A 71,624-nucleotide genomic window follows, 5' to 3' on the forward strand; every position below is an offset into this window, starting at 1 on the left:
CCAGAAAAACCTCAGCAGGGCTGGTGTCACCAAAACCGTCTTAGACAGGACCCCGCTTTCTTCCCCTCTCCTCCTATGCCAGTCAGTCGGCTGGAAGGAACGGGCGGCAAGGAGAGACGCCCCTGCCACACTCAGAGCCACGGAGAGCAGCCTTTGCTCCGGTCCTACCAGCTGCCTTGGCTGCACCCACAGCCTGCTCTGGTGCCATTCCCGCTGCCACCACAAGTGGGAAATGTCGGGCCCGTTGTTCACACCTCTAACCCACCCCTGCCTCCACCTGAACAGGGACAACTGCGTCTGCAAAAGGGGTTTGCTCCAAGCCTTTCATCTAAAACCATGAGGAAAAGGCAGTGGCGTGGAGCCCTGGCACTACCTGTTCTAAGGTAAATGGCTGCGTGTTGCACTGTGAACTCAGCTGGGCTGCAGACTGCTTTGGAGATAATGCAGGAGGAAACTAACTCACACCCACTACAAGTGTATCTGGAGCTAAGGAGCGAGATAACAATGCCCTCGGGGAGATATGAGAGGCATTTGAAGCATAAAAATTGCTTACCTTTCCCTCACCAGTAGGCAGATAAACCCAAACGTCTCTGTTCAATAGTGCCTGAAAGTCTGATGCAAGCCCTCCAAAGCAAAGGAAACGCAGGCTGAGAGGCAGCTGTGGCGCAAGGATGGGCAACCCCAGTGACAGAGCGTTCCCCATCGGCTCTCAGAGAAGCAGCTCCGGAGAAGCACAGGAGGTGGCAGAGGTGGTGGGCAGAGCAGACATGGGAGGGCAGAGGCTGGGCTCCTGCTCCTGCCAGCTTACCGGTGCTGTGCTGCTTCCAGACTCACAGCCACGTGCCTGCTGGGACAGACACCGCTCACCGCACGCTAGGAGAGGCTGGGAGCGACTCCCTGCACAGCTCCTGCCAGAAGCTCTATCAAGGTACGTTAGGAAAGCTGCAGAGAGGCAAAACGTTCCTCAAACCACTTAATTAAAATCGTTAACACCGAAACTCCCCCCTGTTGTTTATGGATGGCAGGGCTGAAGGAGGCAAGCAGCCAAAACACAGCAAGAGGCAGGGGAGCCTTCGCTGTCTCTGCAGTGTGAGGGGCCAGGGGCTCCTCTGTGTAACTTCTGCTGCTAACCCCCTGCCTGCTTCCCCATCTCTTTGTCCATCTACAGACGTCAAGTTTTACTCAAGGACTAAGTACTGGTTTACCCTCCCCCAGAGCCCATGAGCTATCCCCGCAGTCTGTATCCTCCATCCCCAGCATCCCCTGTAGCTGTGCTGACAGCCCTCTGACGGCAGCACCGAGGGGCGCGCAGCGTCTGCCGCTCACCCAACCAGGCACAGGGGTGGGGACTCGTACCTGCAGCCCCTGTGATCCAGACTCCTGCCCTTCCCACAGGTCTTCCTCCGTGGATGGCGAGCAGGCGTAGCACTGGCTGCCTCCCAGGCTGCTTCTCCTCCTGCTCCAGCCCCGGTCCATGCTGCAGGAGAAAGACAACTTAAAGCTGACCAAGGAGAGAGATTTACAAGCAGCAAAACTGCCTGGTCATTGTATTCAGAGAGGACAGCTGCTTCATCCCTTGGGTGTGTTTGCTCTGCAAGCTGGGACACGTCAGATCCTGTGCATGGTGGTCTCGGCACATCAGCACAAACTGCTTTCCCACTGCTGCTTCCCCACCTCAGCACAGCACAAAGAACAGCCAGCTCTTGCCTGCTCCCAGGGAGGTTGCTGCTTCACAGAGTTCAGGGGAGCTGCTGTTTCAGACAGACCCGTGCTTGGGCTTGAGCTTCTGCACCAACAGGCCTCCTGAGGCAGACACCAGCCTCCTTTGTGCCTTCCAATGGCTCAGGACATTGCTGGGATTTCCTTGGCAGCGACGCCCATTCACAGGGGATCCCAGCTTTGCATCATTTCTATTTAATGACCATTATTTCTGGCTAATTTAAGGAATTCAACCTGTGGGAAGAACTAAAGGTTTTGTGCAGAGTAAGAAGCAGCAGCCACCAGTGTGACTAGGGTTGCTGCTGTCTGGATACAGGTGGTTTTGCCACCACTGCCAGCAGCTGTTACTTTTACACTGTAAAGCACATCTGAAAGCTGCCCCACACAATCCCAGGACCCTCCACGTGCTGCAGGCTGCACAGCTCCCTGTGCCATCCGTTCAGCATCTCCAAGCCCCTGTGCTCGTTCACCCCTTGGTACAAAGGAGCACAGCACGCTGCCAGCCCCCCAGCCTCCAGAGGCTGCAGCCAGGCTGGGGGGGTGCAGGGCACACGGGGCCACGGGCTGACATTCCGTGTGTGGGGCCCTGTCTGTGTCCTTCCCCACTCTCCCCTGGAGCACTGGGGTCTGGGCTGGAGGTCGGTTTTCCCCTGAACTCTTCTGAGGATGGTGGGATGTGTTCCTTGCCAGCCAGGCACTGCTGGCAGAAGACACTGTGTAGAACAGATGCTCTGGGCATGGCAGCTGACAGGAAGGAACGATGAGCAGCTAACAGAGCAATGCACCTTAAGCAAATGTATCCGTGTTCTGAAGACAGAGGGAACCTGGCTCGTTTCTGCATCACACTGTTTTTCTCTAGAGATAGATACAACCATGTGTATGGAAGGAGAGGAGCACCCCCACTGTAATTCACAACTGCAGGTAACACACACAGGATCCAGAAGTCCAGAACTGTTCCCAAGGGCAGGGACTGATAGGATGAGGGGTTTAAATTGGAAAAGGGGAGATTTAGGTTGGGTATTAGGAAGAATTTCTTCACTCTGAGGGTGGTGAGACACTGGCCCAGGGTGCCCAGAGAGGAGGTGGAGGCCCCATCCCTGGAGACACTCAAGGTCAGGCTTGATGGGGCTCTGAGCGACCTGTTCTAGTGAAGACATCCCTGCTCACTGCAGACTGCAGGGTGGGACTAGATGGGCTCTGAAGGTCCCTTCCTAAGGCATTCTGTGATTTCACATCAGTACCAACAACTCCTAAATGCAGTCAAGCTTTGAATGTTACCAGAGGGTTCAAAAAATCCCTGAGCAGAGGAGAAAACTTGGAGGCACATGGCTGTATCCCTCAGGGATCGAGCATCGCTCACCTTGCTGTTCTCAGATCTCGTGGTAATTCTCACTCACAGCAACACCCCAAACACAGGGGAACCTTCAGAACCCCACTCCAAAGACAAAGCCACCTAAACGCCCAAGGACTTTGAGGGTGCAAGTAGGCAAAGTCTGCACCCACTGAAGGCAACAGCCACTTCACTGGAGCCTGCTGCAGGGCTTGGAGTCAGGCCAGAGTGACAGGGAAGGTCTCAGATCCCCACTTTGTGATTACTTCTTCCCAAAAGCCTTCAGTGGAGACAGTCAGTTGCTATGTTGCACCAACACTTAATGGCTTTAAAGGCCATCCCAGTAACCCTACCTGGAGTCACCTGAAATACCCCACTGCAGCCCTCCCAGCTGCAGTCTGAACATGGCTCCTGGGTTACCTGAGAGCACAGGCACCCCTCTCACAGGGGTATCTTCCCTCTGCCTAAACAAGGGGGGGTCACAAGTGCAAACACGCCCTGAGTAACAGGAAGGAGAGCAAGGAGAGAAGGCTCCATCCTCCCTCCCACCCCATGGGAGCTCTTGCAGCTTCCTCTCTGTGGGGCAGAGCTGTTCCCCTGGCAAAGCTCAGAACCAGAGTGAAAATGCTCCTGTGGGCTCTCCCCATACCCACCCGAGGGAACGGTGTCCACACAGGGTAACCCACCCTGCTGGCACTTGGTGGGGAGAGGGACCTGCTTTGGGTAGGCTAAAAGGGACCAGCCTGGGCCAGGCTGGACCACAAGGGTCGGGTCAGGGAGGAGCATGAGGGGCCATGCAACTCGGTCAGCCTACCCCGACCCCTCAGGGCTCCGCTGAGGTCACGGCCCCAGCGCCTGTGTGCATTGGTGCAAGGTCATGCCCTGCGCCTGCGTCACTCCTCACCCTCCTTGGGAACAACCAGGAAGAAACTCCTGGTGGTTCTTGGCCCCTGCACACATTTTTCATGCCCAGGGGAGCACCTAGCCCATGGAGAACATTTTTACTGCTGTAATCTTGATGGACAAAGCAGTTAGAGATAGGGGATGGAATTCAGGGGATGGCTGAGCAGTGCTGGAGGGAAAGCTGGCACATATATTTGCACATGAGAAGTCATGAACATACCACCAAAGAAGTCAAGAGATGTACAGGGCAGGCAAGGGGAAAGGGCAAGACAAAGCCCTGCCTGCGTTTCAGTGTGCCAGTTCTCCCTGGGAAACCCAACCAGCCTGACAGCAGCTCAGAGCGGCCCCAGACACCCCAGAAGTCACCCATGGCCAGCAAGAGCTATCAAGTGAGAACAACCCCATGGTCCAACCTCTAGCTGTTAAAGGAGGAGCTCTTGCAGTGACACCCAGTTATGGGAGGGCACAGAGCACCACAGGCACTGCTGTGACAGAGCTTTTGGCCAGCTTGGTGACCAGAGCAAAGCCAGATGTGTTCAGTGAGATCTTCGCTCACCAGCCCATCAGGAAGGGGTTTGCGACACAAGTGCCAAAGCCAGCCCTGCTCCCGGCCCCTGCACTCCCTTAACGGGGTTTGCACCCCCAGCAGGGACAGTTAAGAAAAGTCTTGGAATTTGTTTTGCTTTGCAATTCTGTCCCATTGCTTTTTTGTTGTTTTCCAGGCTGGGTTACAGGTGGATTAAGCACAGTGCCTTTTGCCAGGCTCAACTTGCCTCCATCTCACTACGCTTCTCTTGAAATTCAGAGCTCTGCCCCTCACCACCACCCAAGAGTACAGCAAGGGCAATCTCCAGAAGCTGCATCTGCTCCTCTGCAAGGTCTGATCTCAAGCCCAAAAGGAGGATTTGTCCCTACAACATCCAACAGGAACTGTGCATTCAGCCTTCTCCCTCGCTGGAAGAGAGCAGCAGTCTAGAGAGGCTGGCTCTTACAGATCTGCACTGCCTGCTGTCAGCACTCACAGGTCAGCACCACTGCTAGCCAACATCACTAAGGCTGGACCACCAAAAGCAGCTGAGACGGGGACCAACACCCCCCTGTCCCGTTCAGGTGGCCAGTGGCAGTACCTGCTTTCCAGCCCTGTCCCTGTCTGCACTCATGGTACCTCCCAGCTTGCCAAGCTCCAGTGCTGGCACTGCTAGAGGCAGAAGGCAGATTAAGCTGCTGAAGTTGGGCAAGTGGTGTGCCAGAGCTACAAGGACTTTCACCCAACATCCAACACCTTAGATACTGACAGCTTCCAAAAAACACACACAGAGATAAGGCTGCCAGGGGCCCTTCTCCTTTTCCCTTCCCAAGCAGGGCTCCTCCAGCACACACACACACAGACATGTGATGCTGTAGCCTTGGGAAGGCTCAAAGGCACAAAACTACTGGCCAAATTCCACATGTTCTGGTTACATCACCTGTAACTCAAGGTCCCCCCTTGCTGTCCCTGCCTGCCACTGACTCAGCTCAGCCTGCTTCACCCAGCCCTGGGTGGCTGCTGGGCTGCCCGCTCCCAAAGCAGGGATGCGCCGCAGTGCCCAGGTCCTCCCTGTTAGGTAAGGCTGCCAGAGGCACCCGGGAGGCCCGGCTGTGGCCCCGCAACCCTCAGGTTCTGAATGAGTATCTATTAAGGCAGCTTCCTGGAGCAGTGCTCATATTCAAATCTGCTGCCGGGCTCTGTCAAATGCCTGCCAGAAGTCAATAAAATGCAGTTCATCATGGGATTTGCCATAACAATGGGACACAAACAGACTTCGCCTTACGTACAGAAATGATGTCAAGCAAATTAGCTTTGCCCGAGTTAGTCAGCCCTCTTGCAAAGCTCAGCCCTGTCCTCTCATGTCTCAACGCTGGCTCTGCTGTTTGTCAGAGGGACAGGCGCCTCTGCGCACCAGCCCTGAACGTGGAACACAGGGGGAAGGTTCTTGTATTCCCCCCCAACCCCAAACAACAACCCACAAGAAGGAAAGAGGGTAAGGTGTTTCAGGGAGTGCCGGCGACTAACACCCCCACCCCTGGGGCACACCACAGCTCCTCTCGCCTTGGGATGCGGAGGGTGATGGCAGGTGAAGGTGCAAACAGCAGCTCCAGAGGCTGGGCTGCCAGGGGCACCTCGGGTCTGAGGCACTCAAGGCAGGGCTCAGGGTACCCTGCCCAGGGAGTGTTCCCCTCCAGCCAGCTCTGCACCGCGCTGCCAGGCTGTGTTGTGGTGTTGTGACCAGGAAACATGCCTTGATGTTTGAGCACCCAGAGCTGGTTTCACCTTAATTTATCTGTGGAATTTTATCTCATTGTTTTTACATGTCTATTTTTAAAGAATATAATCAGCAGCTCATTGGACTCCAGCCACCCAACAGCCGCTCTGGCCCAGCTACATGACAGCATCTCCCGTGACAGGAACTGCTGCTTCCACCTGGCCTTACTAGCAGGAAGTGGGCTGGAACTCAGCTGTAAAATCAGCTACATGGGAACTCCAGGACACAAGGCTTTGAGTGTTACGCTTATCTATGTGTGCCACTTACGTTTTTACTTCCCTTTCTATGTGCATATTATCCACCTGAGGGCCCAGCAAGATGGATAGGGCAGGGCACTGCCCATTGCTAGCCTTCCATAACAAGATATCCACCAAAGCTGGCAAGTGGCAACCTGCTGCCCTTTCCTTGGACTGCTTCTCCCCGAGATAAAGGCAAGAAGAGTAGAAGAGCACCCTCCTAGACCCTGGGAGGGTAAGCTGCCCATGCCCACACCTCGCCTCCTGCAGCTCAGAGCAACTCGCCCTTGTCTGTCCCTCCACCTCCTCGCGTATCGTTTCATCTGCCCCCAGGAAAGAGGCACTCACCTCTTCTCCCTGCAGATACCTACCCTCTCCCCGAGGGGTCTGCTGCCTACACTGGCTTACATACTTAGCCAAACTCTGCTCCCAGCCCACACCAGTCTGCCCCAGCGGCTAAGCCAGCAGCTCCCAAGAGGGGCCTGGCACAGCAGCGTGCCCAGCTCTCCCCCCCGGGACGGAGCAGCGGTGTCGGCTGTGCTGTGACACCTCCTCCTCTGCCTGCCAAGAGCTGGTTCTTACAGCGCCTGCCCTTGCTCCCATTCAATTCAGTGAGAGTGGGAGAGTCCAAAGCCTAGTCACAGTACAAGATTTTATTGCTGTCAGGATAATTAATGACTACTTACACTGAGCTTTTAATAAGTACCTGCACTTTTGTTCGGTAACTGGGTCGTAAAGAAGGAGTCCCAAATGATTTCCTGGATGTACAGTACACTGGGGACCTCTACAGGCACTTCCCTCGGCAGAGCAAGGCTGAGGGCAGGGTGCTGGGGAGCAGGGTGCTGGGGAGCAGGGTGCTGGGGAGCAGGGTGCAGCACACACTGACCGCAGCGCCAAGCTGTGCAGACAGCCCCTTGTCTCTCGTTGGGCAGGTGAAGCTGCTCACTGGTCCCTTTGGGCCACCGAAGCGACACCCTGAAACAGAAGCTATAACCAGAGCAGGTTTCCCCACTCCCCTTTCTCATGCTTCTTTCCCCAAGGCTGGATCCAGGTACCCACTGCCAGGAGGCTGCTGGGTTCCACGCTGGGAGCTGCCGGTGCCCCTACTGATGATGGGCTGGAGCTGACCTCAACAGCCTGCAGATCTCACCTGCACCGTGCAAACTGCCTATTTCAGCCACGTTTTGTCAGGACACTTCTCTGAACAGCTCCCAGGGTTCAAACACAAAGGAAAAACATATACTCAGGTCATGCAAGAGTTAAAATGAGTTTTCCAAAAGAATCTCTTGCTGCTCACGACCTAACTCCCATTTCACCAAGCTGACCACTCTTTCCCCTCTCTCAAAACTGTTAGCATGTTATCCATCTACAAGAGAACTGTTCCTAAGAAGAACTCCAAGGAGCAGGAGAATGATCTGTCAGCTAGAGCACTAGGAGCAGCTCTGGGAAGCTTGCTGCCTCTCCTTCCTATGGCTTTAAGCCCTCCCTGTCTCACGGTCTGCAGCGCATCTCCCCCTGAGCACTGCCTCCCCTCTGAGCACAAACCCACTGAGGGCTGTGAGCTCCAGGGGTCACAAGGACTAATCAGAACATTATTAAATCTGGTTTTTGCCAAGTCACCCTTCTCACTGTGGAACGCTTTCCCAGCTACACTTATTGCCTGGACCAGAAGTCAACCAAAACATGCCATGGCTGTAACAAATGGCAAAGCAAGACCATCTTGCCATGACCAAATGATTTCTTGGGGGTTGATTTTTTTGGGACTTTTTTGGCAGGCTTTTGTGTTTTGTTGATTTTTGGGTTTCTTACACAAAACCCAGAGTCACTAGCAGGTAACAACTGGTTTCACAGTTCGCTCTTGGGACACAACCCAGCACTACACAGACCACATGCCAGCTCGCCCTGTGCTAGCCACGAGCATCAGCTTCTCCCAGTGCGTGCTGTAGGCAGCTGGGGGCCAGAGTGAGCAGCAGCCCAGAAGCCCTGCAGTGTTACCATGCCAAACATCCTTTGGTTACTGAACACAAAGCCTTCTCTGAGTGAAAGCTGTCCTTTACCTGCCTGCCCACCCCCAGGCTTGTGAGATCCTCTCCTGGAGCCTCAGGCACCATGTGCAGCCCCTGGCTGGCTAGGGGACCAGGCGGGCCAGTGGCCTGGCCGCTCAGGCTGAGCAATCGGCTGTGTCTGTGATGGGCACTGCTGTTAGTCAGCCCTGCACCCTGCCAGGCAGGCAGGACAGGGACACTCTTGCTCTGAACACTACCCATCAGTGCACTTCCTCCCAAGATTAGCAGTGCTGTTCTGCAAGGACAGCCATCTCCTTGCAGGCTCACCTCTCCACACTCTCAGTACACCTTGCTGGGCTCAGGGAAAGCGTCAGCCACCCACACGCTGCAAGAGAAAGAAGGTGTCCAACTCAGGGGAGGGGTTTAAGCCACAGCCAAGCAGTAGCAGCCAAGTACACCTGCATGGGGACTGCAGACGCTAGCAAAGCAGATAGAGGGCTGGGTGGCTTAAGGCCAACCAGGCTGGAGATGTGCTGCAGGAAAAGCCAGCGTGGTTCCACCAGCCAGGACCATGCACAAGGCAAGGGCTCAGTCCTTCAGAAAGGCAAATCCCAGTCTTTAACATGCTTCTCTTGGCCCTGCTGATCTGGTGCCCCAGCAAAGCTGATGCAGGACTGCCCAAAGGCTGCAGAAGCGCAGGGAAACAGAGCTCTCTTGAAACGAGAGCTTTTGGCACGTGCAGCTAATAGGAAGCAGAAGCTTATGACTCTGTTAATTATGCCATTACAGAAGGAGTCTGAGCCTGATAAATGAGCCAGGAAAGATGATCCTGATCCTCTGACAGGCCAGTTCTGCAAGAAATTCAGCACTGTAAGCACCAACACACCGTACTAGCCCAGTAGCATCTGTCACTTATCAAGGCAGGGCTCAGCACGGCTGACTCCACGAAACGATCTGAGGCAACGCAGCCTTCCTCAGCCAGGTCACTGCATCAGGCAGCAGACTGACTCACTCCTGCAGCGATGCCTCTAACACAGCTTGGGCCTGATGAAATCCCTTAAAACTGCATCTACAACTCTCTTCTCCCACTTGCCCACAGCCTGTCAGCCCTGCAGACTGGTGGAGAAAGCAGTTCCCTGCGTTGTGCCACCAGCTGTGGATGTCAAAGAAGTGCCAGCCTGCTCCAAGGCTGCATGTCAGCACGAAGGGCAGACAGTGCCCAGGTGGTGAGGAACCCATTTCTGGAGGCCTTGATACCTTGGGAAAAGAAAACTGACACAAAACAAAGACCTTCTAATCCTTCCTTCTTCCCAGCTTTGTCTTCCCATTTTATTCCCACTGTACCCTTACACCAGGTCTCACTTTGCACAGCACAGACTCATCTGGCCTGTTGTTCTCAAGCATTTCCCCTTCCCCCAGCAGAAAACCTCTGCAAGCTTTCCCTGGCAGCCCTTCCACAGCTGCCCTGGGCCAGAACGCAAACTTGAAACAAGCATTTCACTATTTAGGCCCCTGCTACACTGTGGCCTTGAGGTAACCCTCCTTCTCCAGTCAGGTTTAACCAAACATTAAAAAAAATAAAGTCAGTATGTGTTTCTATAGAACCAGAGCATCTCACCTCAATGAGTAAGGACTTCTGAAGCAGCACTTGTGTATCCTGCAAGGGACACGCTCGGCCACCGGCCTGTACAGGGGGTCAGAAACATCAGCAAGAGGACACACAAATGGTTAAAACCAAATGAAGTCCCTCTCTCCCAGACAGCTTCCTCAGGACAAGTGAAAGTCCAGCTGCTCAAACTCCTTGAACAACCACACGTACACCCTGAGCAAGCAGCCTTAGTGCCTGTGCCCAGATGCAGCAGGGTTCCTCCTCCAGAACTGACTGTAGTGCCCGTGATGCAGAGTGGAGGAGGTTCCCTCACGTACCAAGCACTCTGAGGCTTTTCCTTCTTTGGCTTGTAACCCTTCCTGGGCTACTGCTGGGAAAGCTCTCACCTGTGCTCACCTCAAGTTTCTGACAGGCATTTCAGTTCCATCTGTGCAGTGTGTGTGAGGGGCGCAGGGTGTAGGCCCTGTGTCTGTGTACTCTTGCACAGAGCTGTTGTCCCAGCACACACACCATGCAGAAAGCACTAGCTCAGCTACTGAGAGCTGTTATGAAAATCGTGAAGAGCAGGAGTTGTCTCTCAGAGGGCACTGAGAGCAGACTGGAGGAATGGGATGGAGCAAACGACACGGGAATCTGAGTGTTTAACTGGAGAGGAAGGAAACACAGAGCTGAGTTGGAGAGCCAGTTCAGTGCCTCTTACAGAACACTCATGGCAATGTGGAGAGGAGAGGACTGGTGTCTGTCTCCATCCCTCTCCTCTCCCTCAGCCTGGCTGCGTGCGCACGCGTTGCTCGCTCCAGCCAGCCTGTTGCATGGGGACTGCAGCCAGCCAGTGTGTGAGGTGGGCTTTTATTCACTGGTGTCAGACTGGCACCCAGGATGAGTGGGCCAGGGACCAGCCCTCCCCCGTGTGAGAAGCCCACTGCATGTCAGACCACTCATGAGCCAAACGTACCTTTACCCTTTCAGAACTGTCTGCTGTACATGTTTCAGCACTACCACTGTAGTCTCACAGATACACAGTGTTTTTAAACACAACATGCATGCTCCCGTGAAAATCCACTCACATAACAAAGACATAGAGCTTTCCAGCTGGGCACCTGAAGTCAGGAGCCTCTACCATCCCATAAACTTGCAGAGTACTTAACTGCCTTTTCCTTGTAGATGTCTAAGCATAGCAGCCACGTTACAATATGCATCAGCTGAAATGAAGTCTCACAGAGCCATCTGCAGTCTCCTCAGCTCTGGCAAACAGTCCAGCTGCCAGTGAGAAGTCACAGTTAGTGCCACCCTCTTCAGAACCAACGTTCTTCCCTCTTCCTTGACCAAAACCTTTTTACTTTTGCAATCCTTCGTAGACAAGAAAAACAAAGCACCTGATGCATAACGTGTGTTGGGGATTACCCTCTGGTAACTTCTCTGAGTGGTGAGACAGTGCACATAACATGAGAAGGGAATAGAGAGCGCCTGTTGCCTGGGCAGAGCCACACTGAACATTCACAGCACAGTTCCAGCTCCTCTGGTGGCTGAAGTCCGGTGCTGAAGCCACGGTGCAGCGAAGTAACCTTCTGCCTGAAGCTCTGTGAGTCTGAGGAGCAGCTGCAATGCGATGTTGGGGAAGAGCAGGGTTCCTGGTCACGAGCAGCCTCAATAATCCATTTTGAGGAAGATGCCCAGTTCCTCAGCTTCTGGAAACAGGAAGGACTTGCCATGCCCAGAGGTGCCACAGTCTAATTTTCCAGGAATCACTCACCCTCTATTCTTAAGTTTAAGCAAGTGTCTGAGAGCCATTTGTTTTCCTCAGTCCAAAGCATGTCATGGTTCTGTCCTTTAGGGCCACAGAAGCCTGTAACTCTGCTTAGCACACTGAAGACAACTGCTGTGTTGGCAGAGGGCTGTTTATCCACACACACAGGCAGCAGACACTGAAATCAGAACCCAAACGGTTTCCTGTCAGCACACGATGCTCAGAACACAACTCCATCATGAGAACATGCTGTGCTTTTCCTCCACAGAAGAGTAAAGAAGGAAAATAGTAAAACAGAAAGAAACAAAGACAGCAAAGACCAGAGCAGAACACTCCACTGAGGCTTGAAATGACTGAAAACAGCAACATCCCCACCAGTCCTCCCCTCAGCAAAAAACAACCGCAGGAGAGCACTGAGGGCTGCAAGCATCCTCCTCAGCTTTCAGACTGGCTCATCCAGCACCTCTTCCAAAAAGGAAGTCTTTCTGCAGAAGCGAGGAGCCCATCAGCAGTTCTGCAGGAGTTCCTTCTGTACTCTCTCCATCATTCCCTGGGTTTCTCATCAGCAAGGCCGGGGTACCTGCCAGGGGCGCGGGGTGGCCTTCCCAGCAGCGCTTCCTCTCCTTCACCGGCGACTCGGTAGCGCCAACGCCAGCTCTTCACAGCGCCGTCTCGCCCAGGCACACTTTGTAGGGTGATTTCAGTTTCCTGCATCTAAAACAGACACCACCACGTGATTTTCACCAGACAAATCTAGAACTGCAGCAGTCTGAACAGAACCTAAACACAGTCACCCAACTCACTTAGGTGGCCCCAATGAAACCCACCTTTCCAACCAGCACACCAGCTGGCCCGACTGGCAGGTCAGAAAGCAGAGCTATGGACCCCCAGGTCCTTTAAGATCCCACCACAGATCAGTAACAGGCAAGAGCACACTCCCAGTGCCCTCAAAACTCTGTGCACCATTTCTCCCTGCCCACTGGAACTCAGATGGCTCCAGCTCTCTGCCATACCTCTTCCTTACGTAGCAGTAGATGATGGCAAGTATCCCACTGGTCAGTATTCCTACCCCAATCCCCACAGCGATGTAGCGCTCGTAAGAATTGCGTGCATAGGAATTCAGAGTTAAGTGCTCACATCTCTCTCCGTTATAACCTGCAAGGCACCTGCAAAACAAACACACACAGTGCACAGATCATTCACAACTTCTCTTGCTGCCTATGTCAGAACAACATGCCAGTTTTCATCAGTTCTAAACCATCTAGAACAAACCCAAGTGAGGATGGGGTCAGTGGTGCTCGGTCAGAACCTCTTTGCTCCAAGACTACCCACTACCCCAGTCTATCTAGTTTAAAGCTAGCTCTAGTGCTGCAGTCACAGCAGCACACACAGTCTAAACCTACCCTCACTGCAGAGGGCATGGACCTAAAGCACTGTGCTCTGCTGATCCTTGGCTGCTATCATGTCTCCCAAGGCCAAAGCTGCCCAACATGGACCCTAGGAAACCATCAGGAAACCATCACCCTGACTGGTGTGTAAGTAGTTGCAGAGTATGGGAGTTACACCTTGGAAGATCCTGCCCCCTTCACCGTGCTCACTGTGAACACCTACTTATTCCCCTACCACCTCTCCTAGCACCAGCTGTGATCTGAGATGCCATCACCACAGTGAGCACGGAGCTGTGAATGCTCCCTCTGCCTCGGCAGCAGCCCTGAGCCACCACAGTGCTCCAGCCTGTGCTCAGCTTTAAGCCTCCAAAGACTTGACTGGCACTTCAAAGCTGTGCTCTGCTGGACATCAGTCACCTCACACAAGTTAACACACAGCAGACAAGGAAACAATGCTGCCACTCTTCTAAGGAGGATACTGGTAAGCAGGATTCTTTACTTGCATATGGGTTTCCTCAGCTCGCTGTGGAAAGCACAGAGCCCGTTGATACAATAGCTGTGGTGTTCTTCTAGGCAGGTCTGCATGAGCTTCAGGAGCTTTGGCTGCTCTGTGTAGTCTACTGTGGAAGGAGAAAAAAATCATGTTATATTTAGGAAAAATTTGAATCTATTGTCACAACTCAAGCTGGACAGACACAGTCTGCAGAAAGACAATACAGAAGTTCACTGTGATAGGTCTCAGGAGCCAATTCAAACACCCCTAGGCAGGACAAGCATGGCTTTAGAGAAAGAACAGGCTGCAAACAAATTAATTGCTCTTGGGGGGAAGATTATGGAACATTAACATGGGGTGACACCAGCACTATCCAAACTGCAACCCATCAGAAAAAACCATCCCAGGAGCATCAGGGGCTTAGGACACAACAAAGCACTGAATTATTCTCAGCTGCTTCCCAAGTCCGAATTCAAATTACTAGCTATTCTCTCCATGGCTGTGAGTGATGAAGGGTGGGACTGCTCCCTCCACCCATTCCCCACCGTCTGCCCTTCCCAGGGGGTCCTGTTGTGCCTGTAATTACCCAGGACTGCCTGGATCATCTGCTGTGCAAAAACATGGTCCAGGACTATGAAGTTTCTGAACTTGTGCAAAATTCAGTGTGCCCAGAGCATGAAGCATATGTCTGCTTTGAAAGCACAAAGATGAGTACCTTATTGCCAGCCACAGCAGCTCGAATGGGAATAAGGAGAAGTCAAACCCCTTCTTGGTGACCTTGCACCCCTGTTACAGAGGGACAGAAGGGTGCCTGAGCCCCAGGGGAAGGAGCAGAGGGGCTGGTGTGAATCTGTAACAGGGAGCGAGGGTGCAGCGAGTGAAGAGAAAGCTCCCAAGCTTCACCATCAAAGCCAGTATCTGTTTGAACTGGTCTCTCTACCCAGGTACAGGAATCGCCAGTGGGGTGGGGTGTCCCAGCCATCTCTTACTATTTCAGGGGATGGTTCTAGCGATGGCTGAAGGTGATTTCCTAACTGAGTGTATGTCAACACCAGCCTTCAGTTATGACCACAAGAACAATAGCATCATGCAGGAAGGTGACACTCTCTGCTCAGAGTGACTAAATGGTACAGCAAGCAGAACCCTTCCTTTCTGACTAAGTGCTGAATCAAGGTCTGGAGGTATGATGCTGACTGAATGGCTGTCAGAGAGGTAAGTCTCCAGCCTTCCTGCGGGCAGCGCGAGATCCCAGGACACATTTTTCTGGGTAACACCACCAGCCCCTAAATTCCCAATGGAATTCCAGCTGAGTCATTCAGCAGCAGGAATCCCCCCTGTGTGCTCCACTGAGCCATTTTTCTCTTTGCCCTTTACACAGCTTCACCACAGAGATGACAGGTGAGGGTAAGCAGCTGCTCTACTCGACGCCCGCACATCAGGGCAGTTCACAGCTCCAGTGAACAGTGTGGTCTGGACGCACAAGAGGCACGATGCCATCACTGCTACTCAGATCTAACACCATTACTTTGAAATTAGTGGCCTCTCAAGCCTGGAAGAGTCATCAGACTCACAGCTTATCAAGAGACTTGAGAGAACAAGTACCAATTCAAGTCTGCTTGAAGAGGAAGGTGTTGGCTCTCTATGCTTTCTTTGGGAAAGCTACAGAGGTGGAAAAAACACATCCTCCTATAAAAGAACTTCTCTGGGCTGAGAAAAGGGCATCCTTCCCATCCTCTTAAGGAGAAATCACAAGTTTCTCTTCACACTGTGGTGACAGCAGACCTAGAGCTAGAAACACAGTGGGAGAATCTGTACAGCAAGCCCCCAGCATGGGCCTAGCAATGAGGTGACAATACACACACCCCAAAGGATGTGCAGAGACAGAGTGATGCCCTGGGGGAGCTCCTGAAGCCACTCACAGGCCAGATTTGCAGGGTGCATCCCCTAGCAGTGAGCTGTGTCCCTGTGTACTGAAAGCAGGCTGGTGTCTCTGCTGTAGAAAGCCCTGTGTAGGGCAGGCACACCCACAGCCCTGAACCACAGGCTCTGCCAGGGAAGAAGCTGGCGCTGGCTGCACACGAGCTGCTCTGCTATCAAGCTCTAGCTCTTTGGCTGGCTCCAGGAACGCTCCAGGGACAGGCTTGTTGGCAGAGAGCAGAGTCAAAACAGGAGCAGGCCTTGGAGGGACACATTTAAGCAAGAGAAAAACAACTTCTAAAGGAGAGATTTCAAGACAAGACAGATTATTTTGACAAGAGATGGATGACAGGTTTCTGTACAGGGGACTGTACAGTGCTCATTGCTGGGGAAAGCCCAATGGAAAACAAAGCACGTGGCAAACACAGCACACCAGGGAGCTCCAGGATGCAGACCTGCAAAAGTGCATTTTCACTGAGGACCAGCGTACCTGCAGACCAACTACCAAAGCTCTGCAGTAAAGAGCTTCAGAAAACAGGCAAGAGCACGTTCACACCTCCTCTGTGACTCTCCAACACTTAAGCACCGACTGCTTTGAATCACATTTCACACAGAGGGGGCTGAACCCTCAGCAGAACTGCTCAACTGTGCCCCTGAAGACACATTTCCCACCACCCAAAGCACTTGTCTTCAACCAGATGCCTACTGCAGAGGTCTAACATTTCACTTCTATCTCTGCCATACCCAGGAGAAGGGGGAATAAAGGTGTATGAGGAAGGTAAAATCTACACACCAGAGGCATGAAAGCCCCAGCTACACAAGCTTCCACCAGCTGGATTCTGGCAGCCAGAGCATCCCTCCTGGGTCATGCCAGCACTGCCAAGAGGTGGCAGCCTCCCATCTACCATCGGCTGGAGGAAACCTGCCTCGTCCAGGTATGGGAAACCTCTTCCTCTGAGTGCCCTGAAAGCCAGTCCTGTCATTAGCACCCAAGGTCAGCTCAGAGCAGGAGCCTGCCTAGAAAGCACTGAGACAAGCATCTTGCTGGCAGGCGACAAACAAGCAACACAACACCTCCCTCCCTCCCTGTCAGGAGCGAGAGCTTTGTCCGTTGGGGTTACAAGATCAGATCTTAAGTGTACACACAAAATAGTAAGTGCTAATTATTTTGACACTGTAAAAGTACAAATTACCTCTGAAAGAGTGATGCATCTCAAAAAGAAGAATGCTTTCCTGGCCCATCCCAGAGCATTATGCTAATTCGTATCATATTATCCACCTAGATACTAAATAAGCTGTTGAATAAACACATCCATGTGCCCTTTCATGTCACGTGAGGGAAGAAAAGCATGCTGTGTAAGCACTTGACAGTTGCCTGCAACTGAGTCACTGAAGCAGATACACTTGGCAAGATCTGACATGAAATCAAAACTCCAGGTACCTGAAGCCTGGGCATGCCAAAACTGACAGACCAGCAACACGAGTCAGCCACTGAGGCCAGGACAGCTCAGCCTCCAGGTACTGAGTGTTGGGAGGAACAGCAGGCTTACAAAGGGGAGGGAGGGCAGGGGTCAGCCCTGGGTTCAGGTCTCCCTTACAGGCCCTGTGGAGGCAGCAGCTGTGAAGGGCCCCTGTTTTTCCCTGCTCTAGCTGCCTGTTTGCTGTGAAGGCTCCCCTTCCATCCAAACAGCACCAGCAGCTCGTTACCCCTGCTGTGTCTGCTCCCACCCAGAAACTCTCTCCACAGTGCATTTCCCCCCACCTGATCTCAGAGCCCAGTGTTTTCCAGCCCCAGTGCTGGTGGCAAGACCACTGGGACCACTGGGGAAACAGGACTCTATCTGGTAAATAGGAGGCAAATGGACCGAGCAGAGAGTAATGGTTTTCCCCAGACTGCACCTCAGTCCCCAGAGAGTTTGGAATTCATTTTCCTAGAGCCCAGTATTACTAAACCTTGGTTACAAACCTTGCTATGAACCTGACTTGCACCGGAGTAAGACCTTCAGAGAGACTCAGGCAGTTTCTTTGGTGACTCTTTAAGCATTTCTCTTCAGTCTCCTTCCTGGAAGTGCTGCTTCATAACTTGTCAGAGCATAACCCGTACCTCCTGCTTTCTAGAAATCATACCAACAGGGTACTCCACAAGTCATAACACATTTCTACTGCTACTGAAACAGGCAGCCCTGGAAGAACCCTGTCACAGAGAAATCCACTAAGCCAGACCACAGGGCTGTGCCGATAAATCAAACTACTGCGGTCAAACCGAACATCATCCTGACTTTGTACACGAAACCCACGTGTATAGTCTATGTCTGGGTGAATGTGTGGGTCTATCTATAGACCTACAGCACTGTACTGCTATGACAAAATACACAACCCCCCCCAAAGAACAGTTTGACTTGCTATGAGAAAAATACAAAGCTTACAGATCAGCTAAAACAACCTGAGAGACACTCTGTGATGACTTACAATTAACAGGAGAGGATTTGTATGCACGTTGTGTTATTTTTAAAGTACAAAGACATTAATAAGTATCACAGTTAAAATCCTTTCCTCCTTTACTGACCTGCCAAAACCTCAGCTCCAGATCGCACAGTTCTCCCAAAGCAATGACATCATTAGCACCTGAAGAACCACCAAGAACGCGGCTCGCAGGATAAACACAGCGCTCTGGTCTCAGGTGTTGGCAGGTAAACAGCTTGAGTTCACAGTTCAGTCAGAAAAGAGAGAGAGAGAGCGAGCTAGAGGGCTGGAGAAGCTGCAACAGCCAAAAGCAAAACTGCAACAAAGAAAGAAACTCCTGAGTAACAGTAGAGAGGCATCACTTGCTGTGTTCCCACTGGCGTGCACAGACTCACACTGAAGACAGCTGGAAACCAAGCGTGTGTTACACAAACAGCCATCAGAAACACAGGCCACCTATGCCCATTAGCCTTCAGATAGCTTCTTCCAGCTACCACTGGCTTGGAGTAACTGGTCCTTCAGCTGGTCAGCGCTGAGCACAGCCCAGCTGAGTGGCAGCTATTACTTCAGAGAGGTTTTTAGGGCTCCACAAAGCAAGCAGTTCATCTCAAATCAAACACACACAAATTTCAACAAGGGTCCAAGTGACAGGAGCATTACAGCAGCTGCCATCATGATAGACTTTTTGGGGGGTTTGGGTTGTTTTAAGTGCCAGATTAATAGAGACAAAGGGAACAGAAAGAGAAATACCTTCAGCGTTGTTTTTTGTCCAATTACTCCGTAAGTCTGTGCTGAGGGATGAAGCAGTAAGAGCTGACTCTTCACTCAGTGCCCCCATCGCTGTGTAATGCAAACAGATGCTTACTGTAACAGAAAAACTCGGTGTATCTATTCAAGGTTCAGAGCAGCCACAAAACATGCACCCATTTAACACAATTCCAGTACAATGCAGCAATAGAACAGCAGCTTGTTTAAAACATTCTTCCCTCCAACCTCCTTTTGCCACAGCAGAATTAGGATTGTGGGGAAAGAAGCTGTTTGCAAACTTCCCAGATCCATACCCATTCCCATCTCCATCCTATTAGTTTACGCAACTTACAACACTGAGACCTGTAATATGATATATATATCTAGATATATGATATATATATCTAGATTATACCCTAGAAGTAAAAATTCCATCCAGGTTTAAAACTGCTGAAGTAATTCCACTTTGCAATGTCTTTGCAAGCTTCCCACCCCTACTGCTTCCTTCAGAGAGAAAGAAGCTACCGTGCAGCAAAGCCCTTGGATCTCAGGGCACTGCAGCAGCTCCTGGGAACCCACCTTTCAGCAAAATATAGATTAGCATCCCAAAGGCCATGGCAAGCAGCTGATCTGACACCTTCTCAACTCTTCTTCCCCCGTGGCTCGCTCCTGCTGCTGCTTATCTGGGCGCCCGTGTTGTCTCTCGCACTTATACGCCGCCAAGCGTCATCTGCTGCTCTCACCAATCACAACTCGGTGCATCTGGCAACCACCTCAACCCCCAGGGCAACCACACATTTATTCAGGAAACTGCTATTATCTTGCAATGGGATCAGGTTTTCTTTTGAAACCCTGGTTTCCTATTACCTGTGGGCATAATCGTGCCTGCAGAGCCGCAGTTCGAGAGGCCGGGTATCTGCCAGAACAGATCGATGACACACAGTGTAACAGAGGGGAGTGAAATGAAAAATGACCTATTGTGAAAAAATGTGGTCTTTCTTCCCTTGAGCAACACTGGTGTTGTCTTACTTCAGGAGGACAGTCAGCATTTGGGATGCTACTCCAGAGTTGAGGGTCCAGGGACCAGCCCCTGCTTTGCTTGCGTTCCCTCCTGTCTTCTCTGAACCTCAGCTCCCTCCATCCAGAAGACAGACTGTGAAAACAGCTACAGTGAAGACTGGGAAGCGATCAGACACCCAGATAACAGATGATGCTCTCCCTCAGAGACTACAAGATGCCTTTGATCACAGGTTCTGGTGAGCCCGAGGGCATGCAGCCTTCCTGCTGCACACCACTCCACAGGAAGGCAGGCCACCAGCCCTGCATGAGGCCCAGGATCGATGGCTGGAGCTATGTGTGGTTCTGCAGGGCTGAAGGCAGAAGCTGGCAAAGCACAGGAACTGAGACAACACAGACTGAAAGAGCAGGTAAACTGCTGCCTCCACTATCAGGCAATCCCTTCATTACTCCTGCCTCTGTGGCCAGAAAAGCCCATCTGTGCCTTTCCAAGGCAGGAGATATGCATAATGAGGTCACACTGCTCATGTGAAGCCTTTGCAGGTCTCTAAGGCATACCTCTCACCAGCATTTCTCAGACTAAACCTCTGCCCACAGCCCCGTTTGGTCGCTGTCTGGGTCACCAGCCACAGGCAGCTTGCAACAAGGAAGGCTCCATACTCCATACAAGGAAGGAGCCCACCGCAGGATACTTATGGAGCCACACATACCATGGAATCATAGAATGGCATGGGTTGGAAGGGACCCCAAGGATCATAGAGCTCCAACCCCCTGCCACATACCAGAGCCATCCAAAAGGCCCAGTTGCTCCATGCACACACGCCCCAGCTGCCCAGCTCTCACTGATGAAGAGCTGCACACATCACCCCAGCAACAGCTTGTGCATTCCCAACTGTGAGCTCCAAGCGACACCTCCGAATTGCTACACTTCAACCCAAACACCTGCTGGTAACAACTCTGGTCAGGTCACGTTACCCTTCTATGCTGCACTCTCCTCAGCGATCTGCAGGATTAAATCTAACCCACTTCTCCTGCTAAGGAGAAGACAGAAGCTAGCAGTAATTATGCCTTCTCCTGCCCATGGACTGCATTCCAGGAGGCTTTTCCCTCCTCTGGCTACCCTGACTTGCTGCATGCCTGCGCACTGATGGAGCGCAGCTTGCGTACTCGCCGGGAGTGTTTGTGCCTACCTGGATAACCCCTGCTATCAGTCCCCAGCAGAGCTACATCTTAGGAGCCTTGCTTTCAACATGCATCCACACAATGGGAGCTTAATCCTGCTTGGATCCGAGCAGTGGCCTCGCCATGAGGCAACAGAGCTGGGCGCGGCCGGGCTGTGAGAACGCTGCGGTGGGTAAGGCCAAGCCTCTGTCCGCCACAGGGCGTTCGTGCTTGGACCAGACTTGACCAGGTCTGGCACATGTGCATGCTTTCTGGGTTGGTAATAAGCCCTTCCCTCTGGATGCTCCTTCTGGACCTTCTCCCAGTGGAGAATGCTCTCACAGATGGATTTGGCAGCTCTGAAAACAGCATGTGGCTGTGCAAAGCCTCAGTTGCACTGGCTTTGGTGCCATGCTAACCCATCTCCCACAAGTGAAGAGAGAAACAGCTTAAGATGCACAAACCCCTGTTTGCAGGGCATCAGAGAGGCAGGCTCACTCCAGAGACCTAAGGAAAACACTAAGTAGTTATTCTGCCAAAAAAACGCAGAGATGATTTGGGGTAAATCAAAGGAAACAAACACGAACCTAGAACAGCAATGTGAACAGATGGAAAGAGTGATGCCTGAACATGCCAAGGACCTCTGTGCTCACAGACAAAAAACCCCCAAAGAGCCCCCCAACCACTCCCCACGCTGCATTCAAATCTTTCACCAAGACTACCATAACAGGGAACAAGTTTGACCCCATCAGTCAGTGACAGGCTGAGCACTCTTACATGGTATCTCCAGAGGCACCTCGATCCCCGAACACAAACACCATGGCTGAAACCGGCACAGGTGAGCAAGCTCTGCAGAGCTGCTGCTACAGATCAGTGGTGACTCTGCCAACCTCCCCTGCATCACTGCGCTAAGCAGAGCTGCCAGAACGCCCATCACAAGAACAAGCGGCACGCAAGCGATGCTCCAGCTGCTCTCTTTATTACAGCAAGTGCTTTTTGTTCCACAGCAGTAGTATTTAACCGCAGCTTGTTTGTCTTTTCCTTTCAAGTTATCTATAGTCTACTAGCAGACACCAAAGGCTCTCAATAAAAATAAAAGTTATCCCAACTGAGAGAAAAACATGAAGACACCAGTCCAAACCGGCTCCCACTGACTGGCTTCAGCGGGCACTGGAGTAGGCTCTTAGTGCCCACACTGAGCCCAAGTGGCATCGTAGCAGTAACTCCACTCCAACTTTTCTGTAACATGACACTATTCTAGATCCAGTTTTGGAACTAAGTTCTTTGGGAATAGAAACATATTGATCCTCTTATCCCATACAGTCCCCTCTCTAAGCAGCAAAACATTGTAGCCCAGGAGTCCCAGGGCTGAGCCTTACATCACGGACTATGAAAAACACCCTTCATGCACTTTCACACAATAAGAAAACAATTCAATGGCTTAAAATTTCAACACAAGTATCTCATCAGGGATGAACTTTTGCTTCTCTCTTCCTTCTCTCCCCACCAGCCCCATTATACACACTGTAAATACAGAGCAGTTTTAACTACATGCTACTTAAACCTTAGTCCAGTGCGGCCCAGGCACCTGTTCAGGTTTCTGTGGGATGAGGGTTTTATGCACCAAAACATTCTGTCAAACAAATCCAGACTGGGGAAGAAAAGAATTCTGGCCTCAATTCTAGCTCCTTGTTCCTGCATACCTCTGGCACACGTTTGAGGTCAGAATGCCACCAGTGTTCAGGTTCACATCTGAGGACACAGGCTGAACATTTGCACTCATGGCAGCATTACTGCAGGGCAGCCGAAACAAAAACCTCACTCCTTCACTCCTTTCAGGTTCAACATCGCTGCTGCTGCCTAAGTGCACTGAAAACCCAGTAAATTCAAGACTTCAAACTGCCCCCAGTGTGCTTCGTGACCTCAGAACCCAAACCATATTGTTAGGGGACATCAAGCATGTTGAAACTTATTTTTTATACTGTTTGATCAAAACTGAGGGTGCTGGGTGCTTGAGACACCTTGGCCACTGCACCCAGATCACAGGTATATTTGCCATTCATGCTTCATCCTCCATTCTCACCCACATAACTGACCACCACCACCACCACATCTGCATAGGCGTGTCCTCCAGCTCAGTTCTGCTCACGTGAAGTCAGCAGGAGGTAACACAAAGTACCAGGACGTTTTGTAAACCATCAGGTTGAGGGTACTTTACATGAAAAAATAAATACAATGTAGAAATAAATATCTTTGTAGTAAAAAATAAATGTTTTGTGTATCAATAAATAGAACAACTTGGATTCTTCTTCCAAAGTGGCCTGCTTGCTCTAGTAAATGAGCTTTTTGGCAGCTATGAGTGTGTTCTTCAGCAGCATTGCAACAGTCATAGGTCCTACCCCTCCCGGCACCGGGGTGATAAAGCCAGCCTTCTTCTTCACTTCTAAGAGAAAAAGAGAAAAAGGTAGTGACTAAGCAAGTTCCCAAAACTGTTTTTCCCCTCCAGTTGCCCACCTATGCCCAACTGGCAATAAGCATGAAGGACTGTGACCTGGCAACTGCCAGAAAAGGTGGGAAGAGTGAAGGCAGACGGCTCATTCCGACCACAGTGGTGGCTGGATGCAGCCAGGACCAGGGCACAAGGTAGCTTTCTTCATCGGAATAGTATTACCCAGGGGCTAGTTCTTCACAGCCTGTTTGAGCCAGTCTACCTGCAGAAGGAGGTAGATTGGGAGATCTATCTCCCCTTTCCTAGGGGAGCAATGTACACTCACACAGCCTGTGGTCAGACAGATGGAAAGTTAAAGAGTTAATCCCATTTTTGGGGGTAAGGGGTAGTGTTTGACCTCCTGACCCAGCCGAGCAGCCAGCCCAGGGTGGCAGGAGGGCAAGCACAGACACACATCACCACCTGCCAGCTGTGACACTGCACTTTCAATACCCAGGAGAGCTACAGAAGCTGGGGAGCTCATTCTGGAGGTAGAGAGATGACCTCCCCAAAGCGAGCATGTCCCTGAGGAGCAGCATGCAGAGCAGGAGTCTGCTGTAATTCTTAACACTGCCAGCAGGGAACCAACAGCAGTCAAGTCACCATTCAGTCCCTTTAACCCTGATCTGGTTAGCAGCTTCCAACAAGGATTTTGCACAGCAGAAGAGGAAACTTAAGAAGACCACAGAGAGGTTAGTGTGATTTCCTGGCTGCTTTGTTTATCTGACCCACAATACAGACAAACAACAAACCCAAGAGTTGTCTTTGAGGTAAAACAGAATCTAGTGACAAATTTCCTGTTGCAACTCCCACCATAAACACTCAGCTGCTGCAGAAAAGAGCTTTGTTAGTAAACTGGTGTTACTGGGGTGCCCGTATTGAACTAGGACACACAGATCTTCCCAAAGTCCCAGTCAGAAAGGAAACTCTTACAGCTGAATCACCACCAGCCACCGACCACATCAGGCTGTACAAATTTAGTGCAGACCTCAAATGTTTGGGCAAAGAGGTAAATACATATGGACTTTTTAAAAAAGCATTTCAGTTAACCACCTGTCAAGGTAACCTCTTTGTACGAGGAATTAACATAACACAGCAATAAATCCTGACTTGATATTCTTATCTACTGTGCAAAATGCAATCAACTGGAATTTCAGGTTACTTGCAAAGGAATTACATGCAACTGGCTGGGAATTCATTGCATGACGAACTGTAATGAGCAATTATTTGCTAATAATATTTAGCCCAAGTGGCTTATTACTAACCAGATTACTACAGAGGTTTGGGGTTTTTTTCCCCTCATGTGCCACCGTGAGAGGTTTTTTGTTTGTGAGTTTGGGGTTTTTTTGCTTGCTTAGAAATAATTTCTTGGAAAATCACCCCCTGCTTTTAAAAGCATTTTTTTTAAGAAGGCACACACACCCAGGAGCAATGTGAGCAAGCACAAGGCTGACACAAGCACATACATTTCTACCAAAGTCCCTATAGAGCAGCACGTCTGCCTGGCTAAGAGACCTACAGATGGAAAGCTGGGCATCCCCATTTTGGAACAAGATAACTCACCTCTGCTTTAAGCACATTCATCTTTCTTGTGCTTTACTGCTGAGAATAACATCATCTCACAAAAAGAACTACTAAAAATGAGTCTGAAAAGTTGTACATTGGGTTTTTTTGGATACAGTATTTATTCAATTTTAAGGGGGAGAGGGGTATAAATGAAATAAAGACTCCACTGTCTGAAGTCCCCAAGGCAGGGACTGACCAGGAGCATCTGCAGGAGGTAACGGCGAGTATCTCGCTGAACTGAAGAACAGAAGATTAAGCCTGACTGAGGACAGGTGATAATTACAACTGGGAGGGTTTTAATTACTGGTACCACCAGATATAAGGTTAAAACATCCGGAAAGGTAAACAAGTTGCCCTGCGGTTTGTTTGATATGTAAATTGTAACAAATGAATTAAGATCTCATACAACAGTTACTCTTAATATTCTCAAACACAAATAATTTGTCTTGTTAATAGTTACACTATTTTCAGCTACCTACCATTTGAGATTGGTGCTTATGGTGAAATGCAGGTTCTACAAATTCCCAGGTTAATGTGTACCCACATCTGAAGCGAACAAGGTCATTAACATACAGCACAGTTTGGGCACTTCAAATTGAACTCAGTCTGTTTCCATGGCAGCCTTACATACCTCTTTTTGTGGTATTATTCAAACTACTCCTATCTTACTTACAAAGAGGTGCAATCCTCAGCCAGATTGTGCCTGACCTAACGAAAGCCTTCTCATGAATATCCCATACAGCAGTCGTTGCCTCTAGTGCTTGTAACTGTACTCGGGGGTGAACAGGCAGCACAGGGCTTCCAAAAGCTGTTGGGGAATTGCTTTACCCATACTCTATCATTAAGGAAACCCCATGGGTCAGTGTGGCAGAAGAACTGTTGTCTATCAGCTAACACAAACCACCCTGAGTGCTTATTTGCAACAGCCCATCTGGATTTTTAAGCACACAACAGGTTTCTATGCTGGGGAAACTGCCATCTGATAAGTTTCCATCTGCAAGAGTAAACACAAACACAGCAAATCCACTTTTCCAAGGGAAATGCCAGCAACCAAAAGGGGAAAAAATAGCCTGGCCCTCCAAAACTCAGACAGATTGTCCTGTCCTCATGACACGTAGCAGACCAAAGCACAGTGCCAAGCCGGCACCTCAGGAGCACCAAGCTCATGTGGGTGCACTGTGGGCTGCTCCAGGAGGTCCTGTTCCTGCTTACAGCTACAGTGTAACTTCAGCCCAAGCTTCACCTCTGCTTTTCTTGAGATGCCTGCCCTTCTCCCAGGCTTTTCCCTGCCAATATGGAAAACGGTGTGCAAATTAGGTTCCTATGGGGGGAGGAGCTGCTATTCTGCAGCTTCCGTAGAACCTTAAAACCTTCCTTTGATTCTTCAGAAGAAATGAAATGTAGATTGTTTCCTTGAAAAACAGGACCCACTGCTTTGGAAGCAGCCCTTCATTCCTAGGTTCCTTTAAAGCTAAGGACATCAGACACCTAATAGGGTTAATCACACAAACCAAGGGCAAGTCTCAACCTGAAGGCAGTTCTGGGTCTTGTGCATCTGCATTAAGTGATGCAGAGTAATTCCTGCCTAAGCACTGTTTCCACACTGCTTTATTAGTCCCTGTAAAGCCACTCTGGATTGCTGCATCCCTGCAGCACTGCAGCAGCGCAGATCACGTGCCCAGCAGCCACAGCAGAGACCCACGTTCTGCTCCCCACCTTCTGGGGTGCTGCTCCTGATGCACAGAGGGATGGTGCCCAGCAAGCATCTGCCCCATTTCTCACAGTTCCTTCTTTTCATGTCATTCCTGATTCTCTCACTGCACTTATTTGAAAGCCAAGGACTTAAGGCTCAGGTGCTGTCATTCTAACAGTGCACATGTCTTTCCTCCTACCTCTAAAGGCCAAGTGAAGGAGGCATCTCGGGCAGAAAAATCCAGTGAAACCCTACACACAGCAGCTTTTTGTATTCAGCTAATTAGCACAAGCAGGGGAAAAGCTGTCACTGTAGCCTTGGGATAGTAAGCAGTGGCAGCAGAAACACAAGATAACAAAGACTGCTGAGACCCCTGCACGACAAGTACCTAGGCTCAGCCATCCAGCACTTACTGCCACCAGCCAGCAGCCAGTCCCTCTGGTGTCCTGGTGTCACAGCCTCATCCCAGTATTCCTACTTCTTTCTGGCACTAGTGGAGCCTAACAGGAGGCAGTGCTTCCCCTGAGTTTTGCAGGGCAGCAATACTGCAGCTACATCACATGGACAGGACTCACATCACTTGCAAAACGAATGTCTCACCCGAGACATTAAACTAGCAGAAGCCACAGCAAAAGCAGCAGGAACACCCACGTTCTATCTGCACGACCCCTGCCTAGAACAGCTGCACAGAGACAATTTTAAAAGGATCTGATCATCTGAAGTGTACAGCCCAGAAGGTAACATAACCAAGGCAAAGCATCAGCAAACAACAGTCAGAAGCGACTACTGTCACGAAGCCTGGCTTTCCCATGAGCTGCAGCCAAGACATGACTGCAGGACCTCCACTTCCACTAACAAACTGGATTAGAAGATTATCATAGTATATCTCTTAAGCTACACAAACCTGTTTCAAGAAACTCATCAATTTGCCCGATTGCTTTGTAGACATTAATCCTGCAGCCAATTTCTCCTTGGTGCATTTGGTGTATCCAGAAGCATTATGTCAGTCTGGCCCATTCTCCACCTCAACATATTCACCATACCACCTCCCTGGTTTCCCTGCATTTCCTATGTGCACTACCCCTCACCCATAGGAAGCTCATCACATACACCCATCCCCTGAGACCACACCAATTATCTGTTGTTAAGGCAGTCTTTGCTGCTGCTCAGTACTGGAACCCCTCCCTGCTCCTGGTGGCACCCGTTTTCCAGACTTTCCTCTGCACTGCCTGGGCTGTGCAAACCAGACAAGTCAGGAGCACAACTCTCCTTTACAAACCCCTCTGCTGACACTGCACCTACATCACCTACCGAGGTCCCACCTAAAGGTTCTCTTTTCTATCTAGACATCCAGTGAGACTCAAAACCCAGCATCACCACCTGCTCACCAAGGGCACAGGAGGAATCATGAAGGACAGGCAGTATTTAAAGCATGTCCCTCTCGAGTCCTGTACACTTTGCTTCCATGGGCATTTCCAGTCCCAGTTTCCAAAGGCAGCTACTACACCAGCGTGTTACCACCCTGCTCTACCAGTCACTCCTGGAAACGGTGCTCCACCCAAAATAGCTGTTCCAGTTAAATGCTCTGTGTAAGTTGTTGCTTTATTTCATGTTCCTGGTCCTTGTAGCCCTCCTCCTCCCTTAGCATTACTGCTGTGGCAACAAAAGCCCTATAAAACAGGGCCAAGTACACCCACACATGCATTACCCTGTTCATCGAAACAGGTCTCCCTTTCAGTGACTGAAACTGCTGCCTGAAAGTAACTAGAATGGCACTGGCAACAGTCTGAGGATGCTACAGCTTCTCCTCCTCCCCGCACATCACCCTCCCTCCTGCAGCCCCCTCCCTGGCCCACAGATACTGGGAAATTTGTAACTTCAACAGGGGTGTGTGCTACGCTGGTTAGGGATGCACAGGCAGCTGAAAACACCCCAGCAGTATCAGGCTAAGTACCTCAGCAGTTTGCAGCTGACCTCCATATGCACAGTGTTTCCTGCCTTGTTCTTTCAGACACCTCAGAACTGCACAGCAAGCTGTTCTGGACAAAAAAGGTATATCCCTCGTTTTGATGAGGAGACAGTTTGGATTGTCAAAATAAAGTGGACATAAGGGGATGGGGAAAATCACAAATACCATTTAGAGACACTCTGTAATACAGCCTGGAACTCTTGCCCAAAATAAAGGGCTAAGCTTGACAAGCACCCGGGTGCCATCGCTCCCGAGCCAGCCATTCATAGCAGCTGGAACACTGATCTGCACAGGCCTGGTGCTGTTAAATTTTTCTAAGCAACTGAACCATCCTGTTGCTCCTCCTTGTCTCCCGGACTTTAAGCAACTCCTTGCCTCAGAGTGCACACACACATACACTAGCAGAAGCCAGTGGTCAGTCCTTGGCACAGTCAAAGGCAAGGTGTCTGGCTGTGGGTGACTGCACGCAACTCTCTTGCCTACCTACACCAGACTCAGACAAATGCAGATTAGAGAGTAGATTTCAGAACTTCAGAACTCTCTTTTTGAGCAGCCACAGGAGAAATTTTTTCCTCAGTCTTTTTCTTACACTGACTTTAATAACAAACATTAAAGAAATAAAATTGAAATGGCATCCTTTTGTTGTAAGAGATAAAAATGAACTTTAGTGCCTAACCTACCCCCTAGAGATCAGAGGATGGCATCCAAGTATTGCTAGGATATGCCAACTGAATCAAAACAGTTTCCACCCATCTCTTACACCTATTTTCCATCACAGGTCATTGTCAGTTGGAGGACCTGGTCAAATCAGCCATTTCCATCAGTTTCTTACAAATCAGATTTCCCCTTTGGTTGCCCAGTTAAATTTCTGCTCTCCCCAAGGCCACAGGTTTCTAGTTAAAGCAGCGGATGATGAGACAATAGGTACTGGTGGGCCAGACGATGTTAAACTGGTGCTGTATGCCATGCCAGGCATTTCTGTACCTCGCTTTGACCACAAAAATCATTTTCACTTGGGCTTAAATATAAATTCAGCCAAGTGATCGGACGTAGGAGAAGGCTGAATCGATTTGCTACACGAGTACACCGCTCGTTCCCTCTCCGCGCTGCCAGGTCAGGCACTTGGCAAGGGCGACTGACGTTTCAGCCTTCAGAGCTGTACACACTGGGATGGGTTTTTTTGTTGTTAGAGATTTAGTGAAACTTTCACCGATACCAATGAACCAACAACAATTTCCCTTTGGCAATGCACAGTGAAATGCTACTTGCAACTGTAGTGGCATAATCCAAGTTGAAGTTCCTCCCTCTTTTTTGGATCTTCCCTCCCCCCAGGTAAAATCCTGAGAACAACCCACAAGAGACATGATGAGACATATACAGTGCATTGCTGAAACTCTGAATCACAGCCTTGCTGTGGAATCTGCCTCTGTTACATTCAGAAGGTCTCACATTTAAAGGAATACAAACGAAAAGGGTAAAACTTTGTTTCTCAGAGTTGGAGCTTTTTTCCTCCCATACCACCCAAAGCAAACAAAAAATCCTGAAAATGCTCCGTACTACAGTTGACTTCTGGAAACTGAAAATAAAACCTTTTACTGTGGCAGCACAAGCAGGATAACCAACCAAAACAAATGCCAAGTTGCACTCTACGAGCATTTTCCTTCTGGAGCTCTGCTGTACACACAGGGTTGTACCTTTCTGAGCACACACTGAGACAATCGCTCGGCTACACTCGTGTGGGTCATTCTGTTGACTTTAACTGACAAGTATCATGTATGGTGAGTAAAAGCAGCAGGAACCAAGGGAGTGATGTAATTACAAATACATACAGCTGGCTAAAAACATTGTGAATATAATTAAGCTTTGAGACATTATGCCAGCCAAGATGTTAATAACCGTGAAAAAAACCTTGTGGGTAATTTTCATACTTATCAAAATAAGGAACTGTTGAGAACCATTAATAATGTGGGCAAACGCTGTCTAAGCTTCCCACACTCAACTCTGCCAATAAGCTTTAATTTTCAACTGCAACAATCCTGCTATTCCAGTCTGGAGCTCCTCCAGAGCAGAGCTATTTAATCAAGTTACATTGTGAACTTGCTCTGCAACACATTAAACATAAAAAGATCAATATGTAACATCAATTTTTATCTGCTAGGCTTGCCCAGACCAAGATTTCCAAGGGCTGGAGCCAAACCCCCATGAAACCTTCGCATAAAGGGCATTTCTAAAGCAGAAGTGAGCACGTTCACACACAGAGGTGCAGCAGGAGCGTAAAAGCAGGCTTGGGAAGCTGTGGTATGACAGTATTTGCTACGAGCAGTGGGAGGCCTTGTGAAAGAGCAGAAACTGTTTTTATTGCTTACTCTTGGAACAACACTTCACAGACTCAGAAAGGATTAAAGAGACCTGGAGACAAGCATCTCCTGCCACCACCACGCTGCTGTAAGAGCTCATCTGCATCTCTTAAAGGTTGCTGGTATGTGTAACTCACAGTAACAGTTCCTCTCTTCAAAAACATGCTGTTTCTTAGGAGCATACAAACATACAGCTTGCTTTCTTTTTTGAGCGAATAAATTAGAAAACCCCTCTGCAAGTGTCATCTCATTTGAGGCACCGGCTATTCCAAGTATTTATCCCAGGTGAATCCCACAAAGTTCAGTTTATTTATCCAACAGGTTCACGTAAAGAGTGTTTCACTGACCTTCAAAGTCCACGTCCCCAACTAATTTAGTCTTTCCTGTAAGAGGATCGTGGATATGGTTGATGCCTACGTCAATCACAGCTGCTCCTTCTTTGACCATATCAGTTGTAATCAACTTTGGGATACCTGGAATTATCAAGATGTATTTCATTAACATGGCCAGATAGTCTCAGGTCATCAATTTCAAATTACAGCCAGGGGTGCACATGTATGTATGTATGTATGCACAGAAAGGATCCTTCCTGCACTTGCATTTTTCTCCTCACACACAGAAAACAATCAGTCCTCAGTTTCACATGGTTTGTAATTATGAGAAGGTGCTATCTGTTCATTTTCACTAAATATACGTATCAGTATCTCCAGTTAAACCTGAGGTCACAAGCACTGACAACACAGTCTCAATGAAGGAAGCATTGGCTGGTTTGTGGTGCTAAGTCCTTTTCAGAGCACTTCTGAAGAGAAGCTGGAGAATGAAAACACTCTGTGAGCCAGAAGAAACCTGAGTATGGTCAGAAGGCTGCTGATCCTCAAGTGTTGTCAACTGCTGCGGCAAGCCGTGCACGTTACCTCCACAGCACTGTCTGCAACCTTCCCTTTTTTAATATTGGTGTTGGATTCATGTTACTCTGGACTTTTCTGACTTCCTATATACTTTATTTCTTAGCTGCAAGGCATTTCAAGCAGTTAAATAATAAACCTGAAATACATGAAATCCCACGGCTACAAAACACCACAGTGCCAGCATGGTGACACTGCTCATCTATCCTGCCACCTCAGTTTTGATTCCTGTCATTTATAAGCAACAGAGGCAAAAAAGAAAGAAATAAAGTGGCCAGTTCAGATGTACCCATACCTTGGCAAAGGTCTCATGAGAGCCTTCAAGGATATTAAGCACTCTTGGCACAAGAAGAGGAACTGCACTTTGTTCCATGTCACACTGAGGTGTTACCAATGTGCAGAACACTGCTCTGTCTCATGTGCTCCTCAGCAAATGAACCACTGACACTCAGCAGACACATTTACCAACATTTGGGCAGGGGTGGAGGATGGCTGAGCCCAAAGCTGTGACAGATGAGGCTTTTCTACGTTAGTTTCTGCTACTACAGCAAAGGGGGGAAAATCCCAAAGCAAAAGTTGTGCAATGGGATTGGTTTCGGTTCAAGAGACAGACTTGCCTGATAAGCTATTTTAACTGTGTTACTGGTCGCCCCAGTGCCTGACACTGACCTGTCACAGCTGCTACACAACACCACATCCTGCTTTTGCTTTTATAGCCAAGTGGGAGAGCTCCCTGCTCGACCAAAGAGGGCCTGGCCTCAGCACTACACACCTTCAACATCCTCCAGCAGGCTAGGCTTGTGTAGAGTCCCGGACTATGATCATGCTGCCACTAAGGGACCCTGGCTAAAACAGAGTGCTGCAACACGCTGCCTCTGCTCTCTTCCTAGGCACTGTGTTTCTTCAGCACATTTCCATGTAAAGCAGCTTGGTAGTCATCACAAAGGTGTTCAACAGTCACAACCCAGAGAACCTACAAGGTCACTTCAAGTTCCAGATAAAGAGCTGAGTCAATGGTTCTACATTTCCCATCAGCACCGTTGAGCTGCCTGGAGACTGTATATAGAAAGCTGACTGCTATCTGTATACGTGGCAAGGCACAGCAAAACAGCTATTCAAGTATTAGAACAACTCCAGTACAAAAGGGACAAGTGAATCCCACGCAAAGTCTGAGCCGGGTCCTAACCAAAGGGGGGGCAGAACACCATTTTCTCAGGCAGTGGTGCTGGACAGTGAACGTCTGCCACTGTGTAAAGACCACTGCCACGTGGGCTCTCAAACTGCACGTAGCACCCCACGTTTACTTTGGGAGATGGACATCATCCAGCTTGCCCTGCGTGCTGTAGCTGGCTTGCCAGAGAACTCTCACTACCAGCTCCCCTGGACGCACAGAAAAGACCTCTCTTCTCAAGCTCCATAGGCTCCCTCTGTGCAGACAGCAGTTTTACTGACAGGAAGGGCTGTCCTAGAACAGAGGCTCCAGCACTGCTTTACAAACAGCAGCACTACCTGTGACCAGACATCTGAGAGTTTACACCTGGACAGTCACAAGCAGCGAAGCCTTATCTGAGACCAAAGTCACTGTGTGCTAGCAGAGAGCAGAGAAGATCAGGTCCTCTACACACCATCAGCATTCACCTATCGTATCTTAATTGTAACGGTGACAACTGTTTGTCTACATTCACTTTGAAGCACCTCCTAAATTTCTTTTCTACCATGCAACCTCCAACTTGGGGTGATGGGAAACTCCAAATAGAATTCACCTTGCCTCTTGAGCGACTCCCTTAGAGCTCTGTTCTGCAAGCAATTTTCATCCTAAAAACAGGGTATCTCCAAGGGGGCAGTCTAAGCTCCCCTGTCCCCAGCACAGCAGCTTTCTCTCAGGTAGAGAGAAAAAGAAAAAAACAAAAGGGTGGCATCCATATGGGTTGTGACTGTAATTTTACTGGAGGCAAGTGCTGGTATACAAGGGCTTTGGCTTTGTTTGATGCGCTGGATCACAGCCAGTCATTTCAATACAGGCAATGCAAGAACCTTCTTTGCTCTCCATTTCTCACTCCCCCATAGGACACCAGCTTGAAACTTTGCTCCCAATATTGAGCAAGCCAAAACCTCAAATTCTTTCCTATTCCACTTGATAACATCTGGCTGCGTCTACTGCATGACACTCTTACGCAATCCATTGCGAGCTGGCTGGTAATTGGATAATGCCTCAGCCTTATGGGGGTAAATGATCTGTGTGTGATAGGGATGAAGCATATTAACGGAAGCTGCACAGCTACACCCTTTGTAAAAAGGTTTGATAATAGGCCAAATACTTAATAGCAACAAATAAACTAACCCCCAAACCAAATGAGCAGATCTATTTACTTAAGCCTACTTTACATACCGAGTAGGAAGAGATAAGCGTTAGAGCTGCTATTCCTAAAGTGCACCGACTGGAGAATGTGGGAAAATCTCTCTTTGGGAGTTTTTGTAGGAAACAACAAATCATTGTTTTAACAAAAGAACAAAGCCCTACCTAATCCCAGCTTAGGTACAAGGACTGCAAACTAGGCAACTCCTGAGAAAGCTAACCAGCCGCTATCTGAATAAAAGGGTCTGACAAGTCAACAAGAGGACCACAGATGACATCCTGTGGGACAGCACAAGTACTTCCAGAATCATTTTATCCAGCATTTGACACTCCTGTTCCCCCTCTCCAAACCCAGCAGACAGATAAGGCAGACTGGAAAGCTAAACAGCAGAAGCAGCAGGTCGACTAGTCAAAGACTGCCTACTGCTTCCATCTTTGCCCTGCATGTACTGTGGTAGCTCACAAGCGCTGCAGGTAAAGCTACACTTACTCTTCTACTGTGGGTCAGGGTCAATGGCAAAAAGACTCTGTGGGATGTCTGTATAGGCAGGGATACAGGCAAAGGTACCAAAGGTTACTGCAGGGTGCCAGGAGGAAACATCTCGCTTTGGCTAGAAAGGCAAAAGCTGCCTGGTATTGAAAGAGTTTAGGAAGCTCCACCTGGAAACTGAGACAGAGATTTTAGGGAGGGGTAGGCTGGACAAGAGCAGCATTGTTGGAATTTATGATGCAAGGAGCTGGGAGGGAACATGAGGGAAGAAATAAAACTCCATGGATAGCTACAAAGTAAGGAAGAAAACGGGGTCCCAAGTCTGCGGGCAAGTGAGAGACAACACAGGAAGCTGGGTATTCCCAGTCTCAAGAGTCAAACCAGGAGCACCCCATTGGAAGCGTTACGAAAGCCACGAGTGCAAGTGAGCAGAAAGCTCCTCAGAGATACAGCACCAGACCAGACCCACTGCAACGTCACCAAACCGGGAGCCAGAATGCAGGTGGCTCTTCTAAAAACGCTGCATGAGAAGAGAACAGCAGTCTCACTTTTCTACACAGAACGCACAGAAAGCTGCTTTCCCTTTGCACATCTTGCTCAGGGCCCCAGGACAGCAGCTGTTGCTACCTGGCCGTGCAGAAGTCGCCTTTGCTCACAGTACTGGCTGAGCAGGTGGCTTCCAGGGAACATGTGATCCCAGCGGTACAGCACACACAGTTCACAAGTGACAAGAGCAACCTTGGAGGGATTCCACCTTTCTGAAGGGCAATCTTCCCCAGAGCATCCACGGGGGCAGGGCCACGGACTGTTTGCACAATCTAGCCCTAGGTTTTTCATCATTCCAAGTATATCCCACGTTGTGTAACCAGTGTTATATCATGCTCCTGTTATGAATGACGTGAGGAAAATAATGTCAAGAGCAAACATGGAGGAATTGCTCCTGAACTGTTTTAACTACAAGTGATGACAAACCACGTTCAGCGTCGAAATCAGAAGTGATGATTAAATGGGAAGCAGCAGTGGATTTGGATAAAGAATTCCAGTTCATTTCCAGTTAACACACATGTTATCGTCACTCATTCAGTGCCTGAGTTCTGATCAGGCCCACAGTTGAGTAATCACATGTGGGACAGCTGGGCTGCTCCTTGTGCCTGACCTGGCATGAGAAAGAGATAGTGTGGTTAAGCCCTGAAGCAAAGGACATTTCACTTCAACAGGAAGTGATGAGCTTTAGACAGGTCTTCTGTCTCCATCTACTGCATCTTATTATCATTTAGAAATTAAGTAATCAAGACTTCAGACTTGAGGATGATGAAGAGAGGGGGTAGAAAGAACAGAGGAAAGTCACAATCCCCTGGTATTCCTCCAAATGCTAAGGAGGATATCCTGACCTGTGAGAGGACACACAATTTTAGGAAGGTTTTTACTAAGTTGGACTGCTTAGGGTAGGTTTTTTAAACTCATTTTTATTTTATAATATTACTAAAGAAAAACAGAGGTTGCTCAGAAGCAGAGTTATTCTTGTTCCTTTGTTCTAGACTTGTCACACCTAAAGTCTTTCACCCTACACTTTGCTAAGAATATAGAAGTTGACCTTCCAGACCCCTTTGCCTAAGCAATTGCCATCATCTTCCTCTTTGCATGATAATTGTAAAAGAAAAAAATGAAATAAAAATTCAGCCATTAATTAGCTACGTTACCAAAACTACCAGTTAATTTGGCAAGGTTGCCCTTAATTCTAACAGCAAGGGAATAATACCATTGTTTTATGAATGCAGCCTCCAGCTGATTTAAAGAAACCCTCCTGTCAGAATTTAAATGACTCATGATTTTTGCACTGCACAGCGAATGTTTTAATTTACATAATTATACCTGTATAAACTATGCACTGACTGGTTCCCAATCTTGAGTTCACTCTGAAGTCTCCCTAAGGGAAAGGTGCCACATGTGACGAGAAACAGTTTATGAGTCTGCAAATGTGAAGGGTGAGAACAAAGAGCCAAATCACTTGCCCTTCTTACAACAAGAAATCCTACTTGCTACACCACCTTCAGCAAGCACGAGCAGCAGCGACTCGCTGGAACGCAGAACAGGTAGTAATGCTGCCACCAGGCACACCAAAGCCTACTGTTTAGGTTCTGAATGCTGTGATAAGAGTATTAACAACAACTGGTATTACCTGCAGCTACTATCACAATGTCAGCGAGTTGTGTATGGATCTTGAGCTGCTCTTTTGGTGTGTACCTGTGAGTAATGGTCACCGTAGCGTCACCTGAAACGCAAGAGAGCATCGATTAACTGTCACACACAAAACGCTTGTGGAGCATTTACTTCCAGGTGCAAATGACTTCATTTGGTACATTGACAACGGAACAGATGATCATCAGATCTGCCCTGGGTGCATCGTTTGTTCCAGCACAGGCACAGCTCTCAACACTTGCTGTTCACACGTCAGAAATCACATTTATTCTTGAAAATCTCGCAGGGTGAAGTCATTTACACACTGCAGACTAACTTATTCCTGAATCAGTTTCGCTACAGTTACAGAGCAAACCCAGCATGGAATCTGGCATCTGATTTATTAAGCACAGTGTGCAAAGACTCATCCCTTTGTTAGGAACCAAAGCTTTAAGTACAAGACCTCTGTGTGCTTATCTCTTTCCTCAATCACGTTTGAAGCTCCCTAGATATTTCCCCTGACATTCTGTTGTATGGACAGGAAGACAGACCATGGTCTTTCCCATACCTGTGGCCTAACTTCATAATAGCCTTTCCCTTGAGTCAAAGCTTAGTCTTTGCCCCGTGTTTTTGACAGGTTTGAGTGCTCAAGGAATACAATCGGTAATTCAAGTTCAGTGAAGTTGCACTCTATCTTACTGACATTCCCTCTCTCCAAACTTCACGCTGCTGATGATCTGGCCAATGGGAGATGACAGCTGAGGCTCTCCTCTTTGTAAACCTCGATTGCTGGGAGAATGAGTCTAGTAGCTAGGACAACAAGGATACTCCCAGGCCAAGGGTCTTTGCCCAGAAACCCTGCTGACCGACCAATAACTGCATGCAAGGGTAGAGACAGAAAAATCCCTCTTGATTGAGTCCAGGAACACCTCTCCTTGATGAAATCTAGTAGCATTCCTGTCTACAGCTGCATCAATATTTACAACCCCCCAACTGGATGGATCATAGAAGGTTTATCACTATAACTGCTTAAGGAATCAATGCACCCAATCCATATTTTTCCCCACACTCAAAGCATTCCAACTCATCGTGTTATGTAGCTCTAGAATCACAACAGGAATGGTAAAGACCAGACAAGAAGGTCCTTGGATTTTTGCAGCTGTCCTACCATCTCTTGTATGTCCTGATGGAACAGAAACAGCTGAACCCTTAAATTCAAACACTTCCTACTCTGGTGTGAAACATCTCAAAGAGATTATGGGCAAACTCATACGGTGCCTGCCCTTGCATGTATTCACATTTCTTGGCAAGAAGTTACCCTCCTAGTAAGACAGGGAAAACCTCGTGCTGTTTGATGGGGATACTGAGGAGACACAGCTACACATCGAAGTCGTCACTGGGATAGGGATTGCAGTCTGGCACTGCATCCAGCAGGAAGCAGGGTGATCCCTCAAGGACTGCCCAAGAACATAGCAAAGATAACAACAACTGCCAAAGGAGAGGCCTTCCAACACTCTCCTGGCCAGCTACTCGTACCACACAGCGTTCAGGTGTTACACCCCCATCAACACCTTCCACTCAGACTCCTAAGGCATGTTATTAACCATTAAAGTTTTAGCCATCTCAGTTGTTACCACCACATCTTTTGGTACCTATTTTAAGCAAATTAAGAATACTGTGCCCAAAATCACAACTCTGGCTTCAGAAAAAAAATGCATAATAGGATTCTTTTGATCTCTGACACTGTCCTCTGCAAAGCAGCTGACAAAAAACAATGGATAAAATCCAAAGCTACAAATATTCTCACCTTCTGAGAAATAAAATCAGTGCTAGCTTTCCATCAAGACTGTAGTGAGGAAACTGTCTATGGTCAGCTCCTGAAACCAAGTAATTGTTCTCACTACCAAAAAGGAAAGGAAGAAAAATAAAGGCTTTCCATTTATTTGTGATCATGTCAAAACAGAAAATAACCACCTATTTTTACACTGTTACTTCTACTGAAAGAGGAATGTATTTAGCGATTGAGATTCCACATGCTGCTGCTCTCAGTCAGCTCACCGGCTGACAAAACAGGGCATCTCTTGACCTGCCTACACAAAGCGCAGTGTGTTTTGTAAGGGTTGGGATAGTTTCCCGATCTGATCAGATATTGCCACCTGCAGGACATTATGGTTTCTACATACAAAACACCACAGGCAAAGACAGACACCAACCTTTTCAGGTTTATTTATCATCTGTAAAAACCTAACTAGACCCTACTCTTTTTTTCTTACTTTTTGTGGTATCACACATAGAGCTTGCACCCCTTTTCATTAAATAAGTTTCACTGACATTAGTCTGCTTGCTGATAAAACCTTAGCCTGGCTGATAATCTGAAAATGGTCTTTTTCAGCACTTCATCCTGTGTCTTCTCTGATCCCCATCTCCCTGAAGACAGACAGAAAAAAGTTTCAGCTTTATTTGTACTAACAGCTTAAAATGACCCTAAGAGTGTGCTTAAGAAGAAAACCTGCCTTTGATAAAAATGAGCAACTCCAACATGTCATTTTCAACCCCAAAACACTGCATTTAGAAACTTAATGCCTTTGCTAGAACAGCCTCCTCTTGTATCCTGACAGATGTGTCTGTCATAACACACACACTTTGCCCTGCTATTATCTGCTAAAATGTGGGCAGGATTATTCCCTCTGAGTTATTATTTTTATTACACTCATATTTCCAACCTTTCCTCGAGCTCACTGTACTGCAGCTTTATGCTTTCTCTGTCACTGCTTATCTCTGCTTTATCTCAACTGCCTTCCGTTTCTTCTGTGCCACGATTCATCCAGGAATTCTGACAGCCCTTGAGGTAAAGCTGGAACCTCTGCCTAGCCTGCCTTCCCTTCCACACGCTGTCTGGGCTGGCCCCATGCTGCTCAGAGCAGCAGCAGAGCAGAAAGCTAACTGTGAGAGACCAAACAGATCTCCGAGGACAGCCTGATGTGTAAGTCAGGAATGAAAACTACATTAAGCTGCCCCAACTACGAATGTATTCACTGCCATGGACACAACATAAACGTACTTAAGACTCATTTACTGTAGAAGTAGCACAAATGTTTTTCTTGTTACCAGCTGCTTTACACTGTACACTACCACTCTACTGTATAGTATCCTTGCAGGTTGGAAGACAAGAAAACCTGGCTTAAAATTAAATCCATTTCTTCAGAATAAGGAAATATATATTCAGTGAGTCAACTCTCCCCACATCGAGATTCCACTGTCATTGTCACTAGGGGAGCATCCAAACATTCTCCTGTCCCTGCACAGAATCTGTGGCATACAAAGCACCAATGACAACACCAGCAAATTGGGCTGCCAGTGAGGAAACATGTAGTATGTCAGCAATCAGAATGTAGGCAGATGACAGTGAAGCACAACAAAGCTCACTCATAGGCCAACAAACTCATGGACTAGCCCCCCAAAACAAGTCATACTACCAGAAAGTCACAGAAGAACTACAAACCCAGGATACAAGTAAACAAAACCATCACAGATCCAACTAACTCAAAAGCCACAAAACAGTAGTAATGGCTAAAAACCACCCCTGCAACTACTATGGGTTTTGTAAAAAGCTCCTGGAATAATCAGGGGGCACTTATCCTCCTCGTTTCCAACTGAGGAACCTGCAAGCAGTGTGCAGCACAGCCCAGCACTGCAGGAAGCATGTTTCAAACACTGCACAGCCAGTAATACAAACACCCCCGTGTCCACAGCAAATGGCAAAAGCACTGCTAATTGTCATGGGCATGGGGATGAGACCAGAGCTGTGCACTGATGGGAACTGCAATTCACTGAGGGAATTTTCAAATACCAACTTTCCCACAGAGCCTGAATGGGGAAAAAAAACAAACCCAACTCTATGATTAGTAGGAAGCTTTTAGTGCTTTATTATATTAATAACAGATTGCAGTCCTCTCCTGTTAAATATGCCTGGGATTAAACACTGGTGTTCACCTCATTTGTGCACGCCACGCTGGCGGTTTCTAACATCAAAATGAAGTTGCAAAAGGACAATATTCTATTTAAATTTATTTGTTTTTCTTTCTATGGCACAATTATAGCAGCACACGCACGCTGCTGTAATTAAAGCACTTAAAATTATCTGCATTACAACCTCCAATTTCCAGGGCCACATAAACTACACTGCAGAAAAGTCTCCCAGGCCAACACACATCACAGAGCTCACACAGGTAACTTTCTCTGATGAGCGTTCGGGTATTTTCAGAATCACTACCCAACACGGTGCTACACAGGAATCATGTCATATATATTTATGTGTATATGTGTGTATGAAAAACTTGATACTACTATTACACAAGCACAGGGATAAGGCATATAGCTCTATTCTTTGTATAAATATCACATGAATCTCCGTAGCTCTTTAAGGCCACAGTATCTCCATCAACTCTTTAAGGCTGAGGTACTATCCTCAAACTTCAGTGCTAACCATCTTCAAAGAGTAGCTGTTTCCCATGGAGGATAAAATGATGGCCTAGCACCAAAAACATTGAGTCCAGAAAGTGCTCTCCTACAGATAGGTCAGGAAATATATTGGCAAACTTATTTCCTTGCTCTGGTTGTGAGACAAAAGCTTTCTGTTCTTATCCGAATCCTTTAGTCAGCTTTGTTTTAATGAAGTCACAAATAGAAACATTAAAAGACCATTCATGCACTTACCTCCAGGCCTTTCATGCTCCCCATCAGTATGTAAAAGCATTGAAATTGGCATTCCAACATTCTTAGACCTTCCAGCTACAACAACATTCTTTCCAAATGTTTGTATTCCTTATAGGGGGAGAAAAAAACAACCAAACAAAAACAACCTATCAAAACGTGTACTGCTACTGTGAAATACCTAAACCCACATTCTCAACCCCAAAGATATCATTAGTTGCTGTTGTGTACTGCTGACATCAAGGTGACTTGCAAATCAACAAGGCTGAACTTGAGGGATGAACCCATAAAACAACTTTCAGCTTCCACCTTCAAGAAACAAAACTGGCAACTCATTTAGGTTGTCAGAATCACTCCTAATTTGGTCTCCTCTGACCCCAAAGACAAATAGAAGCTCTTACATCTGCCAATAAGAACACGTAATTACATTTATAAAATTGTATGAATTCTTTTTCCCTTCTAGTACTGAATTTCAAATTTCATTTCTGTTCTTATTTCTTCCTTCTCCCCAACAAGAACTTCAAATCTTCTATTTGATATATCAGTATATATATAAATACATACTATACTATTTGATGTATCAGTATATATATAAATACATACTATACTATATAAATCTAGAAGTAACACAGCAGATTTCTTGCAACATCTTGAAGTGCACAAAGTTCTGTGCTGACTTCTGTCTATACTTGATGGTTGTGCTACTGGCAAAAAGATCTCATCTCTCTGACACCCCCTCATTATTCAGATTAACCCTCTAAACGTTTGTTCTTCAAACAGCCCCATACGTTTAGATAACCTGCACCTTCCAGCTCACACCTGACTTCCTCCTTATTCATGTCCAGAGATACAAAGGGCTCAGTGCAGCTCCTTTCCTCACCCGTCCTCCTGATGATCTCCCAGACGGCGGCGGCGGTGGCGGGTATTATGGAGGGCTGATCGAGACACAGGCGTCCGATATTGATGATGTGAAACCCATCCACGTCCTTCCCAGGCGCGATCGCATTACACACTGTCCGTTCATCGAGGTGATCTAGGGAACACGGGGCTTTCAAGTTACGTGCTTGCCAGGTGTCACCAATACTATCTGAACCCCTACACAGAGAAACACCCAATGTGCTGTAGCTCAGGGAATTATTACTATTCGTTACGAACAGACCACACTCCCCCTCTCCAGGCAATTACTTACAACTTCACCTTTTGAAGTCATCTACTGAAAATGAAGTTATCATCCCCTTTTATGACACTGCTAATACAACAGATTCAGTCAAACTAGGAGAGGCAGTCAGTCAGCTGAGAATGAGGACTTACTAAGTGTCAAAGCAAGGCCCTGGAGAGCCACTTCTGCAATCTGCTGTTACCATGCACGTTACCTGCCTCTAACACCACACAGGATACATAACCTCAGTTTTAAGCAAACAGGCAGAAACCCTAAGCTGAAACAGCTTTGCAGGTCTAGCTTTCATTTTCCATTTTCAAACAAAACAACTGGTTTTGGTAATATGCTACTAAGACAGACCAAAAAATACCTTACTTCATTGGAAAACTGTGAGAACACAAGTGACAGTTCAGTACTGATTAGCTTGAAGCAGTGAATACAGCTGAAATGAAGATGCCTGTGCACAATTTATTTGATCAAAATATATTTCAAATCTGACATGCCACAAATAGAGACCGGTTTTCAGAATGGAGGACTGATAATGATCAAACCCTAGCAGAAAAGGGATTTGACAACACACTGATCAAGAAGCACAGAGGTGGAGCAGAGACTTAGGTCTGTTGTTGGACCGTGTATCAGTGAAGACAGACAGCTCAAGAGCAGGCTGTCACCACCCAACATCCTCCTCAAAAACCCCACGTTTCTCCAAGCAGTACCTAACAATTCTACTGGGTAGCTACACAAGACAGAAGTGACACATGCCACTTCCCATTTCTGGGATTTTCAGTGGAGTGGGAGTCCAGCAGGTGAGCCTGTTTCCCTTGCTACACACTTCAAAGATTTCCATCCCCAGGCTCTCACTTGCACTATCCTGTGCACGAGTTCTAACTAGCGAAATTAAAGTTTTTTCTGTTACCCATTCCTCCTAGTCTGCTCTTTGTTGAAGAGGTGTTTGAACAAAGGACACCAACCACATTGCACCAGCTCCCCCAGTTCCTCTCTTGGGGCCCAGTTTGTCAGTCTCCGTACTTGTGTTATACTTCCACCTTGTGGCCAACTTACTTTAAGCAGCTCTTACTTCAGTCAGCTTCCATATAGTGAATACGAAGGGTAAAACCTCCTCATCACAGAGGCTGATGCTCATTACAAACACAACAAAGCATCTCTTCCTTAACGCTCAGCACCTGCCCCAGTTTTGGCTGTTTCCTAGATGTGAAACAAAGGCAGCAAGGAGTGGCTGAAAGCGAAAACCAAGACTAGGAAGATGGAAATCAAGTGCTTACCTAGAAACAAAGCTTCATCTTCACCATCAGCAAAGATACCACTAAAAAAGTAACCCCTGCAGTCCCAGCTGGTGCAAGAAATCATGCCCTATACATGTCAAAAAGCCAGCCTCTGCCCTTCAGAGTACACAGTACAAACCTATGATTAAAGACAATACTTGGAACCACAGAGACGGGGAAACCAAATAAACCACTAGATTTGAGGCTTAACTAAGCTGACTTACATAGATGTAGATGAAAACTGAAAGTTTTACCACTGCCAAAAATGCCACGTTGCCAGTTACTGCCGGGTGAGATTTGAGTGAGATTTTGTTACAAATTAGAAGAAATGAAATAAAAGCTGAGAAAATAGTAGAGGCTTTTAGGACCTTAGCACAAAGCTCACAGGGAACATTAGGGACAGCATGGAAAACAGAAACAAATGCTTAAGACAAAACCTGAAACTGCTGTGAGAAAGACTGTAGCATCATCTGTTAAATAGTGTAACTCAGCATGATAGAGGGGATGAAAATATGGCAAAGGTCTTGGAGACCAAGATGTAACAGTGCAGTATGTTAAAAAACAAACAAACAACAACAAGAGAGAGGAATAATCTGGACAAAGTGAATGTGTGGAGTCAAAACAGCTTTCTGACTGAACTGTAACAATGCCAAGGCTGACATGATGAAATGATTCCCACTATCCAATTTTCTTTGCTGTTTCAAATGACCTGCAGGCTAGTATACAACTAAAAACATAACACCTCACCTGATCCTTCAGTTCACCTGTCCTCTTCCAAGAGCTTCTGTGAGTAAGATACACTTGCCACCCAAAATTGTCACTCTTTCCTCTTACCCTGATGGCATATAAGGAGCAGGACAAAAGATGTCACCTACCTGGCAGAGGTAGCTGAACTAATACACCACTAACAGTTGAATCCTTGTTGAGTTTTACTGTCATATCTAAGAGTTCTTCCTGAGAAATATCTTTAGGCCTCAGTAGGATCTCACTAGAAATGCCTGGTAAAAAACAACAAAAAAGAAGACAGGTATTAGTATCAGGAAATCTATCTACAGACAGCTTAGTCATTTTGTCTAAACACCTGTCCCATGTTTGATAACTGGCTTAAATAACCATGAAGGACCTGCTAAAAATTCTGCTTGCACTGCCTGATCTTTAGTGCTCTATTTCTAGATGTCAGCTGCAGTGCTGCAATGAAGCACACAGGGAAAAATAAAGCAGAAAATCTGTAGTCAGGTACAGCAGTTCCAAAAGCAAACAAGTTTAGAAATGTGTGGAAAATAAAGCATGTAACCTTTCTACAAATGTGCTCTTGAGAACTGTAACTAAAACCAGAGAGATAAAGCTACATTAGCATTACTAGCATCTGTTTGGATAGCTTCTCCACTTCTGTGGGACAAAACCTGCTATTAGAAAAGAAAAATTTTCAAGTTACTTCCCACGATAGCAGTTTCACTGACAGTGACAGCATGGAAGCTGCCTGTTTAAGCTGTGATACTCTTCCACTTGGAGATGAGATGTTGTAGTGCCCGGGCTTTAGCCAGGGTGATCAGTCACTTCGCATTAATGCTTGACTTTGTTGTGTCTGAAACTGTGCCCTTCCTATTCAGAGCTGGGAAGCCTTGCTTTGGGATTGGCTTGCCCAGCTCTAATGTGGACCTAAAACATTCAATAGGACAGATACTCCACAACATACAGCAGATGCACATCAACACTGATGGCATGAAAATAATACTGATGGTATGAACAGGAAGATAGTGAGCCTTTTTGTAAAACTGCTTACTTAATCACCATTCCCATCAATGCCAGGGTATAGGGTTGCTACTGCAGCTGGAAGCAGGCTGAAAAATCCCTATATAAATGGAGGAATCTAGCAGATACCGAGGAGGCCAGCTCCAAGTAGTTCATGTAAAAATTTTTTTAAATAAATAAATAAAAATTTTAAAAAAATCACAGTTTCTTGCAGAAACAACTAAAAACTGACATAATTTCTCTCTGATTATCTTTGTCCACCAAGCCTCTCAAAGCAAGAGTTAAAACATTTTATTGCCAAAACAACTTGCCCAGTGTTCTCCTTATTTTCCAGTTTCTAATGATAAAGCTGCAATCCTTTTCCTAACAGCACTGTAACATACAGAATGGACTTTACAGCTACCACTTGTGTGCCACTAAAGCTACTTCTTCACAAACAGCTCCTTTTCCTCAGCTTCACCAGAGAAGATGAGGAAGAGGAGTTCAACATACAATTAACATACAAAGGGGTTTCCCCCTCACTTCTTGTTTCACTTTTAAGTAACAGTACCTTGCGCTTACCAAAGCATCACTGATGTTGTGTAACACGTACCTACAGCTGCAGCTGCTTTTATCTTGTTTCTGACATAGATATGACTAGCTGGATTGTCTCCTACTAATATGACAGTGAGGTGAGGTCTCTTGTTTCCAAAGGATATCCACGATTCTACATCCCTTTGAACTTCCTTCAAGACTTGTTTAGCGAGCTGTGTCCCTGAGATAATGGTTGCTTCATCACTGTAAAGACAAAAAGATACACAATATTTAGGTCTAAAATTTCATAAACAAGTCATTTAAGTGTGCCATCTACCAGGTTAAATACTTGCAAAGGCTTTGATTAGTTAATTGGCTAGCATTTCAAACACTGTTAGAAAGCCACTCAGACACTACAAATCCAGGCAGGGAAAGCAGTGTTTCCCCACTCTCTTATTTGAGGAGTGGCAATGTGCCATGAGTGCACACAGAAGAGGAGCCTGCCCATCACACCCCACCTTCCCAACACACGTAGCCAGCCAGGCTGAACATTCCCATCAACTCCAGCATCGGGGAACAGAAGATGAGAACATTTTATGCACTTAAGTTTTCTGGTTTAAGGAGTTTTTACCCACCTCCCTTGCCAAATCTCCTTCTAAAAATCTTTCTGACATGGGATTATTCACACTATTGTTTGGTGCAAGCCTAGATGATACCATTTCCCAGCTTGCTTAGGATGTAACTAATATAACTCACCCATGTAGCAATGCCATGTACATTTAAGAAGACAAGGCCTTCACAATATTTTGTTGCCAAAAAACATTTTCAATCCCTATGTATCACATTTCTATGCTATTTTACTTTAAACATGCTGCCAAAGGATCGGTTTCCTAGTCCCTGAGCAAACCATTTTAAGTGCATACCTCTTAAACCCAAGCCACAGGCTCCTAACATTTCTAAGATGGTCAGATTTAAGTGAGGACACGTTCTCACCCCATCCCGTTCAGTCTTCTCAGGATCAAAACCAATGCAGATAAATGGAAGAGCAGGGCTAAACAAGCAAATCTGTACACATATGTACACAAACACAGACCAACCCCCCTCATGCACACATCACAAGCTAAACCAAACTGCTTGTAATACAGCCTAGTGCCGCATGAGGCTCTTCAGCACCTGGATCTCTCTGAAGACAGCAAACAGTTCTACAAGCCACAGCAAAAAGTCAATTGTAAGAGACAAAACAGAAATATTTCAAGTTAAGACTGTTTAAAAAAATTATTACTCCTTGGCAGCACATGTGCAAAAGATGAAAATGATTCCAGGTTTGTTCACATATGCAGAAGGAAACAAGTACAATTACACCTTAGCAAGGAGTTAGGGGATGGCCCCACTGTGTAAGGCAGTCAGGCAACTACACAGATACTCTCTGGGTGTCAAGAAAAGTATCAAAGAGTAGTTCTAGTTTTCATATTCATTAACTTAAAGGTGCTGGGAAGATGGCAAATAGCATGTACGTTTACAACAGATGTTCATGAAAGTAGCTTTGGGTCTCATGAAGAATCTCAATGAAGACAGAGTACAGGGATGCTAAACCTTTAGACAGACTTTCAGCCTTTGCTTTGGAGACTGACCACGAACCACAGAGAAAACGAAATTACCAGATAACTGGAAAATGGAGTGGGAAAGGTCAGCTTTGTCTCTTGCAGAGTTACAGATGAAGAGCTCACCAAGTTACAGGTGCACTCTCTGTTTTAAGGCAGGAAAGAAAAGCAAATCTCATGACTTCTCCCATACACAGACTATGTTTAATTCTTTGTTTAAGGCAAGAAAGCTCACCCCACCTCTCCTTCACCTGCTCACAGCTGACGATCACAGACCGTCCTGATCCACATGAGCACAGCCATCTATTGTTCACCAGCACCAGTACAACGTCACTAATGCAAATCTTTTCTGGAACACAGCAAACAGTTTTTATAATGGTTCAGAACCCGAGTGTTCCCATTGTCCTGAGTCCCAAGCATTTAAAAGCACTCCACACATCCCCTGGGTTAACTATTTTAAGTCCTTCAAAGGAAAGGAACTACCTGAAGAAGTAAAGCATCAGCTGTTCAGGAGGGTTACACTGCAGCAAGCTACTCAAGATATTGAAGTTAAAAAGCAGATTATTGTTTTTAAATTTTATCTGCATGAAAAACTTGACCAGGTGTAATGAGAGATTTACTACGTGTTACTATGACATGCTGTCCCACTACCATCCCCACTCGCTCACAGCAGCTCTTACTCTGAACCCCGTGTGAGTTCACAGCAGGACAATTCACACACCAGATCCTTCTTGTTGGCACACCCAGCGACTTGCAGGGCACGACAGAAACAAGGACGTCAGTCCCTGTTTCAGGTAAACCCATACACTACAAGCCCCACAGCACATGCGGCATCCTGATGGGACCTTGTCCATCCCATACACACCACATGAAAACCGCTGCAAAAATCCCTGCAACAGGAGCAGATACAGCACCAGACAGAACTGGGGAAAACACATCCCAGCAGCAAAGAACAGCAGCAGCCATGTCCCGTTCCAGAACTGCACAGCCGTGCGTGCCCAGCCCGGAGGAACCGAATCCTGATACATGGAGTATCTAGAAGGTCAGAGGCTTATTTCCATTGTCTCAGTACATCTAACCCATCGTGTCCTGTTTGAGGACACAGAGACAGTGCCCCCAGCCCTCAGCACAGGCTGCCTGGACCAACTGAGCCCAGCAAACCTTCAGCTCTGTGCTTACGACAGCCCCGGTATCACGGCGAGGGCCACGAGATGACCCTGTGCCGGTGCCAAGGGCCGGGAGACGAACCTGTCCCGCCCGCAGCTTCCCCGCCGCAGCAGAGAGACGCGGGGCTGAGGCAGCCAGCGCACTGACGCGGCACAAGGCGGCCTGGAGACCCGTCCCCGCCGCGCCGGAGGCACCCGGGCGCTCTGCACACACCGGCAGCCCTCCGCCCGCCGCAGAGCTACGTGACGCGAGGCGTGCCCGCGCCTGTGTGCGTGACGAGAGCCGCTTGTTTCGCCTCTAAGCTTTTTCGAAGAGCGCGGGAGCGCGGCGGCAGCGGCCCGGCTGCCCCGCCGAGGCCGCGCGGTGACGGGGCGTCACCACCGCCGGTCACCGCTCTCACCGCTGCCGAACGACACCGGTGCCCGGCGCGTAACAACGCTGCGCGCACCGCCCGAGAGACTCTTCGAGGTCCCGGGGAGAACCGCTGAACAGACAGAGCTCCCCGGGGAGGAGGAGGGAAGGCGCCATCCATCCCCAGGACCCCCTCCCGCCATCTCCCCGCGCCGCCGAGCCCCCAGCCAGATCAACCGCGCCAGGGCCGCGGCCCACGTCCCCGCCGGGCACCTCAGCCCGCTGGCACCGGCCCCGCCGAGCCCCGCTTTCTCGGGGCGGGGCGCAGCCCAGCCCGGGCCCCAGGGGCAGCCGCCGCCCTGGAGGGGCAGACGAGGGTGGCCGGGCTCGCGGCTCTGCCTCACCGTCTCCTCAGGCGGGCCGGGCTCTTCCAGCGCGGCCGTTAAACGGCTGCGGCGCGCGCCGCCCGCCTCCCCTCAGAACGCTCCCCGCCGCGCCGGGACGAGGAGGAGGAGGAGGAGGAGGAGGAGGAGGAGGAGATGCCCGAGCGGTGCCGCGTACCTGGCGGCGCTGCGCGGCGAGCTGCTGGTGCTGTAGGCCGCCCGGGGCACCGGGCGTGAGAGAGCCCGCCACCGCCTCAGCGGCGCCAGGCTGGGGCGCAGCGCGCTGCAGGACGAGGAGAAGGCGGCGGCCGCCGCCATGTCGGTCCCGACGGACGCAGGCGCCGCCGACACCGAGCACCGTGGGGAGGAGCCAGGGCAAGTAGCGGGCCCGGGGACGCGGCGGGGCGGGGCTGAGGGCCGGGCTGCTGAGGCCTGGGCAGGGCTGCCGGGCACCGTGACGGGAAGGGCGGGGCGGGGCGGGACGAGACGAGACGAGACGAGACGGGACGGGCCGGGCGCGCCGTTCGGCGAAGTGTCGATGAGGCGGCGGCATCTCCAGGGGAGGCTCCCCTGCGGGCCGTGCCCCGGGGCCGTGTGCCAGGAGGGCGAGCGGCCCAGCCCCTGCCCGCCTCCCCCGGCCGCAGGTGCCGGGGCAGAGGGCGGTCAGCGTTTCCAGCCTGTGGTTCGCATCGCCTCCCGTTCCCGCCGCGGCACGGGCAGAGCCCAGCGCGGTGAGGGCTGCGCGCAGCAGCAGCGCTGCCCGGCGGAGGCCTCGGCTGCGGCCTCCTGCTTCCCGAGGGAGGTGCAGCTCCCGCCTCGGCGCCCCCGGCCCTGCCTGGCGGCTGAGGCTGCGGTTGCTGCTGTGGCACCTCCCTATGGTGTCTGCACAGGGAACACGGTGCGGCTGCTGCCACAGGCAACGTGTGTGCCTGGTTTTAGTGGCACATCCCCGGAATCACCGTTCCCAGGACTGTAGACACGATGCCAGTCTTCTCCTTTAGGTTCTCAACTCCTGTTCCATAAACAGCAACGACACCAAACTTTACAGTCCACTGAGCACGTGCACACCACCTGAGTTACAAGGCTGTTTTAAATATACCCTTACCCCGGACTCACTGGCACAGTTATATACACTGCCCCTTACTGCCACGACTGTTTCCCGTTGCTGTGACTATGAATATGTGAGGACACAGGAAGGCCTGCAGAACTTCACAGTCCAGAACAGTACATGTTTAAGCTGGAACAAACATCTTTCCTCTATCCAGCTTCAAAATAACTGAAAATTGTGAAATTAAAATGATGATGGGGGCGGGGAAGTCAGTTGTCTTAAAAATTGGTATTACAGAAAAGAGAATTCCATAAAAGGTTTATTTTTGTCTAGGATGAAAAAGGTTGCCCACTCATCCTTCTTACGTGAGGCTTGTGCACTGGCCTACAAAACTTTGCCTTGCTGTTGTGACGTTTTCCACAGATGGAACGTCCAACACATCTTTTTCCATCAAATTAGTACACTAGGAAAACACATTTTTTGGATAAAGTTTCCCACCTGCTATCTTTTCTGCAAACTCACCTCTTGGGTTCTGCTGTTCATACTGATGCCTGCAGACATAAAAATAGGGTTTTGGCAATAAGAGGATGAAAGGTTTTTTCTTGTCCTGAGTTAACTGCTTATGTTTTAGATCCCATTATGTTCAGAACACCTTAACATTTTAAATTAACTTTCACATCCATCAAATCGAACCCTAATGGCAACTTTGGGTTTAACCTGAAGCTCTGTGTGGTAACATACATATAAGGTCATTCACACCAAAATAATGCACTGGGGATGAACACAGTGCTCAGGACAAACCCTGCTCAAGATCCTGTGATCTGGCACTCTCAGACCACGTATAAAACCTGGGCCCTGATGGCAGAATACTGGGAGTTCTTGGAATGTGAGCAGAATTGAGAGTTGGGGCTACTGCTGGGGCCAGGAGAGATACCAAAGGAAAAAGAGGTGTTACTGATGTATTTAACAGGTGCATAATTTGCACCTCGGTCCAGCATCGCTCAGCCGGCTCACGAGGGAAAAGAAGGCACTGCAGAGCATGGCTGGAAGCTTGGTGGGTTTTGCTGTGCCAGGAGGTTCTGGGCAGTGGCTGTGTGCCGTGCCTGCCTTCAAGTGCGCATCAGCACCTTGTGCTTGCACAGCAAGGGTCTGGCTGTACCGGATCATTGCCTCCAGCCTGCGCTGCCGCGGGGGACACCAGCCACCAGGAGTCACTCATCCCACGCGGCAGCCTCGCCTGCCTCATCCCTCCTGCTGCCCTCTGCCTAGATGCGCGCTGCTCGGAAGCCGAAGTGGGGTTGGAACGTCGTGACAGTCATTAGCCAGGGCCTTAACCACATCCATTCAAATCTATTAGCCTGAATCATAAAACAAGAGCCTCCGGTCGCTTTGCTTCTTTTAATGTCTTGTTTTCCCTGAGGACCTGCTCCCTGGTGATGGTGGCAGGGAAACAAAGAGGAGCACAAGTTGTGTTCAGCATGGCTTTCAGCTGGAAGAGGACATGAAGGAGATTCAAGGTGGAAATTCATAGGTAGGATCTTGAAGAGAAATACAGACATCAAAGCACTGGCAATCTTTTAAAACTCTTTTTATATGCTTTTCATGCAACTATTAGGAGTTCTCAGGTTACTGTTCCACACTGTATATTTAGAAAAAAACTTGGCTCAAACATACAGTTTTAAGCCATGAGCTGAAGAAATAAATACCTAGCCAAGTCTGTCTTGTGAGGGTTTTTAATCTGATTTGTTTTGGCATCCCTGCCTAGAGTAAATTGACGCTCTCAGAGTGCTAAAGCTTATGGCTAGAAGCCTTTGTGATGAATAGTGAGCATTTATTGACCCGCATGGTCTGACTGACACGTCTTCTTAGGTGAGCACAGTATTGGATGTGCTGATGCAGGTTGGGCAGGTTGTGTCATTTGGTAACTGCATTGTGTTTCTACAGCTAATAAATACTGAGCGTGCTTCTCCTCGGCTTTCTCCAGCATGATTAGAACAAACTAAGGTTTTCCTTTTCTCTGCATCCTGTCTTACTGCTGCACTCTAAAGAACCTTACAGTGGAAACAATAGAAAGTACCTTTTGATGTGAAAAAGGAAAATTGTAGCATTTGGTGTGGGATCAAATTTGGAGCAAGGGTTCTGGTGTTACCTGTGAAAAGTAAACAGAAATCATTAACTGCAGCAATACACTTCTGTAATCCCTTTCACTAATATTACTGGATCCTTTAAATGCATGTTTTCATGGAGAAACAAGGAAGTTATTTTGATATGATCTTAAATGAAACAACAGTTCATGTTATTACAAAATAATTGCTAGACAGTAATGACAATTACTATTATTAATAGTAAACAGCTATTCCTAAAGATTAACAAGTTCCAAATATTGTCATATATTTGCATAACCATGTAATATTTTGACTTTTTCATTTTAATTTCATTTTTCATTAGTAGTCAAACAAACCAAAGACTCTATTTGAATTACATGTAGAATGTGCTGTAAGTTTAAGCAGATTCTGCTCACAGTGCGTCATTTCCCAGTCAGGTTTAGATCAGTTACATTTCTAATGGTCAGGTATATTTGCTCTGCCACGGCGCTTTTTAAATACTGTGACTCATTACAGAACTCTGCACGAGTGACAAGGAGGTATCTAGTTGGTGCCTGAGCTCTTTGCTTTGAGTATGACAGCAGGGAACTTGGGTTTTCTGCCTTGGGAAGCTTCTCTTAAGCTTGACTGACATATCTTGATTGACTAATCTCTTTTACGTTATTCTAAAATAATCATTAAGAATTATAAACATTGCCAAGGCTCTTGACATGCAGTTTAACCACACATTGCAAACACGTCTGGTAAAGGCATCTTCCCATGGATCTCACGTTTAAACTTACTCTATTAAAATCACAAATCAGTTATTTCTCTGACAAGATACACCAGCAAAACCTAAACCCAGCATTTTCTGTTGCTTTTACTTTGGTGTGCAGCTGACAGGCTTCTGAAGTCAACAGATGTCTTTACAAGCTTACGACAAAGTAAATCCACACTGAAGTTCCCAGCACACCTCTGTTAGTTATCTTCATGCTCACCCCTTGGCAAACTGATTCTTCAGCTGCCTTTGGTTTCCATGGATCTACTCACTAGATGAGTATTGTTTGCAGACAGTCCCAGAAAATGCCTTCCCTCCAGTTCATTGGCATAACTAAAACCCCCTGAAAATTTACAAAACAAGGCCACAATTTTCAACATGGTTTTCAAGTTAAAAATTCAGAAAAGATGTTGTATTGCTCACGTTATCTATAGGAGACTCCAAGCCATCTACACATTCCAGTTGCTATTTCCTTATGTATCTCCACAATTTCACAACCCTCCTGTGCCGGGAATCGGAGACATGGCAGCAGTGATGTGCCACTGGTACAGAGTTGCCATCTCTTCTCACCCGGTTTCAGGGATTTTGCAGCACAAAGCTGTCCAATAGAGCTGAAATTCTCTACCTTTCCATCGCTGACTCTCTGTTTTGGGTTTTTCTTCAGGCAAGGACAGACAACTCCTACCCCAATTTTGTTGCAGGAGGCCAAGGAGGTGTTTCGTGTGGAGTGCTGGTGTTCCTGGCTGAGGTGAGCAGCTGATTGAACATTAGGAGCAGGGCTGTATAGGGCTCGAAGTCACCTGGGGACAAGCTACAAATACTGCAGTGGGCTGGGGTTGGGGAAAGACACAGGTGAATTTGTCTTAGGTTGCTCTGAGCACTCTTCTTTTTGGAAGACACCTTTGTGTGCTGATGAGGGTTGGTAAACTGGTATCCAGGGTCTAAGGGATTTGGATGGGCCACTGTTTGAGAGCCTCTGTGCTGGCAGCCATCCAGTACCAGCAGGAGGACTACAGAAGAAAACACTCCCATGACTCTGTGAAAATGGCTCTTGTCTCTTGGAGAGAAAGGCATGGGAGAACACTTAAAAAGAAATGTCTTGAAACGTCCTAGTTTGTTTTAAGTGTAGAAAGAAAAAGGGTCCATTTTACATGATGGTGTAGTAGTAAAAATCCAGTTTAATACCTTGATGAGGAATGTGGTGTTTCTGGAAAGCAGAAGATGCTGGTCGAAGTGAAAATGCAAGAAAAGTTAGAAAAATCTGGAATGTTACATGCACACAGTTTCAGGAGTAAAAAGGCCTGTTAAAAGCAAGTTCAATGCATTTCTCTGGACCTCAACTGCTTTGGTTTCCCTGCAGTTTTAAAATACTTCATTGACATGATTATATTTTCACTGCTGTGCAAACTGGAAATGTTGTGACTTTAATTTGGATTTATTACAGATGGAATTTAAAGGTAATATTGAATGAGGAAGAGAGGACTAGCAAGCTTGTTGAGATAAAAATAACTGCTATGGGTTGTATTGTATTTATGGTTTGGGTATTACAGAAACAGTGCTATTCTGGAAATGAGCACTTTATTGAAAGGTCACTAATATCATAGAAATTATACAAGGATATATGCAAGATGGCCAAAAAATATATATATTGGTGATGTCAACAATCCCTTGGAGGGGAGCATCAAACATCAGCACTGAGTAGAGCATGTTAACTGAGATTACATATTTAGTGTGGGCATCAGAAGTGAGGTTGTGCTGCCAGCTGGTGAGAGGAGGAAATTCTGGGCTGAGCTGAAACGTCAGGTTTCTGCTTGCATGCAAGTCAGGAATGGTAAGGACAACTTCATCCTTAGGATAGATCTCTCAAGTCGGTAGGTGAGCTTTACTTATGGTACCAGATGTTTCACATAGAAAACCTGTGTGCTGCTACCTTTTTGTGCAAAGCCATTTCTGCACAGGGCATAAGGATATTTAGCCTGACTGAGTAACCCCCTGGAAATAAGGTGCCTTCACTGACAATGTGTTTAGCTTCTTTATTCAAATAGTGCTGGCCAAAACCCCAAACCCTGTAACAGTAGTTGCTACCTTGGAAAATGAGTTTCTGAGTAGACTTGTTCTGTGTGGAAGAGGATAGTGAACTCGTATCCATGGAGTGAGACACTTGGCTGTGTCTCTGCTGGGGTAGGTGTTTGTAAACAATTTCTAGTTTCTCCATGGTTCTACTTTTTACACCAAGAGAAACAGTTGCAAGGGCTAAATCCAGTCTGAAGTTGCAATGGTAGTCTTAATGTGACTGTGGACATTGACTATCAGCAGGCATTTGTCTGAAGCTCGTGGGGTACTGTTGAGCTTCACTTCCATGCTTAGTGTTTAGACAGTTTCAAAGAACTGATTACAAAACATCCTAAGTCCCATAAGGTCTATAAAGAATTAGAGGCTTTTGATGTGTCTTGTTTTACTAGCATTCCTTGTTGGGCAATATGCTTCCATGCTGAAAATTAGGTGGGAGTCAAAAATCCAGAGTTGCACAAGGAGATATTTCCATTACTGTTTTGGTAGATGAGCTTCTATCTAAAGAAAAACATATGACATAGAGCAGGAGGGAAGAATTGTAGCAATCTTCACTGATGCACATTTAAAATATAAAATAATATATATATATAAAGAATAGGCATGTATTCCAGGAGATATATTACAACTTTGGGCTCCTGAGGGAAGATGGTTGTTGTCGGTGCTTTAGTCCCGACCTTTAGAGTGCACTGGGCAGTGAAAGTGAAAATTCTGCCTTGGAGACTTGGGATTTTGTAAATATCTGCTGCTCTGGTCAAGGGAAGCTGATGTAGCTCTCTCTGGAATCCATGCTATTCCCAAGACAGACATGTTGCAGCAGGACAATGTGCTGACGGTGGTTTCTGGTAGACACCATCCCCTGCAGGAAAACTATTATATGTGCAGATACACTAAAGCCTTTAAGACGTGGCCAGTGCAGACAGGACTTTTCCAAGGTTATGGGGAGGGAGCAGTAATTTCACATCACCTGTAAATGGCAGGGAGTGGTGGGGGGAAAGGGAGGAACATGTTTCATACTATCTACCCATGGGTGTGCTTTGGCACTGCCAAGGTCGGGGATGGAGGTTGCTTACCGACAGCAGTTCCCTAGTGCAGGGGGAGAAGACAGCTTATCATATACATTGCTTTGCTCTGTCCTGCTTCATCAAAAGGCAGAGTGCTTTGTCGTTGCACTGCAGTAAGACATCACCTCTACATGTGCCTGTTTCCCACAAGAGAGATGAGGAGGATAAGGCTGAGTTGTGGTCCTAATCATGGTAGACTGTAGAGCGAAGTACACGTGACTTTCCTAAGAACCACTGCTGGGGATGAGACTGAAGATCCATCTAGTCCAGCTTCCTGTCCTGGATGGTAACCAAAAACTTGCTTGTGGAAAGAAGACAAGAGCAGACTGGGGCATGTGGCAGCAGTTTCCCAGGATCACCTCTGTGCTGCCAATGATTTCTGTTTCGTGGATTGCCACAGTCTTTGGGGTTTTAACGTATGTCTGCACATTATCCATAGGAGACTCTTGTAAGCCCCTGGTATTTACAACATCCCTTGCTGTGACTTAGCTACAAGTTATGTGCTGAACCACGTTCCTCTGGTTTGCAGCCTGTTTGCTGCAGTCGGGCAGCTGGCTGTGTCTGTGCAATCCTGAGGCACTGACACACACGAGATTAAACGTGGGTCACTTGGTATTGCTGCTTTTTGCTATAAATATCCTCATGTAACACTGCTCTAAATAGGATGCACTTCCGTCTCCACTCTCACAGGAGAGGGCTATTTGTCATTCTAACCTAAAGTGCTGGAGTTTTGGGGCTTTGTGACCTTTGTGCAACAACCAAGAGGACATTCATCCCTTTGGCATGCCCTGTGATTCCCCTATTGTAGTAAATCCATGTGGAAAAATGTATCTGTATTACATCCCAAATGCTTTCAAGCAAACCACTCCAGGGCAAACCAAATGAGAAATAAATAAATAGCAGGATCCACAAAGTGTAGGAGGATACATTTTATTTTGTAATGGTTTCCTTATTAATGTGATGTTATTATTATTAATTTCCTTATTAACTGTGACCTTACTATTGTTTATAAATATGTAAAGGGGAGAGTCAGGAGGCTGGACCCAGGCTCTGCTCAGGGATGGCAGCGACAGGACAAGGGGCCACAGGTAAAAGCTGGAGCAGAAGAGGTTCCATGGGAACATGTGGAAGAACTTTTCCCCAGTGAGGGTGAGGGAGCCCTGGGACAGGCTGCCCAGGGGGTGTGGAGTCTCCTTCTCTGGAGAGATTCCAGCCCCATCTGGACACTGACCTGTGCAATATGAGCTGGGGAGCTGCTCTGGCAGGGGGGTTGGACCTGATGAGCTCTTGAAGGTCCCTTCCAACCCCTGTGATTCTGTGATTCTGTGATTCTATGATACTCAGTCCATTCTTACCTCTGCAAGTAAGAAAAGGCCAGTGTTCAGTTTGTCTTTCAGAATAAGTTCCTTCATCAAGTTTTGCCACCAAATACTACTCATCTCTTCAATTCATAACCTATGAGCTCACTTAGCCACATAGATTGTACTGACTTGCAGTCTGACTGAGGCACTGACACGCTTGCATCACTCCTGAGATGGCATTTCCTCCAGGAAACGTGTATCTCAAATCATCTTCATTCCCCGATCCATCTCCTTGCTAGATTGTTTGTTTCCTAAGTAGAATTTTGAGATGCATCAGCTCTGATATCATTCATTTCTCTCATTTTTCATTACTGGGGAGATATGTGTGTGTGGCAGTGCTTGTGCTTTTGGATAAACCAACTCATCTGTCATTGAAAAGATGTGACTAAAATTTCCCATATATAAAAATCTTCCAGAATGAGCATAAGGACAATTTATTTTTTCAAAAAGTCTTGTCTAAGTGCTTTCCCAGAGAAAAGTAGAATTTAAGGAGAGATTACAGTCAGGCTTGATCATAATGTGCTACCCAGTTCCTGCCCAGTAGTGAGTTTAAGGTATATAACGCTTTCCTACCATTGCAAGATACTATTATTCATGTGCCATGGAAGGAAAATGTTGCTAATAGTTCAGCAATGATGACTAGTAAATAGGGTGTGCCTCTGGAAAAACCCTGAAACGAGGACTTGTGACTGCACAGAAAGAGAGAGAACTGGTATTTTCCATACTTCAGTAAGCTATTCATAGTAAATACTAATGGGTTCATCCACAGGACAAATGCTTAGATATATGGCAATCATGAGGCAAAAGCATCTGCCAACTACGTTCACCTGTAGTATCATTCTCTTGGCTGCAATGGAATGACTTCTAGGTTCAACTTTTCTATTTAGCAGTAGTGTAAATAAGAAGTTGGGGACTATTTTTTAATGATACCAGTGTAACTTTTCATAGAGGTATCTCATGTCAGGGGGGTGGGACAGAAAGTCATTGGAAAAGTGCACAAATAATCCAAGTCATGGGAAAAATCTCATGGGATTTAAGGAATCTGAAATTGCAATCTTTGCTGTAGGACACCTACTGAAGAAGAGCTCTAGGGAAGTCTTTGTCATTAGGAGCAGACACCCACCCTTTAACTACTTCACAGAGTTTGAAAACAGGCTGACAGTGTAGACAAGATTGTTCAAACAGTGAAGATCCAGTACTATTCTGTATGGAAAAGATTTGCTAAGCTACAGTCCTGGCACAAAACAAGAAGAGCAGGACCTTGCTATAGTGCAGCCCTTCTGCTAGAAAAGTTTGTGTGTCTGACAGAGTTAAAATCACAAAGAATGAGGACAGCAGTTTGGTAGATAGGTACATCTTATGTGCTTTGTTGTATTTCTCAGTAAGAACTGGTTTTACCATTCCTCCCTGCTGGGTGGTGAAAAACTCCACTGGCAGAGTTTTCTCTTCCATTTGGGCTGCATGAATTGGTACAGAGCATGTTTGCCTGTAAAATTTTCTATTCGTGCTACCAAGATGTTCTATTTTGATGACAAGAGAGGATTTTTGTGTCTGTAGGAAAGATTCCTGAATGTGGTAATTTGTTGATGTAAAGAACTGGGAGGAGAATCCTCCAACAGCGTATGGCTTTAGAAGGGAGGAGACCTTGGTCACAGTTCTGGGATATTTACAGCTGCAGTTTCCCGGTCCTTAAGCTGGGGGTGATAATAGGTCATTACCTGTTGTAGAGCAGAGACTCAGTTCCTCACTGAAGAAGGCTCTGAAGTTAAGGAAAGTGGTTTTTTCTCTCATACATCCATGTGGAACACTGCCATTGTACTAATGTGACAGAGTGAGAAGCAGCCTGCAGTACAGGGTGGCTTGAGAACATGGTACTACAAGTGCCTCCTGAGCTTTCTCTCAAAAAAATACAAAACTCTACTGGACCCTTAAATAACTGAGGTATTTGCTCTATAGAAGGAAATACCAGAGTGGCACAATGAAGGCTTTGTGCTCCATGTGCTTATTTCTGCCAAATGGAGTAGTTGGTCTAACAAAGGCATTATCATTATGAATAAGTCTAATCAAGATATTATCATTGCCAACGGCCATGTGCTCCCTCATGGCTTAGAACGAAGCACTGGACAGAAGTGGTCTTTTCCAACCCCAAGTGCTGGTATTCAAAGTAACAAAATGGCTAAAACAGTTGCACATTTCTCCTCTGATTTTGACTCTGCATATGACTGAAGGATTAGATGTGTAGTCATCATTCCAGTTTAGTACTGGAAGCAGGCCATTTTTATTTAGTGTGCCACAAGCCCTCACAGGTGAGTTTTTATGAGTATACAGTTTTCCTTGCAATGAATCAGTATTTCCCACACAATTCCCTACATCTGGCATCAGGGTGGCACGTTTCTGACGTACGATGACATGGGTGAGAATCTGGAATGCCAAAACTAATGCTGTAATGAGTCGAGCCAGTGCAGACAGGAGCAGGAAGATCCCACACCCTCTGAGGAATTTTTGCTATTTCATTAATTTACCAATTTCCTTTCTATTTCCTCATCCTCCTTTTTCTTCCTTCAGTCTGGACTTGTCCAGCTGCTTTCCCCTTTGGATCAGTTTTTCTCATTAATCCCCTCTAATGAGCCGCTCTGATAAACCGTCCATATCAGCTCTTTAATCACCTGTATTATCTGAGCTGGGAAGTCACATGTGAAGCCTGTGGAAGGAGCTGGAAAGGCTACAGTTAACTTTGTTGGGGGGCAACCTGGTCTAGTGAAGGTGTCCTTGCCCACGATGATCTTTGAGGTCCCTTCCAACCCAAGGCATTCTGTGATTCTATGATCTAATCTCCATACGTGCCCAGAGGCTTTTCCTGCAGCATCACTGATGCTTTCGTTCTTGTTACCTGGATCCGTTCCAGACTGCTGACCTGATTCCTTTGCAGGTAACTCACAACATCAGAATGCAGAAGTCTCAGTGGCCACTTACCCCTGTTTTTCCCCCATAATTGACTGAGAAAGACGTATAAAGCAGCTCACCTTATCAAAACCTGAGGATATCCCAAGACAGCACGGATTGCCACAACAAGGCAGCGTCCTGCAGATGGCTTTACAGAGCCCATTTCAGCTGCTCTGGTCCGAATATGATCTCTCCCTGGTGCTGTGCATTCCCTGGCACGCTCCCACAGCGATGCTGTGTGGTGGCCAGTCTTACATAACCTTGGCAATAGACACAAGACAAAGAACATGGCAGAAGAAGGGCAGAATTCAGATTCTGCAGCTCCCTTTACATCAAAGCCTGTGGCAAGAAGTGAATGATGCTGTGTTTCAGGCTCCTGTTGACAGTGTGGTGTCATGTGTGGTTTTATGTTGGCACCATTTAGTGTCATCGTTAGCAAGCGTCCGAGGACTTATGCCTAATTGCTTTCAATCACCACGCTGATTTACTCAGCACCAATATAATCTCATAATAATGAGATATTACTGGGCTTTGGTGGATTCAGCCCAGTGACAACATTAGTACATTGCACAGGTGGAAGAGATGCGCTGGGACGCTGACTGGATGAGGACAATGGGTTTCATATTTATCATTGGCTTTTTATAACCCTGCAGCAAGAAAATGCTTCATGGGAGGTTAAAATTGTGCAGCTCATCCTGCCAAGATGGGCAAAGCTTCCCAGGAAAGACTGAAGAAAGAACTGCTGGGTCATGCTGGGGTTCACGGTGATGAGCAATTTTTTATTGCTGGTTGATCACTTTGGGAAATCACAGTGCTGAAGAATGCTCCTTATTTGATTTGAAAATTCTCATTTGCTAGTTTTGGAAAAAACCAAAACCAACCCCCCCCCCAAAGCCCCACTAGCCCCGTGTTCTGCTTGTCCTTAGGAAAGGTTTGTTATTTCCCTTCCTACCTGCGATGGAGAATACCTGCGATGGAGAAGAATATTATTAAATATCAGTGAATATTTGAAATGTCAGTGAAAATATTACATACAGAGACAAAAACTTGTTTTTTAAAATCACCTCAAAAGGACTAAAAAGAGGAAAATCCACCTGTGATGCTTTTAGCACCTGATCTTTTTGGTGTTTAAAGGGGCTGACCCTGAATCAGGTGTCTCCTCCTGCTACACTGCAAGCGCAGTGTAACTGCCTGGGGAAAGCTGTCTCCAGGGACTCCCGGGAACACAGGACAAAGCAACAGGCTGTCAAGGTCTGAGTCCCCATCCACTGATAATCTAATACTGGCAACTGTGTGTGCTGCTCAGATACAATATTAAATTGGGTGGTGGTTCCAGGAACAAGTAAACCCAATTCCAATCAGTGGACGGGGCTTCTGAAGGGGTTTGTCTTCTGCACTCTACTGAACATGATTAATTCCAGCAGAATTTATGCACCAGTCATGGTTCTGATATGCAGCAATGGTGTAATCTTCAAGACTATAGTAACTCTTCTTTGTCATGCTGGAAGTTTCTAAATCATCCTTCCACAGTGGAAATTTTAGTTTCCTTTTTTTCATGCTGACATTGCTATTCCTGTGGTCAATCAAGGATATGAAATCAGCAGCAGGTGGATCACAAGACTGACTCAGCATCCTCTGTGAAACTAACTAACTGCTGTGTTTTATTGCTGTGTAGGGGAGATTTCTTCAGCTGCCACCAGAGTCCTTATTTTGCACTCTGGAAATGCCATGACATTTCAGGGCCTTAGGACAAGAGAGGGTAAGAACAGCTGAGTTACATCTCATTACAGCTTCATCTAGAGCAGTGTCTTGACACTCATAGTGACCAATAACAAATGCTTGGGGCAGAACAGGGAAAACATAAAGATACTTTAAACTATCACTTTCCATTATATTTTTCCAGATGCCAGGAATTTGTAGTTGGGGATGCCCAGAGATGGCATCTTTGTGTTGAATAGGTCGTACAGGATTTTCCCTCATTAATTGGTCTACTCACTGCTTTGACCCTTGGCAACATCCAATATCCACAAACAGGTGTAGCAAAGAAGCCCACAGTGTAACTGTTTGCTGTGAGAACACATTCCCTTAGTTCCTGCTGCACCTGCCACGTGCTCCCTTCATTTCTGCCCCATTTTTCTTTCAGATTACCATTCTCTGATCATTCTGTTCCCCTTACGTGTGCTATTGACAGCATTACAGAATTCGGGCATGTATCTTCTCTCACCTCTTTTCCAGGCTAAAAAGAACTATGGTCCTTGCTGTTTTCTCTGGACAAAAATCCACAGTGCAATTAAACTGTCACCCAAGGAACCATAACGGTCCATGGGTTTGAAATTAGGTATCATCATTTCTTGACAAGATCAATGTTCTACCTGAAAGATTATTATTTATATTTGACAAAGATGAGATGGATTCAAAGAAGACTACAGTGATGAGGGTGATAAGGGTGATTAGAAGACTGATGTAGTTATACTCTCTTTGCAAAGAGATAAGCAGGTTATCAAGCTGAAAAAGACTGTAGGGGCTTTTCCCTTTTTCCAGGGACATTGTTGAGGAAGGAAGGAAGGAAGGAAGGAAGGAAGGAAGGAAGGAAGGAAGGAAGGAAGGAAGGAAGGAAGGAAGGAAGGAAGGAAGGAAGGAAGGAAGGAAGGAAGGAAGGAAGGAAGGAAGGAAGGAAGGAAGGAAGGAAGGAAGGAAGGAAGGAAGGAAGGAAGGAAGGAAGGAAGGAAGGAAGGAAGGAAGGAAGGAAGGAAGGAAGGAAGGAAGGAAGGAAGGAAGGAAGGAAGGAAGGAAGGAAGGAAGGAAGGAAGGAAGGAAGGAAGGAAGGAAGGAAGGAAGGAAGGAAGGAAGGAAGGAAGGAAGGAAGGAAGGAAGGAAGGAAGGAAGGAAGGAAGGAAGGAAGGAAGGAAGGAAGGAAGGAAGGAAGGAAGGAAGGAAGGAAGGATCTCATTATGCAGAGGGACTGTAGTGGGAGCAAATCAAGAGAGTAGAATTAATTCTGGGCAAAGGTAGATTGAAGAACTTGTTAACTCTTTGAGGAGTAATGTTGCTGAAGAATTTTTGCCATGGCAGATGTGAGGGCAGGAACCTTAAATCTTTTTAAGATGATGCCCCAAAGGGGGGCAGTGACATTTGGATAGCAGGTGCATTTTTGTTTCCTAGAGGCTTGGCAGGAGGTTCATTTGCTGTTTCTCTGCATCACATTTAAGTGGTACCAACCCTCTGTGTCAGTGCAGCCACAAAAACCACAAAAACCAGAATCTGAGATAGCAGGTTTGGGTTTTGGATAGGGAGAAAAATGTTCCTTATCAACTCCTACTGCATATATGCTCCAAGCACCAGCTTGGTGAGAGTGCTCTTTGCAAGGTAAAGTGATCAAAAAGCTACCTCATTTCTACTAAACCTGAAAGAAACACACTTTTAATCCAAACACCAACAAAACAATCAACAGCTTTGCTTCTAATTAATTGGCTAGATCAGCATCCTTTTCAGTATATTTGGAAGAAAATTCTTGCAGAAAATACCTTCTTCCTCAGTTATCTCTGTGTGTAAGGTCTTAAAGGAAATCTGGCTTGGTCTCATTTGCTCTGTTCTTGCATTCAGTAAGTAGTCCAAGAGTCCTTAAATAGCTGCTCATGCTACACAGCTGAGACATCATCTCTCCCATGTGTTTGGAGACCTTCAGTGTTAGTATGTGATGGTGATGCCATGATCTCCTGCATACACAAGGACCAAAACCACACCTGTGTCCAGGTGGGGAACAGGCACCTTTAATTTTGAAAACAAGGGAGTATTCAAACATGTTATGCAAAAGGGAAGAGGAAATGTATTTTAGCAAAACTCTCACTACTGACTCTGAATATTCTCTAGTCTTGTTGCAGCTACTGTAAATTTTAATTTCCTTTTCAGCCCCTGTGGATAAACCCTAGTGATGCCTTGCAGGTGGCAAAGCATTTTTAATGTTTGCAAACATGCTTGGTTTTGAAGTCTTACACCAAACACTGAAATCTTCCAGCATTTTCTTCACTTCCTTGAGTGTGTTGCCTTTAAGCAGGATTTTATTGATATCAAGGATTCATTTTTTCACTCTCTTTTCCCTTTTTATGTATTTTTTTCAGTAAGAATCTCTGTTTTGCTTAATGTTCCTTTACTCTGAGAACTGCAGCTCTCCCAACCAGACAAGCTTCTGACAGACTTCAGTGCCTGTCAGAATGAAGCTTAGAGATGGTTTGGTACCACTGCCAGTTGAGCGAGCGCTGAATCCCCCGTGTTGCTAAACCTGGTGTTTCCAGCTGACCAGCACAAGGCCAGGGTTGAGTTCAGACATGGATTGAAATGCCTCTGCAGTCAAGTTTGCCATGAAATCTGAGTCAGCTCACGTTGTGACAGCCTGTTGAGCCCGGCAGCTTTCCTGTGTGGGTGAACAGTCTGTGCATGGAGAGCAGTGAGGATAGAAAAAGCTGGAGTGAAGGCTGAGTATCCTGACTCTGCAGACACTTGAAGGGTAATGAGTGGCATTTCAAGAGGTGCCTCCGTTTCCTTTACTGCTGCTGTCTCTTGGATGAGCTGCAGCCCAGATTCTGTAATGAATTACAGCAGGCACAAACCAGCAAGATCAATGCACAAATGCTGAAACCAGACAAAACCAGGTTCACTTTTAGTGGAAAGTAAGAGCATTATTTTCTTTTTTGTTTCCTTTTATTTGAATGTTGGGTTAATTTGCACTAAGGAGGTGGCATTTGAAACTAGTCTGGAACAAGCCTGCCCTGCTAGCTGTCGTGTGTAATTTACCTGTGAGGAGCTGCACCCACCCACAGGCACAAGAGAAGCTTGTCCTGATGACCCCTTGTCTCTTGGGCATGCCAGTTGCCATGGGCAGTGCTAAACACCACTTCTGGGCTGCTTCCCAGACTGTCCCTCCAGAAAGACCAAACGTTGCCCTTGGCAGTGTGGAGCTGAACACAGCCCTGAGGAACCCAGGATCAGTATACTTGCTTGAAAAATATGACATGTAAAGTTTGTTTGGTTGAAATGATTGAGATATGTCAGAGAGGTCTTGTTCCTGCCTTGCCCAAAGATCAATTAAATCAAGTCCTCCTGCACTATCCAATGGGTCTCTGAGAAAGAGCGCTGAAGAGTTCACACACACTCATGTTTATACTCAAGAAAAGATGCCCTTTGGTGGAATAATTCCAGTTACTAGGCAATCCTGGCAGCTACTTGTGGAGAATCCTGTTAATTATCCTCTTCACACATTTGGCCTGGGGACCTAAACAGATTTGCTGGCTGCTCTTCAGGGATGCGCCGCAGTGGAATGCACATTTCCCTTCAGTTAATATTGGCACCTGAGGAGGTCAGGGGAGGACGCAGACAGGGCTGAGGAGGAGGAATTTAAGGGCTACCAACTCCTGGCATTCGTGAGCTGTACCTTCTCCTGCCTGCTGACTTCACTGACATGATGTTCGCAGCATTTCTGTGTTGGCCAGGCGCTTTGGCCACACGAATCCTGTGCCAGCATCATCTCTGCTAGGGAAGGAAAGGGCAGCTTATAAAGGCTGCCACTGAGCTGAACTAACAATGAAAACATTAATTAGAGAAAGGAGAAGGGATGAGAAGTTCATGCTGGGTTTAAGGTAGTACCTTCACTGAGCAGGAACGGGGTGTTATGATCTGCAGACTTCCTACAGGTAACAATTTATAAGTTCCCATTGCTACTACAATTACTTTGGCACCCAGCAACTTCAAGTGCAGTGAAAGGCTACTGGAAGTGTGGGGCTTCTATCTCATGAGAGTATGAAAAAGCTGGCTGAAGAGGCAGGCAGCTACGTCCCAGCCTGGAGGTGAAACCTTATTGGGGCTAAAATTCTGTGCAGGTACCTGGTGTGAAAATACTCAGCTTAGAAGCTTGATCAAGATGCTAGGAGAGGTGTGGGGGCCTCTGAGAAAGTAAATCTGGGTAAGTGCTAGGAGCAAGAAACCCAACAAGCTTTGGGATGGAGTTAGATTATATTATGCCACACATGGTACAGCACCCAACCCTGTGGACTGAATCTGCTCTTGCCTGACAATGCTTCCAGGCTCACACTGCCCTAGTGAAGCAAAAAACCCAGCTTATCCCATCCAACATATCACCATCCAACATGAAGCCAGCAAGCAGCAGGAGCAGGCATCCCTCTCATGTTGAGGCTTGGAAGCACTCCAAGCCCCTGGCCTTGGCATCCTTTCTGCCCACAACATCCTTTCTAGGCTTTCCTAGCAGAGTGGGTTTTTACCCTCGTGCCTCTCAGGAAAGAGCTCTGACACATGGCTGCTGATTAGAAATAGACTGATCCAACCCATTTGAATATTCCAAGCTTTCATCTCAGGGCCTGGTATCATAAAAGCAGCATGAAATGTGATAGCAATGATTTCATAATAGGTAGTTTATCTAAATGGATGTGTGCCTGTGCCTGTGTGTGTGTATGTATTTGTCATGCTGTAAATCCCACATGTTATTGATTTAATCATACACATCTGTGTAAGTAACCTCTCCCAATCTCTGTTGCTCTTTGGCATATAGCTTCACCCAGCTTACACTCTCCCCTAACTCACCTCTCTAATGTTTGTGAAGTTGCATAACTGCATTCATTGCTTTTCTCAGATGCAGGACATCTTTTTAGCCCTTTGCTATTCTAAATCTCTGCCCTCATCTGATGGATAAGTTAGGCAGAATAAATCCTTTTCCCTGGAAAGGCTATTAAATACAGTAAGACTCCTTTCCTTCAGGAGCAATAATAGGAAGATTGTATCACTAAAAAACCCAAAAAAAACCCCCAGGCCAGACATTTCTCCCTTTCTGAGTGATGTAACAGTTTTGCCTAACAGCCTAAATATTGGACTTTAAAATTCTGGCTTTCCAGAGAGAGAAGTTATTTTCTGCATTATACACAGTATGTATTTTATACTTCTATACTTTGACAATCAAGACATTGTCGAAATTCAGTAAGATTTTTCTTTATATCCACAACTCAAAAAATTAACATCCAGTTACTTGCTAGGTAAAGAGGAAGAGATGAGGACCAGAGACAATCCTTGTTGCTTCCCATTGCTGCCCAATGACTTCTCTCCACACCCCGTGTGGTGAGGATAAGGCAGCTCTGCTCAGGTGCCACAGGGGAACGCTGCGTGCCTCTGCCCTGTCAGCACGGCCAGGATACGGCTGTACCTTCAGATAAGGTTCTGCTGAATGGCAGGAGCAAACAGCAATTGATTCTTCTGTCAGTAAACAAGTGTTATGTGCCTACTGACTGAAGATACTGTTTACACTAGAAATGTGCAGCAAACCAGACTCCAGAGGTGGAGATTCTTTGCTTTAAAGGTGTCAGGGCTCCTTGTCACAGCTGGCACCTGAGCAATTCCTTTCTCTGGAAACAACATGCTGTAAGCTGTCATGGTTTCTCACTGCAGCAGACACTGCTGCTCCTTCCAACCCAGTAAAACATCTTGCACTTAAAACACTTCAAGTTACACCAGCAAGCAGGCTCCTGCAGACTGCAGGGGCTTCCTTGGGTTCAGTGCATCCCTTGGGGTTACCCTCTCCCCCCATGGGCAGCTCGCACCGCAGGCTTTAAATACTGAGCCTCTGAATCTCCCAGCAGGCGTGCTCAGTACAGTGTCCCCAGCAGCTCAGAGAGCTGGACCTCAGGTGTGCCCAGGAACAGGCACAGGGGTTACTGCTTCCCTGCTTCCCAAACCCTGCATGCCCTCAGGCCCATCCTGGCATGGAGTTCACAAAAAAACCCAGTATATTTTTTATCAAGAAAATACTTTTATTGCAATATACTTCATTACATTAGCATTTCTAGGTAAATCCACCTTTTTACATAACCACTTTTTTCCAAAGCAGAATAAGGAAAATTCCTTCTTCTGTATGAATGGTGACAGTCTGTCATACAGGTAGACATAAAATATCTAAGCCTCTTCGGAACATTTACTGTCCCTTTACATCTCCTGTATAAATACCAAATAATTAAATTTAAATGCATTTAAAAAGAAAAAAACCCCACCAAAACCAAAACCCAAACCAACCCTGGTATTATCTTTTTAGAAACCCCAAGAGTCTTGGCATGAAACCCCACAATTTCACAGAAATTCTTACACCCTGGTAAGTACAGAATGAAGTGAGCCTTGAGGAGCAAGCTTGCTGTAGTTTCAATGTGCAGTGTGTTGTGCATAAAGATCCCAGGCATTCTACAGGAACTCCTAGGAAGTTACAGTGGGGAAAACAATTAGCAAACCATTCTGAGCCAAGGCTGATGCAGGCAGCTGAGGCAGCACATGGAGCACAGCGGCACAGCACTGCCCTTGCTTCAACCAGCTTTTATTCACACGTAATCCCAAAGGGGCACTGGAATGCTACGTGCCAGATGACAGCACTCAGACTTCAGGATCTTGTTACTCCTATTACCCACAGCCATCAGCATCGCCCTCTCAAACCTCAGTGTCTGAGGTGAACACCTGCACAGTGATCCCCAGGATGGACCCATCCGAGCCTGCACAGAGGAGGGGCTGCTCAGGCTGAGAGAGCTGCAGCGGGGGTGCCAAGAGGTGCCAGCAAAGCCTGGGCTGCCTTATCAAATCACTTCAGCGTAGCCAGTAACTACACATGTAGGAATAGGCAAAAATAAATAGGAATATAGTGTGTAGGAATAGGCAATAATAAATAGGAGGGGAGGGGAGAGTCCCAGAGGGATTGAACATAGCACAGCTGGTCATCACAAGCAGAGTTGAGTTATTATCTTCTTCCGCCATCCTTCCCCATCCTTTCTGGCAAACACCCGCCGCTTCAGTTGGAGATGGTTCCTCCCTCAGGGCTGGTTATGTGAACTGCAACGGGCAGAATTCAAATTATAAAGCCAGTTAGGAAATCTTTCCTCAAGGCTTCTTGCATGGCCCTGACAATAAGTCCTATAGGAGATGTGTCTTACGGCAGAGATGGCTGATGGTGCCGGTGGGTCACACTGACCCGCTCCTGTGGCTGGATCTGCACTTAGTCGAGCATTTGCTGTGATGCTGTACCTGAGCCACAGGGGTTTTCTTCCCAACAAACAAGCCACAGCTTGTGGCACAGCTGAACAGATTTCCCCTTAGAAGTCAACGGCAGGAAGGTGGCTTGTTGTCCCTGCAACACCCGCGCTGGTTCCACACCCAGCCCGAGCCTCGCTGGCCGCCCAAAGGGCTCGCGCTAGCACCCTCCCCATCCCCTGCACACCGCACCCGCTGCCCCGGCCAGTACCTGTTGAGGATCCTGGTGACGATGATCTTGACCCAGGGCGCGGAGGGGTTCAGGCACACCGTCTGCCCGTGCTTCGTCGTGGCTCTGCGGGACAGGGACGGGGTGAGGCCGGGGCCGGGGCCGGGGCCGGGCGCGGGGCCGGGCGCGGCTCGGGCCGGGCACTTACATGACCTCGGGCACGGCGCAGTGCGGCCCCTCGGCGACCAGCTCCACGCGGGCCAGGCGGCGCGGCGGGATCACCTCGGACACGGTGCGCACGCAGCGGCAGCGCAGCTCCCCGGCCAGCGGCGCGCCTGGGGCGGGAGGTGCCGCATGAGCCCCGGGACCCCGCGGCACCCCCCGCCCCGCCCCGCTGCCCCGCTCCCCCTGCCCCGCTCCCCCCTGCCCCGGGGGCGCCGGCACCCCGCTGCCCCCTGCCCCGGCTCAGCCTCACCCCGGGAGAGCGCGGCGGCGGCGGCGGCCAGGAGGAGGGCGAGGAGGAGGTGCGGGCTCATGGCTGGTGCTGCCGGGAGGTGCTGCGGGAGCCGTCTGTGCGGCCCCGTTGTCCGACGGTGCTTTTATTCCCCGCCGGGAGTTGTCGGGCAGGAGGAACGTGATTCACACGCCGTCACGCATCTTTCTCTCCTCCCTGCACATCCTCGGGCGGACCACTGCTCGCCCTCTTCCCTGCCCGGCACCCCGCACGGACGGGCTGCGCAGTCGGGCTCCGTGGCCGTCCAGCAGTACTGTGCTTCTGGCCGGAGGCGCCTGTTCAGCCTGCTCCACTTACCGGCAGCCCAGCAATGCCAGGGAGCCAGCGGTGGGAACTCCTGTAGAAGCATCACAATTTGCAGGTTAAGTTTAGCCCATCCCAAGTTTTCTTTACGTTTGTAAGTGTATAAGATGCCAGTGAAAACTGAAACACAACCCCTGTTGTCTTCTGCATATAGGGATAAATTCACATTTCATTTTGGGACCTGGGTTTCTCTGCCAAGGACACAGTAATTTCATTGTGGGTTTAGTTGTTACACTGAAAAGCCAACAGCCCTGAATGTTTAGT

The 71,624-nt window shown here is 47.6% G+C and overlaps 3 protein-coding genes and 1 long non-coding RNA gene across 4 annotated transcripts; all 4 read right to left on the bottom strand.

Annotated features, from left to right (window-relative positions):
• Positions 1 to 1,452: 1,452 nt before the first annotated feature.
• On the bottom strand, positions 1,453 to 11,645 carry LOC311194016. Its single transcript, XR_014617424.1, has 3 exons — positions 11,483 to 11,645; positions 11,255 to 11,366; positions 1,453 to 1,477 (listed from the first exon to the last, which is right to left on the bottom strand). It is a non-coding gene; the product is annotated as an uncharacterized lncRNA (long non-coding RNA).
• Positions 11,646 to 12,512: 867 nt separating this feature from the next.
• On the bottom strand, positions 12,513 to 19,477 carry EPGN (epithelial mitogen; the record flags this gene model as incomplete). The annotated part of the gene is made up of 5 exons (XM_084266976.1): positions 12,513 to 12,567; positions 12,867 to 13,019; positions 13,741 to 13,861; positions 18,865 to 18,954; positions 19,441 to 19,477. 5 exons carry the CDS (start codon positions 19,475 to 19,477, stop codon positions 12,513 to 12,515), a joined length of 456 nt encoding a protein of 151 aa, XP_084123102.1.
• Positions 19,478 to 22,884: 3,407 nt separating this feature from the next.
• On the bottom strand, positions 22,885 to 50,281 carry MTHFD2L (methylenetetrahydrofolate dehydrogenase (NADP+ dependent) 2 like; the record flags this gene model as incomplete). The annotated part of the gene is made up of 8 exons (XM_084267055.1): positions 22,885 to 23,482; positions 31,460 to 31,585; positions 37,043 to 37,135; positions 41,758 to 41,865; positions 42,635 to 42,787; positions 45,072 to 45,194; positions 46,541 to 46,725; positions 50,142 to 50,281. The coding sequence occupies 8 exons, from the start codon at positions 50,279 to 50,281 to the stop codon at positions 23,370 to 23,372; spliced, it is 1,041 nt and encodes a 346-aa protein (XP_084123181.1). The 3' UTR covers positions 22,885 to 23,369.
• Positions 50,282 to 70,443: 20,162 nt separating this feature from the next.
• LOC311193805 (growth-regulated alpha protein-like) lies at positions 70,444 to 71,079 on the bottom strand (the record flags this gene model as incomplete). Its single annotated transcript, XM_084266746.1, has 3 exons — positions 70,444 to 70,669; positions 70,752 to 70,878; positions 71,019 to 71,079. 3 exons carry the CDS (start codon positions 71,077 to 71,079, stop codon positions 70,444 to 70,446), a joined length of 414 nt encoding a protein of 137 aa, XP_084122872.1.
• Positions 71,080 to 71,624: the final 545 nt, after the last annotated feature.

Source organism: Gallinula chloropus (assembly GCF_964237585.1).
Source record: "Gallinula chloropus genome assembly, chromosome: 7".
Lineage (NCBI taxonomy): Eukaryota > Metazoa > Chordata > Aves > Gruiformes > Rallidae > Gallinula > Gallinula chloropus.